Source organism: Ovis canadensis, chromosome 17 (genome assembly GCF_042477335.2).
Source record: "Ovis canadensis isolate MfBH-ARS-UI-01 breed Bighorn chromosome 17, ARS-UI_OviCan_v2, whole genome shotgun sequence".
NCBI lineage: Eukaryota > Metazoa > Chordata > Mammalia > Artiodactyla > Bovidae > Ovis > Ovis canadensis.
This window is the reverse complement of record NC_091261.1, coordinates 39,964,545-40,036,633: the sequence shown is the minus strand read 5'-3', so window position 1 is coordinate 40,036,633 and position 72,089 is coordinate 39,964,545. Positions and strand designations below refer to the sequence as shown.

The 72,089-nt window shown below is 40.5% G+C and overlaps 1 protein-coding gene and 3 pseudogenes across 1 annotated transcript; 1 reads left to right on the top strand and 3 right to left on the bottom strand.

Moving 5' to 3' along the window:
* Positions 1–3,834: 3,834 nt before the first annotated feature.
* Positions 3,835–8,625, bottom strand: LOC138422473 (glutaredoxin-3 pseudogene; annotated as a pseudogene).
* A 6,935-nt stretch (positions 8,626–15,560) lies between these two features.
* On the bottom strand, positions 15,561–18,138 carry LOC138422470 (aminoacyl tRNA synthase complex-interacting multifunctional protein 1-like; annotated as a pseudogene).
* Positions 15,736–17,414, top strand: LOC138422472 (WD repeat-containing protein 82-like; annotated as a pseudogene).
* Positions 18,139–21,795: 3,657 nt separating the features above from the next.
* PGRMC2 (progesterone receptor membrane component 2) lies at positions 21,796–41,077 on the bottom strand. The gene is made up of 3 exons (XM_069557434.1): positions 40,216–41,077; positions 25,384–25,539; positions 21,796–23,991 (listed from the first exon to the last, which is right to left on the bottom strand). The coding sequence occupies exons 1-3, from the start codon at positions 40,703–40,705 to the stop codon at positions 23,894–23,896; spliced, it is 744 nt and encodes a 247-aa protein (XP_069413535.1). The 5' UTR covers positions 40,706–41,077; the 3' UTR covers positions 21,796–23,893.
* Positions 41,078–72,089: the final 31,012 nt, after the last annotated feature.

The window sequence follows — 72,089 nt, the reverse complement described above, 5'->3', positions numbered from 1 at the left end:
TATGCAGATGACACCACCCTTATGGCAGAAAGTGAAGAGGAGCTAAAAAGCCTCTTGATGAAAGTGAAAGAGGAGAGTGAAAAAGTTGGCTTAAAGCTCAACATTCAGAAAACGAAGATCATGGCATCCGGTCCCATCACTTCATGGGAAATAGATGGGGAAACAGTGGAAACAGTGTCAGACTTTATTTTTTTGGGCTCCAAAATCACTGCAGATGGCGACTGCAGCCATGAAATTAAAAGACTCTTACTCCTTGGAAGAAAAGTTATGACCAACCTAGACAGTATATTCAAAAGCAGAGACATTACTTTGCCGACTAAGGTCTGTTTAGTCAAGGCTATGGTTTTTCCTGTGGTCATGTATGGATGTGAGAGTTGGACTGTGAAGAAGGCTGAGCGCCGAAGAATTGATGCTTTTGAACTGTGGTGTTGGAGAAGACTCTTGAGAGTCCCTTGGATTGTAAGGAGATCCAACCAGTCCATTCTGAAGGAGATCAGCCCTGGGATTACCTTGGAAGGAATGATGGTAAAGCTGAAACTCTAGTACTTTGGCCACCTCATGCGAAGAGTTGACTCATTGGAAAAGACTTTGATGCTGGGAGGGATTGGGGGCAGGAGGAGAAGGGGACGACAGAGGATGAGATGGCTGGATGGAATCACCGACTCAATGGACATGAATCTGAGTGAACTTCGTGAGATGGTGATGAACGTGTCCAACTCTTTGCAATCCCATGGACTGCAGCATAAGCCTCTCTGTCCATCACCAACTCCTGGAGTTTACTCAAACTCATGTCCATTGAGTCAGTGATGCCATCCAACTGCCTCATCCTCTGTCATCCCCTTCTCCTCCAACCTTCAATCTTTCCCAGCATCAGGGTCTTTTCAAATGAGTTAGTTCTTCACATCAGGTGGCCAAAGTATTGGCGTTTCAGCTTCAACATCAGTCCTTCCAATGAATATTCAAGACTGATTTTCTTTCAGATGGACTCGTTGGATCTCCTTGCAGTCCAAGGTACTCTTAAGAGTCTTCTCCAACACCACAGTTCAAAAGCATCAATTCTTTGGCACTCAGCTTTCTTTATGGTTGAACTCTCATATCCATACATGATTACTATAAAAACCATAGCTTTGACTAGATGGACCTTTGTTGGCAAAGTAATGTCTTTGCTTTTGAATATGCTGTCTAGGTTGGTCATAGCTTTTCTTCCTAGGAGTAAGCACCTTTTAATTTCATGGCTATATTCACCACCTGCAGTGAGTTTGGAGCCCAAAAAATTAAAGGCAGCCACTGTTTCCCCATCTATTTGCCATGAAGAAATGGGACCAGATGCTATGATCTTTGTTTTCTGAATGTTGAGTTTTAAGCCAACTTTTTCACTCTCCTCTTTCACTTTCATCAAGAGGCTTTTTAGCTCCTCTTCACTTTCTGCCATAGGGTGGTGTCATCTGCATATCTGAGGTTATTGATATTTCTCCCAGCAATCTTGATTCCAGCTTGTGCTTCATCCAGCCCAGCATTTCACGTGATGTATTCTGTGTATAAGTTAAATAAGCAGGGTGACAATATACAGCCTTGACATACTCCTTTTCCTATTTGGAACCAGTCTGTTGTTCCATGTCCAGTTCTAAGTATTGCTTCCTGACCAGCATACAGATTTCTCAAGAGGCAGGTCAGATGGTCTGGTATTCCCCATCTCTTTCAGAATTTTCCACAGTTTGTTGTGATCCATACAGTCAAAAGTTTTGGCATAGTCAATAAAGCAGAAATAGATGTTTTTCTGGAACTCTCTTCCTTTTTTGATGATCCAGAGGATGTTGGCAATTTGGTTCCTTTGCCATTTCTAAAACCAGCTTGAACATTTGGAAGTTCATGGTTCACATATTGTTGAAGCCTGGCTTGGAGAATTTTGAGCATTACTTTGCTAGTGTTGCTTTATATGCTATACATAGACATCATCAGATGGTCAACACTGAAATCATATTGATTATATTCTTTGAAGCCGAAGATGGAGAAGCTCTATACAGTCAGCAAAAACAAGACCAGGAGCTGACTATGGCTCAGATCATGAACTCTTTATTGCCAAATTCAGACTTAAGTTGAAGAAAGTAGGGAAAACCACTAGACCATTCAGGTATGACCTAAATCAAATCCCTCACGATTATACAGTGGTAGTGAGAAATAGATTCAAGGGACTAGATCTGATAGAGTGCCTGGTGAACTATGGACAGAGGTTCGTGACATTGTACGGGAGACGGAGCAAGACCATCCCCAAGAAAAAGAAATGCAAAAAAGCAAAATGGCAGTCTGATGAGGCCTTACAAATAGCTGTGAAAAGAAAAGAAGCCAAAAGCAAAGGAGAAGAGGGAAGATATTCCCATTTGATTGCAGAGTTCCAAAGAATAGCAAAGAGAGATAAGAAAGCCTTCCTCAGTGATCAGTGCAAAGAAATAGAGGAAAACAATAGAATGGGAAAGACTAGAGATCTCTTCAAGAAAATTAGAGATACCAAGGGAACATTTCATGCAAAGATGGGCTCAATAAAGGACAGAAATGGTATGGACCTAACAGAAGCAGAAGATATTAAGAAGAGGTGGCAAGAATACACAGAAGAACTGTACAAAAAAGATCTTCACGACCCAGATGATCACGATGGTGTGATCAATCACCTAGAGCCAGACATCTTGGAATGTGAAGTCAAGTGGGCCTTAGGAAGCATCACTACGAACAAAGCTAGTGGAAGTGATGGAATTCCAGCTGAGCTAATTCAAATCCTAAAAGATGATGCTGTGAAAGTGCTACAGTCAATATGCCAGCAAATTTGGAAAACTCAGCAGTGGCCACAGGACTGGAAAAGGTCAGTTTTCATTCTAATCTCTAAGAAAGGCAATGCCAAAGAATGCTCAGACTGAAGGAAGACAGTGGATTTCATATGCAACTCTATGATAATCCAAGGAATAAATTGAGGCATCTAGGGAAAAGGCTTACGTTCTTCAAGATGTGTACTTTGCATATTTCCTTCAACTGGACTTTTGGTAAAGGTTGAGCAGGAATCTGGTAGATGCATTAAGATGAGGGGGATCCTTTCACTACAATGACCATTTTAAATATCTTACCATTTTATATGTCAACTGTACCTCAATAAACGGCTTCCCTGGTGGCTAATGGTAGAGAATTTTCCTGCCAGTGCAGGAGACATGGCTATGATCCTGGGTCAGAAAGATCCCCTGGAGAAAGAAATGGCAACCCACTCTAGTATTCTTGCCTGGGAAATTCCATGAACAGAAGAAACTGGTGGGTGATAGTCCATGGGGTTGCAAAAGGATTGGATACAATTTAGCGACTGAACAAGAAGTACCTCAATAAAGCCTGAATTTTTTTTTTTAAGTTGAACAGGAGAAAATTAAATACACAAAGTCTCGCATAGCCTGACATTCAGATATTCTCTGTAGTTGTCTAAGAGAAGTCTTTCAGAATCAATCACAAATGGAAGGATGGCAACCTTTACAAAAACTGAAGGCCTGGTGTCATGGGCATAATTTTGATTTCAACTTCCAGGACACTGAAGCTTAAAGACTTACCTTAAAGACTTAGTTGTTGTTTTAGTCACTAAGTCATGTCCAATTTTTTTTTAAATTGAACTTTAAGATGTATATTGGGTTCTGTTTTTGGTGGAAAAAAGGTCACATATGTTATTTAGCACAACCTTGTGAAATACACAAAGTGATACTGGCGAGGAGCATTTTCTCCTCCTAGTCCATTTCTGAGGACTAACTCGTGAACTGCTCCACTGGAGGAAGCCTTCCTGCAGTGGGTGGGCACCAAGTCTATCGTTCATTAATTTTCTCCTTTCAGCAACTCCCCATTTTCTTTCAGTTCCTTCACGATGTCAGTCCTCCAACAAGCTCCCGCTTCACATACAGCTGGGGGTACGTTGGCCAATTGGAGTAAGCTTTTAATCCTTGCTGAACTTCTTCATCCTCCAATATATCAAATGTCTCATATTCAACCCCAGTACTATATAATACTTCCAGAATCTGTATGCTGAAGCTACACTTAGCTTCCTGTTTGTTTCCTTTCATAAAGAGTATCAGAGAAGCTTTATTTGTCCTTACTTTGAGCCTGTCCTCTAACTTGGGGGCTTTGGGGCAAATCGTATCTAGTTCTTTGATGTTTCTAGCTCCTTAATTATATCAAGTCCTCCTATGAGCTTTCCAGAAACATAGAGCTGGGGATAGGTGGGCCAACTGGAATAGGTTTTGAGGGCCTGACAAACTTCATCTGAGAGGATGTGGAAACTGCTAAACTGAATATTATGTTTGTTAAGAATTTCCACCATCTACTTGCTGAAACTGCAGCGTGGCTCCTGAGGTGTTCCTTTCATGAATAGCATGCAGTGGGCAGCGAGAAATAACTTCTTTGGGGGCCAGTTGAGGTCTTCCTTCAGGTGCTCACTACCACTGGGTGAGAAGGAGCCACTAGATGCATGTTGCTGAACTTTTTTAGCTCTGGGGCCATGGGCACCATCTAATCAGTAGATTTTCTGAGAATTCTTGAAAAACAGGAAGGTGGGAACATAACTAATTTCATATTTTTCAGATACTTCAGGAACAGTTTCTGCTTCCAATTTCACGAATGAAACTTGTGGGAGCTCTTTGGCGAGCTCTGCCATCACGTTGTTCATCTGAGCACACTGAGGAGCTCATGGTGCCCAGAAATGGACCACAAGAAAGAACTTGGCTCTGAGGCGCAGCAGCTCCTCAAACTGCCAGGCTGAGCCGACCTCTACCACGGCTGCCACCACCTCAGCCACCCCTGCCACCATGCTGCCCATCATGTCCAACTCTTTGCAACCCCATGGACTGTAAGCCCTATGGTGGAAACACTATGTAGATGCCCCAAATCTATGAGATTCACTTTGTATTCTGTTTGTTTGTTGTTGTTGTTGTTGTTGTTGTGTGTGTGTGTGTGTGTGTGTGTGCATGGTGGCCTCACCACTCAGCATGTAGGAACTTAATTGCCTTGACCAGGGATGGAACCTGTGCCCTCTGCATTGGAAGCACAGAATCTTAACCACTGGATTGCCAGGGTCCCTTTAAAGTGTACTCTCTGCTGAATGTACCATTTTATGTAATAGCTTGAGTAAATGAAGTACATTGTTCAGATCGTAGATATAGGAGTTGTATAGAACTTTATATGCCACTTTGAGAGAAGGCTATGGGTGAGGAAATTTTAAATTGATTGAGTTTAAATCAAACTCAGTTTTCTGGAATTGACTACAATTATGGTTTCAACCACCAGAGTTGTATCAGTTATCTAGTGTTGCATAACAAATCATCCCATGTTAATGGCTTAAAAAGCCATCATTCATTTGCTCACAGATTCTATTGGTTGACATTGGGCCAGACCTAGCTGGAGAGGCTCTTCTGCCATTCTTGCCTGAGGTTACTTTTGGAACTGCAGTTATCTGGGGATTGCATGAGACTAGACCATCCAACGTGGAGTCATTAATAGGTCTGCTGCCTCAGATGGGACATTTGGGCCTCTCTCTCCACAGTCTTCTTCACGGAATGGTGGAATCTTTCTAAAAAGATTAAGAACAGAAGCTGTGAGGCCTCTTGAGGTCAAGACCAGAAGTCACTTGGCCCTTCTACTACATTCTGTTGGTCAAAGCAAGTCGCAGGACCCTTCCATATTCAGGGAGTGCAGAAATGGATTTCACCTCCGTGTGAATAGCTACAAAGAACTTGGGGCCTCTTTACATCCATTATGAAGGGAAATGCAAGTTCAAAATAGAGATCTAATTGGGTTACAGGTTTATAGGAAAAAAAAGAAGTTCTATATATTATATTCTTGATTTATATGGTTTGAATATGAAACTGCTCCATTTGGTCTCAAAGGGGCTGTGTTGAACAGAGTGTTCATGTCTTTGTGAGGTATGTTTTGACAGGATTGAGAGCTTGCAGAGAGGGTGTCTTCCTGACTCTTTGCAGTGAGTCATTTCTTGGCTGCCTCAGCTCTTGGTAGATGCCCAGGCAAGAAATCCATCTTTAGAGCCCCGTAAGCTTAGGCCCTGTTTTGAGGGGATATGCAAAGAGTATGGGGCTTCCCTGGTGGTGCAGTCTGTAAAGAATCAGTCTACATGCAGGATGATCCCAGAGTCAGGAACATCCCCTGGCGAAGAAAACGACAACCCACTTCAGTATTCTTGCCTGGGAAATCCCATGGATAGAGGAGTCTGGCGGGCTCGAGTCCTTAGGGTCACAAAGAGTCTCAGACACAGCTTAACAACTAAACTGCCACCACCACATAAAGAGTATGACTTTTGAATAGCCTAGGGTCATAATTTATCTAAGTTCTAAAAAGGGTAAAACTTTTGTGAAATTATCTTTTCTTTATGTGAAGTTCACAGTATATGATTTGTTTTAGCAAGGTAAGGCCTGGCTGAAGGTAAATGCAATGGAAGTCCTGGTGACTGCCAAGTTAACGTGCAGGCACAAGCCGACGGAGAGGGAAATGGTAAACACTCTTATTTCAAATACCATATCCAAAATGACATAGGGCAGGGCAGAGTTGGAGTTTGGTATATCCTCTGAAAAATCAATGTGGAAGAGCTTGTAGTTTACACCAGGAAACTTTCCTGTGATCTCCTCACGAAAATAAAATTTCTGCTCTTAGAAATGAAGGCAGGGGAAGAATTCTTAATTTGAAAAATGCTGTTTTGGCCCTTTTCCTCTCTTTGAGTTGCCTTTCCTTCTGCCTCAACACATCAGATCAGTCCTATCTCCCCCAGGATTCTCTGGGAACTCACATCTGGTGTATGAAATGGATTTGGATCCTGTATTTCTGCCAAGTTAGACAAACGTGAGCACTGCAAGATGTGGGAGGCAAAGGAAGCAATTGTTTGTTACCGCACCATTTTAACTTTCCTCCCGACTTTCAGCTCTCATATTCACAGTGCCATTTGTAAAAGTGAAAATTCAGTGTCAATCCTGGGCCCACTTGAGTGTTCCATCCTTTTCCTTTGCTAGCTATATTTGTATGAAGAGACACACCATTCATTTCTTTAGCCTTCGGATCCACTTGAAAACTCTCACCAGGACTCAGACTTCTGTTCTTCTTTCTTCTAAGGCACTATATACATTTTTCGTCCTCTGAGCACCCTGGCAAGTGTGCTGACAGTGATGTTATTCTCTCAAGAGTGCAAACAGTGTTTTCTGCCTGACCATGGCTTCACACTGTCTCTCACTGAGGCCTGGTCAGGCAAGCTGTGGGTACACTTCTTGAGAAGGCTGATTGTTGTGAAAAACCTTTGCCACATAAACAGAAGTAAGGATTGGGTCTTTCAGATATGATTGCCAGCAACTTTTCTCTTATAACCTCTAGAACACCATTGCATCAGTTCAGACTTGTGACTGGGAAGAAATATCAGTTCAAAGACTTAATTGGCTAAGAATGAGGAGTACTTTGCAGCTTGGTGGATGGCAAAAGAACAGAATGCCCCAGGAGCATCTGCCTTGTTTCCCAATATTTAGAGGATTCACAGACTGGCTAGTCTGACTCAGACTCATAAAGGTGAGTTTTCCCCGGAGGAAGCTAGAGTGAGCCTCACTTTAGGTCTTCTGCCTTTTGGAGCACTCTCAGGGGCTTCTGTATTTCTGTATTTAACCTATCAATAAAAAGTAAGTATTGCTTTACCACAAACCTAATTTAGCTAAAATTATTTATTCATTTGTTCATTAATATATATAAGCAGATACTGTCCTAGGGCTAGAGACACAAAGATAGATAAGACAGAATTTCCGCTCCTAAGAGTGAATGTCGTAGGGTGAGGATCTAAGAGAGGGAAGGGGTAGAGATATAAAAATAGATGCTGATAGTACAGAACCCTTTCCCCCACTTTTTTATAATGTGAAAATATACTCTCTTCTGCTATGGCAAGTAAAGGTTTAATTGATTCATTTATTTAATCAGCAAACATTTGCCAATTGCCTGCTTTGCACTAGGAACTGTATCAGATGCTGTGTCTACTTAAAGAACAGCCTGAGGGTAACATAAGGAAGATCAAAGCAGCAGCCTCCCACGCCTCCCTTTGCCCTCTCCCTTGCTCTCTCACCTGGCCCTCTGCAGTGGGCTCCAACAGCACCAGATGAGGTGGCAGCACTTCCTAACCTTTTTTGTGTCCAAAAGAGGAGATGCCCTCAAAGGGGAACTTCAAAAAGAAGTAGAACTGCAATGCAAATATCATCTTCAACCATGCCAATCATTTGTCCTCCCTTGCTTTTCTTTAAATATACATGCTGCTTCATTCAAGGCAGTGAGGCAGCAACTCAAATGGAAGAACAGAAAAATAGAACAGTCAGAGTATGGTAGCTTTGCCAAAGACTGCTTACATCTTTGATGAGTCACCACCTTTAGTAAATGAAAACCAAGCCTCAAAAATGAATGGAGGCTACCTAGGGTAGTAATGGGTATGACCCAGATAAGGGCGGAGTCTTATCTCCTTCTCCACTTGATACCCAGTGAAGACATCTACAAATATTTCCATAATGCTTTTTAGTTCACCAAGCACTTCCCTCCCACACCCCGAGGCCCCAGATACATTAGTTCACTGAACCATACAGAAAAAGAAAAGAACTATTTGGGTAAATAAATGTAGATATTTCTTTTAGGTACTGAGGAGTAGATTGAAATCACTACATGGAAAATGAGACTTGAAATAGTTGAAAAAAGAAGAGGTAGATTTTGTTTGTAATATTACAGAAATATTTCCAAAATACATGAGTGGGTTAAACAAATTAAATTTTTTTTTTTTTTTTTTTTTTTTTTAGCTGGGCCAGGCCTTAGTTGTGGCATGTGGGATCTTTAGCTGGACTCTTAGTTGTGACATGGGGGAATCTAGTTCCCTGACAAGACATTGAACCTGGCCCAGTGTTGAGAGAACAGTCTTAGCCACTGGGCCACAAGAGTCCCTGTTCTAAACAAATGTGCAAAGTAGCATACAGTAGTAGGATGCCATATATGGTTTTCAAAAAGGAGGTGAAATGGTAATAGCTAGGGTTTCCCTGGTGGCTCTGACAGTCAAGAATCTCCCTGCAATGCCGGAAACCTGGATTTGATCCCTAGGTCAGGAAGATCCCCTGAAGAAGGGAATGGCTATCCACTCCAGTATTCTTGCCTGAAGAATTCCATGGACAGAGGAGCCTGGCAGGCACAGTCCATGGGCTTGCAGAGTCGGGATGTGACTGAATGACTAACACACAGATGATACTTTGTAGTACTTACTACGTGCCATATCAGACACCGTTCTCCAAGCTCTTTACGTAGGTGAACTCACTGACACTCAAAACATCTCCATGACTTGGGTACTATAATTATCATTCCCATATTACAGATTTGAAAACAGCGAAGTTGAGTGTCTTGCCTAAAGTCACAAAGCTAGGATTTAAACCCAGGGCGGTTTGCCTATAGATTCTGGAACTTAAGTTTTGCAATATTTCCACAGGAACAGCTAAATGAATGTAAATGCTTAGGAAAAAAGATCAGAAAGATATATACTAAACTGAAAATCATGGTTGTCTTTGGAAAGAAATCAGGAATTGGAGACTGGGCAGGTCAAATATTCCATTAGCTACAATGCTTGAGGGTTTTGTTTCTCCCCAAAGAGATTTCCCCCAGGATAATGATTTCAGATTACTTCTGTTAAATTAATGTAAAAATTATTTTAAAAAATCTTGTGGTCAGTGGAAGTGATTTTTCATAAAATCGCTAGGTTATGCTCTTCTCCTAAATTTCACATTGACTTTGGTATCTTTGGGAGTAGAAGCGTTAATTGTGTTAATCTTTCCTCTTTGTCCATCTCATAACCTCTGATGGAATCTTATTTCAGAGATTAGATAAAAAGCTATTTCAGGTTTTGTCTGGAACAATGGTATGCATATTGGTGAAAGTATTATATTTCATGGCTGAAGTACCTTTCAGAGATACTTCAGAAACTGAAGCCCAGGTAGTCATATCAGATCAAGTATTAAGTATTGAACTAAATCAAGAAGGGATTTGTCATTTAATTACAAAAATGAAGTGGAACTTTAAAGTCTCATGCAGCTACTGCTGCTAAGTTGCTTCAGTCGTGTCCGACTCTGTGCGACCCCGTAGACGGCAGCCCACCAGGCTCCCCTGTCCCTGGGATTCTCCAGGCAAGAACACTGGAATGGGTTGCCATTTCCTTCTCCAATGCATAAAAGTGAAAGTGAAGTTGCTCAATCGTGTCTGACTCTTAGAAACCCCATGGACTGCAGCCTACCAGGCTCCTCCGCCCATGGGATTTTCTAGGCAAGAGTACTGGAGCGGGTTGCCATTGCCTTCTCTGTTAAAGTCTCATATGTACTAATAATTAGAAAATAGTAGTGTGTTAGAGTTCTCCAGAGAAACAGACCAATAGGAGGTACAGACAGAGGTACGTCTAATCTTCGAATACAGATCTAAATCTCTGGGAAATTATAGATATCTATATATCTACATCTTCTCTCTAGACAGATAGATAATGAGAGAATCAGAATTGGCTTACACATTTGTGGGGACTGGTGAGCCTGAAGTCTTCATGGTTGACCAGCTAGAAACTCAGGTAAAAGTTGATACACTCTGGAGTCTGAGGTCTACAAGGCAGGTCAGCAGGTTGAAAACTCAGGCAGGGTTTATACTGATATGTTGCAGTCTTGAGGCAGAACTGCTTCTTTTTTGCAGAAACCTCATCTTCAACTTATCGGATGAGGCCTACCCTCATTATAGAGAGTAATCTGTTTTACTTCAAGTCAACTGACTTGTAAATGTTAATCACATAACACAAATACCTTCACAGCAACATCTAGACTACTGTTTGACCAAACAACTGGGCATCATAGACTAGCCAATTTGTGTGCATGTGTGTACATGCTCAATCATATCCAACTCTTTGCGGACCCCACGGTCTGTAGCCCCACCTGGCTCCTCTGTCCATGGAGTTCTCCAGGCAAGTATACTGGAGTGGAATACTCGGAATATTGGAATACTGGAATACTTCCTATTCCAGGGGAATCTTCCCAACCCAGGGATTGAATCTGCGTCTCTGGTGTCTCCTGCGTTGGTAGGCAGATTCTTTACCACCATGCCACCTGGGAAGCCCCAGCCAGGTTAACACAGTTAACCATATGAGTAAAGTCTAATTTGAACTAAATTCTGACTGCTCAAAAATATATGTTAGAGATATGCCAGTCTAGTGATTTTTTTTCCATTTAAAAAAATCTTTATTGAATTTGTTACAATACTGCTTCTTTTTTGTTGTTTCATTTTTTAAATTTTATTCATTTTTTAATTGAAGGATAATTGATTTACAGAAAGTCTAGTGATTTTTTCACTTAGGATGACTGACGTTCTAATTTGCTTTAAAAGATTCAGTCATTTGAAAAAAAAAACATTTGTATAGCGCATTTGCAATATATTTAGCTATTCTAATCACCAGTTTTGCTTAACACAAACTAGGTTGTGAGATAATTCTGAATTATTTCATGGCAGTCGAAATAAGGTTAACTAAAACAATGCACACAAATCTGTAAAGCTAACACTAAACACACTGAACTCATTGCTATAATCATGCATTTTCACATTTGGTCTTAGTTAAAGATAGCTAGCCTAGATAAAATGTGACTATGCTTTACAGTGAAACTGGTCAGTAATGAGGTGTGTTCAACTTGATAAAATCACTCACTTCTCTCTGACATCTCATCTGCAAGTTACACAAATAGTTAACTAAGTTACGCCAATGATTTCAGGATAATCTCAACCTGAATGTGGATTCTAAATAAATTATGAGTTGGGCATTTGAGAATATTAATAAATATGGATCTGTTGCCCCTGGCATTATTGCTGAAGTTTAGTATTGCCTTGATGCTCTGTTAGTAAACACATCAATTCTTTGTTACTGGTAAACTGAAGAAAAACTAGTGTCATTAGAATTATCAATTTAAGTAACAAAAGGTTGTTACCTTCAGATAAGAACAAAATTATATACCACCTAAAAGCCATTTAAATGTCTTTCTGCCACTGCAAAGGAAGGAATAGTGTGTGGTGTATGCCATGGAGTTGGTGGCATTTGTCTTATTTCTTATCTGTGGGATAGGTATTATTAGTGTCTCTGAAGAGACTAACAGGAAAATTGTTGCTGTTCAGTCGCTTAGTCGTGTCCAACTCTTTGTGACCCCATGGACTGCAGCACACCAGGCTTGCCTGTCTTTCACCATCTCCTCAAACTCAAATTCGTGTCCATTAAGTTGGTGATGCCATCCAACCATCTCATCTGCTGTTGTTCCCTTCTTCTCCCGCCTTTATTCTTTCCAAGCATCAGGAGTCTTTTCCAATGAGTCGGCCTTTTTATCAGTGGTCAAAGTATTGGAGTTTCAGCATCAGTCCTTTCAATGGATATTCAGGGTTGATTTCCTTTAGGATTGACAGGTTTGATCTCCTTGCAGTCCAAGCGACTCTGGAGAGTCTTCACCAGCACCAGTGTTGGAAAGCATCAATTCTTTGGGGCTCGGCCTTCTCCATTGCCCAGCTCTCACATCTGTACATGACTACTGGAAAAACCTTCTCCATTGCCCAGCTCTCACATCTATATAGCTTTGACTATATGGACCTTTGTATGCAAAGTAATATCTCTGCTTTTTAATATGCTGTCTAGGTTGGTCATAGCTTTTCTTCCAAGGAGCAAGCGTCTTTTAATTTCATGGCTGCAATCACCGTCCACAGTGATTTTGGAGCCCAAGAAATTAAATTCTGTCACTCTTTCCATTGTTTCTCCATCTGTTTGCCATGAAGTGATGGGACCAGATGCCATGATCTTTGCTTTTTGAATGTTGAGTTGCAAGCCAACTTTTTCACTCTCCTCTTTTCCCTTCATCAAAAGGCTCTTTAGTTTCTCTTCGCTTTCTGACATAAGGGTGGTGTCATCTGCATATCTGAGGTTATTGATATTTCTCCTGGCAATCTTGATTCCAGCTTGTGCTTCATCCAGTCAGGCATTTCACATGATGTACTCTGCATATAGTTAAATAAGTAGGTTGACAATATACAGCCTTGATGTACTCCTTTCCCAATTTGGTACCAGTCCATTGTTTCATGTCCAGTTCTAACTGTTGTTTCTTGACCTGTATACAGGAGGCAGGTCAGGTGGTCTGGTATTCCCATCTCTTTAAGGATTTTCCACATTTTATTATGATCCACACAGTCAAAGGCTTTAGCATAGTCAGTGAAGCAGTTGTTCTGGAATTCTCTAAGATCCAATGGATGTTGGCAATTTGATCTCTGGTTCCTCTCCCTTTTCTAAATCCAGCTTGTACATCTGGAATTTCTCGGTTCATATACTGTTGGAACCTAGCTTGAAGGATTTTGAACATTACTTTGCTAGCATGTGAAATGAGTGCAATTGTGCAGTAGTTTGAACACTCTTTGGCATTGCCTTTCTTTAAGGTTGGAATGAAAATTGACCTTTTCCAGTCCCGTGGCCACTGCTGAGTTTTCCAAATTTGCTGACATATTGAGTGCAGCACTTTAACAGCATCAGTATTTGAAATAGCTCAGCTGGAATTCCATCTAGCTTTGTGTGTAGTGATGTTTCCTAAGGCCCAGTTGATTTCACACTCCAGGATGTCTGGCTCTATGTGAGTGATCTTACCATTATAATTATCTGGGTCATTAAGATCTTTTTTGTATAGTTCTTCTGTGTATTGTTGCCACCTCTTCTTAATGTCTTCTGCTTCTGCTAGGTCCATACCGTTTCTGTTCTTTATTGTGCCTATCTTTGCATGAAATGTTCCCTTGGTATCTTTAATTTTCTTGAAGAAATCTCTAGGCTTTCCATTCTACTGTTTTCCTCTATTTCTTTGCTCTATTGACTTAAAAAGCCTTTCTTATCTCTCCTTGCTATTCACTGGAACTCTACATTCAAATGGGTGTATCTTTCCTCTTCTCCTTTGCCTTTTGCTTCTCTTCTTTACTCAGGTATTTGTAACCCCTCTCAGACAACCATTTTGCCTTTTTGCGTTCCTTTTTCTTGGGGATGGTTTTGATCACCACCTCCTGAACAATGTCGTGAATCTTCGTCCATAATTCCTCAGACAATCTTGTCTATTAGATCTAATTCCTTGAATCTATTTGTCACTTCCACTGTATAATCATAAGGGGTTTGATTTAGGTCATACCTGAATGCCCTAGTGGCTTTCCCTCCGTTCTTCAATTTAAGTCTTAATTTTCCAATAAGGAGTCAGCTCCCAGTCTTGTTTTTGCTGACTGTATAGAGATTCTCCATCTTTGGCTACAAAGAATATAATCAACGTATTGATCATCTGGTGATGTCTAATAGGAAAATTGAGTGAAGTGAAGTCACTCAGTCATGTCCGACTCTTTGCGACCCCATGGACAGTAGCCTACCAAGCTCCGCCGTCCATGGAATTTTCCAGGCAAGAATACTGGAGTGGGCTGCCATTTCCTTCTCCAGGGGATCTTCCCAACCTAGGGATCAAACCTGTGTCTCCTGCATTGCAGACAGACGCTTTACCGTCTGAGCCACCAGGGAAACCCAATAGGCTCATAAATTCAGAAACTTGCTCAAGGTCACCAGAAAACAGCAGATTCCCTTCAAGGCCTAAACGCTTCCTCTAAGACCCAGCTGAAGGAACTAAAATGTTTGCTCTGGTGTTTCTTCACATAACAAAGGTGATTTATTCTTATCTTATGTTTGTCTCCTTTCTCACCTTTAGCACAGTACTAAGTGTAAAGGTCTTTCCCCACAAATAAGGCATTTCTTTCCAGGTGAGAGCAGCAGGTGGGACTGTTTTCAGTATGCTTTTATTACTTTGCAGTTTGTCTTTGGTTAGATCAAATTTAAACTTGTGTCTCGCCTTACTTGCCTTCTTCTGCATCACCACTGGAATAGACCAGGAGCTGCAATCAGTGCCACAGTGATGGGAATGTTGGGGGTGGAGACCAGGGGTCATTGTGGGAGAGTGCAAACAACGCCCTGGGTGGGGTTTCAAGGCACTGATGAGTGTTTTTAGTTATAAGAGAAAAGAAAAGGGAGTCCTCTCCTTTCCTCTGGTTTTCCTTTGCTCACCTCTTCAGTGAAGCCTGTAAGCTGTTGTTCCTGCAAATTTTATTTAAATAGGCACTCAGGTCAAAATTGCTCTATGGTGCTTGTGCCTTGATTTAGTCATGAAGACGAATCTGTATTCTGCTGTCATATATCATTGCTAGATGTGAATAAGACTATATGGTTCTTACCTTGAATTGTATTTATAAACTAAAGGGTACTAGAGATTATCTAGTCCAGTGATTTTCTCACATTTTTTTTTAATAGCACAAAAACCTTTTCAAACTTATTTCTAAGCCTACAAACAAAACAAAGAAGAGGTGCTGCTCTGATGTAGCTCTTAGGCTCTTTTCTCAGTTCTGTCTCTTTTTTTTTTTTTAGGGATGACTGACAAATGTATTTCTTTTTATTGTTTTCTCTAATGTATTTCAGAAACTGAAGTGTTTTATTTTATTCCACTGTTGGCCATTGTTTGAGCCCTGCACACTCCCTTTCCTTTCACCTTAAAGGGAGCGCCTTTGTGTGTAGCCACGCATTCATCATTAGTGTAGAGATCACGCTGGATCTGCCCCGAAATCGTCTTAGGATTTAGCTCCTTGTCATGGTGGGCAACCGCCGCCATGAATCTGACCAACAGGGTGCTGCGGAGCTTCCGCGTCGCCAAGGTGTTCCACGAAAACTCTGACAAGATCAACTGCTTCGACTTCAGCCCCAACGGGGAGATGGTCATCTCGAGCAACTCCATCGTGCTCTATGACTGCCAGGAGGGCAAACCAAAGAGAACCCCGTACAGTAAGAAATACGGCGTGGATCTCATCAGATACACTCATGCAGCAAATACAGTAGTTTAGGCTCCCCTGGTGGCTCAGACGGTAAAGCGTCTGCCTACAATGGGGGAGACCCAGGTTCGATCCCTGGGTCAGGAAGATCCTCTGGAGAAGGAAATGGCAACCCACTCCAGTACTCTTGCCTGGAAAATCCCATGGATGGAGGAGCCTGGTAGGCAACAGTCTATGGGATCACAAAGAGTCGGACACGACTGAGAGACTTCACTTCACTTCACTGTGGTGTTGGAGAAGACTCTTGAGAGTCCCTTGGACTGCAAGGAGATCCAACCAGTCCATTCTAGAGGAGATCAGTCCTGGGTATTCTTTGCAAGGAATGATGCTAAAGATGAAACTCCAGTACTTTGGACACCTCATGCGAAGAGTTGACTCATTGGAAAAGACTCTGATGCTGGGAGGGATTGGGGGCAGGAGGAGAAGGGGACAACAGAGGATGAGATGGCTGGATGGCATCACGGACTCGATGGACGTGAGTTTGATTGAACTCCAGGAGTTGGTGATGGACAGGGAGGCCTGGCATGCTGCAATTCATGGGGTCACAAAGAGTCGGACATGACTGAACAACTGAACGGAACTGAACTGAACAGCTCTAACAAAAGAGACGATACTGTTCGTTACCTGTTCTTGCATGACCTCAAATATATCAGGTACTTTCCTGGACATCGCAAAAGGGTGGTGGCCTTGTTCATGTCACCTGTGGATGACGCTTTCATTTCTGGGTCTCTTGATAAGACCATTCGGCTCTGGGATCTCCGCTCTTCTAACTGCCAGGGTCTCATGCATATACAGGGCAAGCCAGTTTGTTCTTTTGATCCAGAAGAATTAATTTTGCTGCAGGTGTCAATTCTGGAATGGTCAAACTTTATGATCTTTGCTCTTTTGATAAGGGGCCATTTGCGACATTTAAGATGAAGTATGATTGGACTTGTGAGTGGACAGGGCTTAAGTTCAGCAGTGATGACAAGCTCATCCTCATCTCCACCAACGGCAGCTTCATCCGTCTGACTGATGCACTCAAGGGAGTGGTGATGCATGTTTGGGGGTTATGCTAAAAGCAAGGCTGTCACATTGGAGGTCTCATTTACCCCAGACTTCCAGTTTATTATGATTGGTTCAGAGGATGGCAAGATCCATGCTGGAATAGAGAGAGTGGTATAAAAGTAGCTGTATTGGATGGCAAACACACAGGCCCCATTACCTGTTTGCAGTTCAACCCCAAGTTCATGACCTTTGCCAGCGCTTGTTCTAACATGGCCTTCTGGTTACCCACCATTGATGACTGCCCTGCATGGTGCTTGGCTGTTTTCTGTACAGTGAGGGGTGGCAAGTAGGAAAAAACTCAGAGGGGACTAAGATAATAGTGGGATTGGATCATTTGACTGGACTGGAAAGCATCCTTCCACATGGCCTTCCCAAGAATGTGCTATACATCTGCTCAAAAGAAGAAAGTTACTTTGCCGAGCTTCTTACAAAAGGAATTCTGTCTCCAGAAACAGATTCATTAGGAGGTGCCAAGATTTCAACTTTCCCTGGTGAACTTTCACACATCACCATTGCCTGAGACAAAGTAAACCCACCATCTGATTTTGCATCTGTTAAGAGGAACATGCTCCACCAGGCCACTGACCACTGTTCTTGGGGCTCCAACATCTACTTCATCTACATATAAAGAATCTGTATCAGGGTGTTTTCTGGCAGTGATGATACACCCAATTCGAAGATCCAGATGGGGAAACATCAACAGGCTTAGAGTCAGCTACTGGTTGCTGTTTTTTCTCTTTTTTCTCCTTTCTTTTCAGTTTTCTCTTTCATCTTTTCTTCTTCTCCTCCTCCTCTTTTACTTGTTCTTTAGCACCAGAAGATATGGTTGCTATTGGTATAGACTGTATCTCATTTTCAGAAACTGTAGAATCAGCTTTTAGTGGAGTACCAGATGGAAATGGTATTTTACTCCATTTTGAATTTCTGCCTTAATTAGCTCATTTTAGTCCTTCTTCAATTTAGCATTTTCAACTCGAAGTTTCTTCTCTTCTCTAAGTTGTCTGCAAAATTTCTTTCTCCTTAATTAGAGCAATTTGCTGCCTCAATAATTTGATCTGCTTCTGCACCTTTCTGCTACAATCACTTCAGAACAGCATCTCTGGTTGCCATTTTTGCCAAGAAATGGTAGAAAATCATGTATCAGTGGACTGAGGCACCTCAGCAGCCTCAGCTGGGAGTAAGAAGTGCCGCCCCTCAGTTCCTAATATTTCCTTGGAGCCCTCATTTAAAGTTTATTGATTTAGTCTACCCTCTCATTTTATGAACTTAACAAAAAATTCTGAACAAATATTGTGTCTAGCTAGCACTGTACTAAGTTTAGAAAAAGTGTGCTTAGTCGCTCAGTCCTGTCTCTTTGTGACCCTATGGACTGTAGCCCACCAGGCTCCTCTGTCCATGGGGGTTCTCCAGGCAAGAATACTGGAGTGGGTTGCTATGCCCTCCTCCAGGGGATCTTCCCAACCCAGGGATCAACCCTAGGTCTCCCATATCGCAGGCAAATTCTTTACTGTCTGAGCCACTAGGGAAGCCCAAGAATACTGGAGGGGGTGGTCCACACATTCTCCAGGGGATCTTCCCAACCCAGGAATTGAACCAGGGTCTCCTGCATTGCAGGTGGATTCTTTACCAGCTCAGCTACCAGGGAAGCCCTTAGGAAAAACACTGGGCCTTAAAATATGGGTATGCTCTGGTCCCTGGTTTATCAGGGAAGGCAGATGATTACAGCACAATAGTGAATTCAGTGATACAGAATTACCTGTGAAACTTGGAGCCATGGAACTGGGGCTCTCTAATTCAGTCTGGGGGTGAATTCAGAGTGTGAGCCTGAGTCTCTATGACTGGGCCAATTAGCTAGGAGGGCAGTTAAAACTTGGAAAGGTGTGTAGAAGACTATTATATAGACTGAAAAATGGAGTGGGTAAATAGCTAGAGGTATATTCTGGAAGCTACTAGGCATTTTATGTAATAGTTCAACGGGAACTGATGAAGAGGCCTAAGCCCTCCCTGTCTTGAAATTGAAAGTAAGGTGGTATCACTTAAGGCCTTGAGGTACGGAAACAAAGAGGTCAAATTTATTTCAGATTGCCCATAGGGACAATGACCTTGATGAGAACTAGCAGAGAGGTAGGAAGACAAGCCAGGAGAGTCAAGAGCAGGAGCTCTCTGACAAGAGAACATGAGAGCAGAGGCAAGTCTGGGAGGAAAAGGATGCATCACACTGAGGTTCCAGGTACAGATGTCCAGCATGATCAGATGGGTATCTAAGGGGAAAAGCCTAAGTGGTTAGGACTCCAAGCTTTTACTGCTGACAGTGCAGGTTTAACCACTCATCAGGGAACTAAGACCCCGCAAGCCTCTTAGTGCAGACAAATAATAAAAAGAGATGTGGGACGATTAGTTTGAGATTAAATTAAGAGATTGCTTAAACTAATTTTGCTTCTCATTTTTCTTAACCTTTTTCTGTATACTAAACATATATTATTTTTCTAAATGGGAAAATGCATAAAGTCTGTTATCTTCCAACTTTGCTCTGTAACCCAACTGGCAGCATACCATGTAATAACCTGCATTTTCACTAACAATACTATGCAGCCACTAAAAATCATGATTGTGAAAGAAAAATGCAACAATCTACCAGTTTTCTTACACTAAACTTTACAATTTGGTTTAGTTGGACTCTGTAGATACAGTAAAACAGAAAAATCTCTTGTGAATAGTGTTCACAGCATGTTAAGTGCTTTCTTGAATGGAGTAATCATAGGCACTCCTAATCTTCTGTTACCATTGATGGCAGAACAAATGCAAACCGGAAATATCTAGCCCAGTGTCTCATCAGAAACGTAACTCACAAGTGTGTCTGAGAAGTTTCACGCTTTTCTGACATTGCCTGGGAATGATGAATTTTGCCTAAAAACAGTAACGAAAAGTTGGGTGGTTTTCATTTGAACTTCCTTGCCACAACAAATAGATCATACTCTGTGATTACTATCACCTAGCAGATTGATAGCTGACCTACATGGAACATACATACTCAAAAGCTATCAATGAACATTTGCTACTTTTAATTCATTAGAAGAAAAGAACCATGCTCATTTCAGTAACTTATTTTCATTATGCTCAAAGCAATTTACACATTTAATAAATTTAGTACTACCCAGCTTATTTTTTTAAACCATTAAGAAACTGAAGTACAATTTACAATGTTGTGTTAGTTTCAAGTGTACAATAGATTGTTATACATATACGTTATGTATATATACTTTTTCAAATTATTTTCCATTATAGGTTATAACCTATTGAATATACTTCTTGGTGTTTTACAGGTCCTTGTTATTTATCTTTTATATGTGTATATGTTAATCAGACACCTTATTCCCTCCTCCCTTCCCCTTTGGTAACCATGTTTATTTTCTATGTCTGTGGGTCTGTTTTGCAAATAAGTTCATTTATATCATCTTTTCAGATTCCACATATAAATAACTTCACCTAATAGGATAATTTCTAGGTCCATCCATGTTGCTGCAAACGGCATTATTTCATTCTTTTTATGGCTGAGTAGTATTCCATGTATATATATCACATCTTTATTCATTCATCTATTGATGTCATTTAGGTTACTTCCATGTCTTGGCTATTGTCAACAATGCTGCTATGAGTATTGGGGTACAGGTGTCTTTGCAAATTAAAGTTTCCTCCTTCAGCTTATTCTAATCCATAAAGGCACAGTGTAAGCAAGGCTATACACTGTTAATATGCCAGAGATATCTATTTCTAGCAATGTGTAGCACTTCTCAGGTATCAAGATGTAAACAGGCTACTTGGGTGAGGAATCTGATTTATCTCGTTTTCAACAGAATAATTTCCCCCAGTACTAGTTCAATATATTAACTTTTGCTTTCTAGATCACAGATGGGGATAAATGTGTTAGACTCTGCAGATTTCAAAGAAGGCAGGTAGAATCACTGTCAGGAAAACGTGCACCATAGTCAAAGTTTTAAAAAACTTGACCTGTAATATGAATGGGTTCACCTTCTAATGAAGAGAAACTGGCTAGTACACACAGGATAGTCTTTATTTGGGAAACATAATGCCAACTTAAGGACACTATCAAAAAAAATAAACTGAAGAGAATAGAATTATTAAAAAAAATCACACACATTTTTATGTGAAATCTTTTTTTACTCAGAACCACTATGGACGTTTAGGTAATTAAACAGAAAAGGAAATATAGCGAATCAGATCAAAATTGTTCAAAGGTTGTCTCTTTCAAGTAGAAGACAAAGACAATTCAGCTGAACTTTGAACATTATGTGGGGGTTTAGAGGTACCAACCTGTGCTGACAGAAATTCCCCTTACAGCCCTCTGAATTCTACAGTTCCACGTCCACAAATTCAACCAAATGCAGATCATAAAGTACTATAATATTTATTGCATATAGTAATACTGCATAAAAGTGGACTCACATAGTTCAAACCCTTGTAATTCAAAGGTCAGTTTGAAGACTGGTGTGGTGTTCTCAACTGTGCCTGATCATAAGCATTAACCAAGGGACTCCTTACAGTCCGAGACTCACTTTTTCCATTCTGGCTCACTGGGTGGCAGGTTTGGACTGCGGACCAAGAATTTGAATTTTAAGCACCTCAAGTGGTTCTAATAACCAGGCAGGTTGGGGAAATAGTGGTTAAGGGAGGAGGGGAGGGAGAAACAGCAGCAACACCAGTCACCACAGCTCCCATCCCCATACTCGATGACTGCCCATCAAACTACTTGAGAATGAGACCACTCAACTGAAATTGAGGAATTATCCGTAGAACACTGTTTATTTCAAGTCCAAAACACATAATTAATCATTTTTCTTAACAGACTGTATAATTTTTACTGCATGAATATTTAGGGTTTCTCTATTCACAACTGTAAATTTACTTAACTTTAGGCTGAAATGATTCATTATATATATATATATTTCTCCATATCAATTTACTCCAGAGGACACATACTTTTAACAAATCTGTTTAGAAAATATTTTACATAAAAACACACAAAGCATTACAACTCTTCAGTTGTTGCAACCAGCCTTCAGCAAAGATTTGGCTGAAACTCATCATTTTCTACAAAACATTCCAAGACTGAGTACAATAGAATGTAGTATTTTACATACTTTAGCTTATTATTGCAATTAAAACTTCCTCTTTCTTTGATGGCTTCTGCATATATTATACTCATACAGCAGGAGAATTCTTTTCTCTAACTGGTGACTTATTAAATAAAATGGTCTTTTTGGGTATAACTTGTCTCCAATTAAGAACCTAAACAGTCATGATATGAAGAAATCAAATGATAGACATATATAGGGCTTTTTAGTAAGAGCATTTTCAAACAACAGAATTTAAAACCTATCAGTATAATATCCTTTATTGTTTTGTGTTCAGTAACTACCACCTGAAGTGCTATTACTTCTAGTATAATCAGTTGGCATCAAAATATAAAGTAAAAATATGTACATTTTAATATATCATTTCTTACCTGAATAATCTCAGATCTCTTGAGAATGTTCCACAAAGTGGAATTTCTTCCTAAAGTTACAGTGAATGTGGTACAATGTGTACAACTTGGTTAACCAGTGCCTGCCTTTCATTCCAATATTTTTCCTTATCTTGAATCAAATACACAATCTTGACTACCATATTATAATGCACTGGTTTACAGTTTGTATATAAAGTCCAACTCAAGCTTATTTTGGTTTATTGTACATGCTTTATTAAAAGGGTACGGGTATTTACAGTATCAGCAGAGTCCCTTCCAAGGCGCTCTCACACACACTCAAGACACACCCACACGACATCCATACTACAGCCCCATGCACCCACACCAATGAGATGTGAGAGTCAAGACTCTTAAAATTAGGCAGCTGTTAGGGGACAGAGTTGTTGATTTTTCAATTTTTTTTTTGAAAAGAGAAAAGCATGGGGGAATACATTTGGCCATTATAATGCTAATGAAGTTTGTGTATATTAACATATATATGGCAGTAACACTGAATATTCCTTTTACATTCTATATACACAGAATGACATCAAGGTTTCGCAGTCAACAGAATATTCCAACTTCAGTCTCAATGCTGCTTGTAGTGACTTCAGAATTCACATAGGGGCTTTCCCTAAAAATAATTCAAGTCTATGTAAGTGAAATAAGGCACAATTAATATTGATTTGATCTAGGGGAAGGAAAGGGATAAAAACTAGTTTCAAATGATCTTGCTGTTGGGGAATTAGCTTTGACTTAAATCCACCTGAAATCCATTCTTCTAATTTCCAAAGATTTCTTAGAAATAAAGGTTTTCTTCTTTTCCCTGACAAAACCCAAAAAGAAAAGCTTGGGATTCACATTTACCATTTTAATGTTTCAGTAGCCTTAACTACTTAAAACTGATGTACACCCTAACCTCTCCTGCCCAGGTCTCCTCTCTTCCTCACTGCTAAAACAAAAACACAGCACAAGAAATAGGAATTCCTTGCTGTGTTTTTTTTTTAAGAGATTTCAAAAAAATCTCTTATACACTCAAGTAGCAAATACATATCAGGTTGTCTTTGATTAAAAAAAAAGAAAAAAAGGAGAAAGTAATCTTGTCACTCTCTTGCTCTTTAAAAATATCCCTGTCTCCTTCCTTTCAGGATGAAGCCCCACCAGACATTACAAATAACTGCAACAAATGAGTCTGGCAGCACACATAATGTCTAGTATTCAAATCTTCATAGTGAGACTCATGTAGCTTGTACAATCTGTTGAATGTTTTTTGCAGCAGGTGAACCAAACCCAAAGATGCTGGACATTCTGTGAAAGGGAGTAAGAATTGCAGTTCTGAAGGCCCCTGACTTTGGTTGTTTACAAAGTTCAATCCTGTTTATTGTGATCCTTGGTATCTTCTTCATCTGTATATTCTGACGGTTCTTCCCCTGGTTTTAGGAGTCTGCCTACATAATCATATTTTTCTGAAAGATATATCAAAAGAAAATCAGTAGCAATCAAATTTGTTTCAAAATTCCATTATACAGCAGGGAAGGTGTATGCTTCTTTCAGTTATAGAGAATAAGGTAAGTTTTCCCTATCATTTACCTTGTCCCATCTTTTTATACTCATGTAAGGCTTGAACATAAGAAAACAGGATCAGGGAACTTATAAAGCTTCGGATTTGTGCTTTGGAGGAAAGTGTTTCATACAACCAGTTCTTAATCAAGGACACTGCCTCAGAATCACTTGAAGATATTTTAAAAATATATGTTGAGTCCAGGACCCAGGCCAGGCTCTTGGAATACGTCTGATGACTGGTTTACCTCTAATGTGCACTGAGTCTCAGAGCAGATCTTTAAATTTAATAACCCAAAGTAACTGTAATTATTGTAATTAAATAAATAAGGTGGCAAACACAGGGCATTTCCAACAGTGAGATCTTAAAAAAGTTAATGGTGACTTTCCTGGGGCTGAAGTAGGGAGAAGAATATGAGGTGGAAAGTCACATGGAAAGTAAATCCAACCTGGACATATTCTTGGGGAGAAAATGTGACACACGTACTAGTCCCTAAGAAAACAAACCAAACGAACAGACGAAAATTCACTTGTTACTTATTAGCTTGCGTTCTTTGAGGTCCCGATATGTGACTCTCAGTATATTATTTTTCTTTCTCCTATTAAACTCTCTTAGATGTGACATGTTTTTGTTTGTGACTTGTTTTTATGTTACCATGTGTTTAAGTTAGAACACTGTTATGCCCATTGTTATGTTCATGGTAATATTTAGTCATTTCTTGGTCAGGATTCTGAACTGAGTTTAAGTGAATTAACTGACAAATCAAGAGGATGAAATAGGAGGACTGCTTGGTTCAGCAGAACCAGTACAAGTGCCAAGAAGCCAGAAGAGATATTTCAAGGGATCCATAAGTCACATAAGTAGCAGTCCAGAGTGTTCACTGAGGCAGTAAAAACTGATGTCACAAGCATATAATGAATGAGAATGACATTTTTCCTTTATGGTTTGAAGGTAAGATAAATTAAATCATTTAAAAATAAACTAAAATTCAGTATCAGTAATCAACTCAGTTTTAAATATGAACCTATGTTGAAAAAACTCTTATCTTAATGAACAAACCTAAAGGTGTCACAAGTTTTATAAATTTTAGTTTGTAACAAGTGATTTTTTAAATATGGATTTTATTAACAATAAGCACATGTAACAGTCATTTTGATAGTTAGCTATGCTTATCATCAAATAATGATGGCAACGAAAACAGATAGCATCCTAAGACTCTTAAGGAGTAATGGAATGGTATGTACTTTCTTTGGCCATAAATTTAGTATTTGTAAAGAACCCAACAAAATGAAGGTACCTTTAAACTGCATTTCCCATTCTCGAACACTCTCCATTTGTACAGCATTCAAATCTGAGAGATCATCATATTCATCTTTAAGTGCATCTTTATCTAGGCAAAATGTTGCCAGTCCTCTGGAGGCATCCCTACCAGCAAATATTCCATACGGACCCGCTGGGGAAAAAAAAGAAATTATTTAGATTATCTAAAAATATTTTAGAATGTCTCAAAGGAAAATGTCAAATAAAAGAAACTTCATGTCTCTTATCTGGTACTCAGCCTTAATTTCAAAACATGCCCAGACACTAAACAGGATAATGAGAAGAAATTTCTTAGAAATCCACCTTTTTACCAAAGTAAAGTTTTTCACTGAAAATTTAGATTTCAACTACTTTAGATATTAAAAAAAAAAAAACTATTTAAACTTGAAGACTGTGAGGTATTAGAGAAAAGAGGAAACCTAGAAGAGTTAGGTTTGGAAGCCAGTTTTCTTGAGGGGAAACAATGCCTTATTGATTACTGTTAATTAGTTGTGGCATCTAAAAAGAATCAACAGAACACTGGCTGGATATATATATGGCTATAAGGACACAAAATAATTAGTGTAAAGAATCAGGAACCACCTTGTCTAGGGAGGAATGGCTACCAGAAGCAAGTCATTCCCAAAGTGTGTCCTTGAGAGCAGCAACTCTCTTGCACATCTCTGTATCTTCAATGCTTACCACAGTGCCTGACAGAAAGCAGGAACAAAATAAACACAGACTAACAGACAAAACTCCACACAACCGAACTTTCTGTATCAAGAATTTGCTTACATAAATCATAGGTCATTAATGAAATAGCACATAGCTATAAGAAACAATGAGGTAACTCTGTATGTACAGATGCACAAAGTCTATGATATAGTGACTGAAAAAAGCAATTAGATTACACAGTATGATTCATTTAGTTAGTTTTATTTTTATTCTTTTTTGGCTCCACTCTATGGCATGTGGGAACTTAAGTTCCTGGACCAGAGATCCAGCCCCCTGCAGGGGGTTAAGCCATGCCCCCTGCAGCCTGGTCTTAACCACTGGGCCACCAGAGAAGTCCGTAGTATGCATGACCTCCTTTGAACTAAAAGAGATGCACGTACATGCACATTTAACCCGTATTTGTATATGCACAAAAAAAGCACCAGGAAGAATACAAACCAAGTACTTAACAGTAGTAATGTTTCTGGGGAATGGAGAGGAAAGTTTTACTTCATTTAATTGGCTAAGCCTGGCTACTTATTTATTTTTAGCCATGCCACACAGCTTGTGGGATCCTAGGTTCCCTGAACAGGGATTGAACCTGGGCCCTCAGCAGTTAAGAGTCCTAGCCACTGGACTGCCAGAGGATTCCCAAGTCTGGCTACTTAAAAAACAATATTTATAATATAAATCTTTTAAGAGTTAATTTTTTATTCATCTTAGTTTGTAGAACAGACCATGTAGATTTCCCTGTTTAAAACGTTTTAAGAAGTAGAAACTGAAGAGGAACTAAAAAGCCTCTTGATGAAAGTGAAAGAGAGTGAAAAACTTGGCTTAAAGCTCAACATTCAGAAAACTAAGATTATGGCATGTGGTCCCGTCACTTCATGGGAAATAGATGGGGAACAGTGGAAACAGTGTCAGACTTTATTTTTTTGGGCCCCCAAATCACTGCAGATGGTGATCGCAGCCATGAAATTAAAAGACACTTACTCCTTGGATAGCATATTCAAAAGCACATATTACTTTGCCAAAAAAGGTCCGTCTAGTCAAGGCTACGGTTTTTCCAGTGGTCATGTATGGATGTGAGAGTTGGACTGTGAAGAAAGCTAGGCACTGAAGAACTGATGCTTTTGAACTGTGGTGTTGGAGAAGACTCTTGAGAGTCCCTTGGACTCCAAGGAGATCCAACCAGTCCATTCTAAAGGAGATCAATCCTGGGTGTTCTTTGGAAGGACTGATGCTAAAGGTGAAACTCCAGTACTTTGGCCACCTCGTGCGAAGAGTTGATTCATTGGAAAAGACTCTGACGCTGGGAGGGATTGGGGGCAGGAGGAGAAGGGGACGACAGAGGATAAGATGGCTGGATGGCATCACCGACTCAATGGACGTGAGTTTGAGTGAACTCCAGGAGTTGGTGATGGATGGGGGGCCTGGTGTGCTGCAATTCATGGGGTCGCAAAGAGTCGGACACGACTGAGTGATTTTATATATAAAAATTTCTTTCCTGAGTCTGAAAAGTTATCAATACATGACAAAAGAAATGTAGAGAAAACAGTTTAAAGACCAAATTTACTTGCTTAACTATTATGAGCCACAGAGTGGTCAGTGAAAAAACTTACTGTCCATTTAACAGAGTAAAGTATTTTCTAATGAGAAGTATATAGTACAAAAAAAAATTCCCTGATTTTTAAATGAGTAAAATAATGATTATAGAAGGTTATGTGTCAGAAAAGCATCTATACCTTTAAGAAGAAAATTCAAAAATTTCTAAACATTTATGAACCTTAGTTTGAACTACAGTGAGCACTGCACTATAAAGCTTACTGGGTTACTTAGGAAAACTAATGAGTTTTAGGAATGAGTTAGGAAAATTCATTCTCTTAAAGTTTCTTGTATGGAACAAAAAAGGAGCCTTAGCAATAAATTTAAGGACCATTATTAAGCAATAATATATTAACAGAAAAATAAAGGTAATACTTCCAATAAAGTTTTTTATCCTGCTTTCCCATTCTTAAGTACTTTCCATATTGCTCCTTAATATTAGCTGAATATCATAATTCTCATTTAATCGTTATGTATTTTCTCACTGAATGGATATACCTATTAATTAACATAAACCCCTGACCCAGGGATCGAACCCAGGTCTCCTGCATTGCAGGCAGAAGCTTTACCATCTGAGCCACCAGGGAAGCCCATTAATATAAACTTAGGCTACCACTGTCTATTTCTAAATTTGTCTTCTATATAAGAAAATGGGACACTACTTACAACTGGTCAATATTGGTAACTTTCAAACATTGTCCATCATCTCAACTGACATTCAAAAAGGTATTTAAATGTTTAAGATAAAGAAATTTAATACTATTTATGTTTTTCCAGTAGTCATGTATGGATGATAGTCACAAGAGTTGGACTGTGAAGAAAGCTGAGCGCCATCAAAAGAACTGATGCTTTTGAACTGTGGTGTTGGAGAAGACTCTTGAGTCCCTTGGGCTGCAAGGAGATCCAACCAGTCCATCCTGAAAGAGATCAGCCCTGGGATTTCTTTGGAAGGAATGATGCTAAAGCTGAAACTCCAGTACTTTGGCCACCTCATGAGAAGAGTTGACTCACTAGAAAAGACTCTGATGCTGGGAGGGATTGGGGGCAGGAGAAGGGGACGACAGAGGATGAGATGGCTGGATGGCATCACCGACTAGATGGATGTGAGTCTGAGTGAACTCTGGGAGCTGGTGATGGACAGGGAAGGCTGGCATGCTGCAGTCCATGGGGTCACGAAGAGTCGGACATGACTGAGTGACTGAACTGAACTGAACAGAGTAAATAGTAGTAAATTTCTATTTGCAAAGTAAAATCTGAAGTTCTTTAATTGAAGTTAATTGATTTGGAGAAACATTAACTTTTTTAAAAAAATTTAAGTATGGTTAATTTATAATGCTGTGTTAGTTTCAAGTGTACAGCAAAGTAATTTTTTTTTAAATGTGATTTTTAAAAAGTATATATAGATTCTTTTTCGTTACAGGTTATTACAGATGTTGAGTCTAGTTCCTTGTGCTATACTAGGTCCTTGTTTACCTGTTTTTTATATTGTGCTTGTGCTTAGTCGCTCAGTTGTGTCTCTTTGTGACCCCATGGACTATACCCTGCCAGGCGCCTCTGTCCATGGGATTCTCCAGGCAAGAATACTGGAGTGGGTTGCCATTTCCTTCTCTAGGGGATCTTCCCAACCCAGGGATTGAACCCAGGTATCCTGTATTGCAGGCAGTGAGCTACCAGGGAAGCTTTTATATAGTAGTGTATATACATTAAGCCCAAACTCGTAATTTATTTTCCCCTCATCCCCTTTGGTAACCATAAAAATTTTTTTTCTATGTATTTGTTTTATTAGTAAGTCATTTGCATCATTTTTAAAGATTTCACATGTAAGTGATATCATATAATATTTCTGACTTACTTCATTTAGGATAATCTCCAGGTCCAATCATGTTGCTGCAAATGACATTATTTCTTTTTTTTAAAAAATGAGAAACGTTAACGTTTGCTTTTCTTGACCAAGCCATGTGGCTTGCAAGACCCCAACCAGAGACTGAATCCAGCGCCAGCAGTGAAAGCACTGAGTCTTAACCACTGGACTGCCAGGGAATTTCTAACATTAACTTTTAAAACTAAGCAAGTTAAAAAAAACAAAAAACAAAAAACCAACACTAAAATTAAGCGAGAACAGTCCTGAGGGAAAGAAAAGTGGTCCACCTTAAAGCAGTTTAATGACCAAAAAAATCTTAATGCTGATTGGACCAATGCTTACAAACTTATAACAGTGATGAGTCAAACATAAAAGAAAAAATAAAACTGATTCAGGCTATAAAAAACTACAAGAAGAAAATGAGAATTTCAACTTTTTCAAGAATTTCCTTGCAATCTCACTTCCTTCTCATAGTATCGTGAAGTAGAAGGGATAGTTTTGCCCTCCCTTCTTGGCAGATGAAAAGATGCAAAGGTATTCAATGACTTGCCTAAAATTACTAACAGAATCAACCACTTTTCCAACTACACCGAACACAGTACATCTTGAGAAAACACAGAGGACCCACAAACCCAAAGGTGAAATGACAACCCTGAAAACTGGAGCATTTCACTGATCACAAAATTTCAGGGGAATGGCTATTTTAAAATACCTCTTAAAATGGAAGAACATTAACCAAAAAAAGCCGTAGAAATCAACAGCTTTTCTTAGCATTATGTTATATAATATTTACCTGCCTGCTCTACAAAATTCAATCTACTTGAGGATACTTCATCAACCTTAAACACATCCAAATGGTAAAAAGGAGAGACGAAAAGATGATCACTATAAGAACAGCAGTCATAAGAACCTCCATCTTTGAGTATATGGATAACATACCAGTAAAATTTCCTGCCAACTTCCCTAAGAGGGAATGCTGTTTTTTGGTTTGACTAACTTAAGAGTGGACTAGAGGCAACAGTTAATAATGCAAGCCTAATCCTAGACAAAATGATGTTCTGTTAACTATTGAAAAGAATGACCTCTCCACATATTTCAAATTTCCTACAGGAAGCATTTAACTTTTGAAAAGGTCTTCTTGAAAATAGTTTTCTTTTTCCTGTAAGATCATAAAGAATGTCATATTAAGACTAAGAACTAGAGTTGGAAAAGGATGACCTGCTGAGAAAGGAGGATTTGAAGTCCAGTTAAAGTATATTCCTCTGTTCAGTAATACCTCCCCTTTCCATTACCCCCTTATATAACTGACCTAAATGTTATGATTCTAATATTTTGGTGACTACTCTTGGCTATCCCTAATACTATAACAACAGAGAACTACCTAAGGAAAGCATATTTTAAATGCTCTTAGGCCTTTTGGTATGGTATAATTTATAAAAAAAAAATTAAAAGGCTAGCTTATATAAACCAATCAGATTGTTTTAACTATTAAGGTTCATTTCAACAATAATAAAAGAATTAAACTCTTGCCTTCTAAAAAACTAAAATATAATGCTGATATAAAACTAGATTTACTATTTCAAGAATATTCTTGCTACAAAAAATGAACCCAATTATTTAGCCAAGACAGATTCTTTTAAATGTATTTATAAAACAAATATTCTAAGACATCATTTTACAGATAAATCCTACTTCTATGATACTGTTAAATATACCAAAGACATTATACTAGTTAGAATCCAGATTTCATTAATAGTTTTAAGAGTTAACATAACTTATGATAAAAATTTTTATGAAGTTCAAAAATCAATAAATCTATCAATTATTATATCCTGAAACTGCTTACTATCATACAATCAAATATAATGGAGTGACAGTTTTGAAAAGGGAAAGCATATGGTTATTGTAAAACACTAATGAGCAAAAAACTCCAGGAGAAAGTAAACATCTAAAATACCTAAGAGATAATTTTCTACTAGGGTGAGTATGTATCTATGAATATATTAGTATTTATGAAGAGAAGAAAATTCCAGAAGGAATATTTATTTTCATGGTATAAAAACCACAGTGCTCAGAGACAAACTTTAATTCATTGAAAGTTAAACAGCCTAGTTTTCTGGTGTGTTTTGACAATAGTCTTCTGTGATTATTAAAGCAAGTTAAAAACAAAAAATCTAATAATACTTGGTATAGGGCTTCCCAGGTGGCTCAGTGGTGAAGTATCCACCTGCCAATGTAGAAGATGCAGGTTCGATCCCTGGGTCAGAAAGATCCTTGGAGAAGGGAATGGCAACCCACTCCAATATTCTTGCCTGGAAAATCCCATGGACAGAAGAGCTGGAAGGCTACATTCCATGGGGTCGCAAAGCATCAGACACAACTGAGCACATGTGCACACTGAGTAATTTATTCCAAATATGGTTATAATGGACCTAGGAACAAATCAAACCATATATGAAAGTGATTAAATGAAATCCAACTAATACATCTTTTTTATACTTGGTTTGAGCAACTCCCAGGACTTTTAGAGGGAAGGCAGCATGGTAAAACTGGAAGAATACCTCTTCCAAGCCAAGATACTTGGGTTCAAGGCCACACTCTACATTTGAGGCAAATTTTATATGCCTAAAATTGTGGAGGTCAAACTAGATAATCTCCTAACTACAAGTATTAGGGAAGAAAAAGTATTCTATAAATGGTGTTGCAACAACTGAATAGCCCACTGTAAGAAAACAAAAACAAAAGTTGATGCTTACTTTACATCTTAAATAAATTCCGAATGTAACTAACCAAAATTCACTGAGAAAAAGAGAAACGTAAATTAAAATAATATTGAAATACTATTTTAACTTCTCAGATTGACAAAGACCAAAAAATTTTATATCACATTTTCTGCAAGAGAGTGAGAAATAGGCATTTTCATGTCATTGTAAATTGGTCCAACATCTCTGCAGGGCAATTTAGAAAAAAGTATCCAAATTAAAAAGGTCCATAACATAAGACTCAGTAGTTTTACTTCTAGGAATTTATTTAATAGATAATTATGATTTTAGTAACACACTGAAATGGTATGTACATGATACCATGCTTCCCAGGTGGCTCAGTAGATAAAGAATCTGCCTGCAATGCAGAAGGCTCTGGCAGACATGGGTTTGATCCCTGGGTAGGAAAGTTCCCCTTGAGGAGGAAATGGCAACCCACTCCAGTATTCTTTCCTGGAGAATCCCATGGACAGAGGAGCCTGGTGGGCTACAGTCTATAGGATCACAAAGAGTTGGACGTGACTAAAGTGACTGAGCATGCATGCATGTATGTAATAACAAGAGACTGGAAACAAATATTCATTAAAAGTGGACTATTAAATGATACACTCACAAGGAAGGCTCTCAATATATTAAAATATTGTTAAAGGTTTGCATTGTTAAAGTAAAAACCAAATTCATGGCATCAGGTCCCATCACTTCATGGCAAATAGATGGGGAAACAATGGAAATAGTGACAGACTACTTTTTGGGGCTCCAAAATCACCGCAGATGGCCACTGCAGCCATGAAATAAATAGATGTTTGCTCCTTGGAAGGAAAGTTATGACCAACCTAGACAGCATATTAAAAAGCAGAGACATTACTTTGTCAACAAAGGTCAGTCTAGTCAAGGCTATAGTTTTTTCCAGTAGTCATGTATGGATGTGAGAGCTGGATTATAGAGAAAGCTGAGCACCAAAGAACTGTGGTGTTGGAGAAGACTCTTGAGAGTCCCTTGGACTGCAAGGAGATCCAACCAGTCCATCCTAAAGGAGATCAGTCCTGGGTGTTCATTGAAGGACTGATGTTGAAGCTGAAACTCCAATATTTTGGCTAACTGATGCGAAGAGCTGACTCATTTGAAAAGACCCTGATGCTGGGAAAGACTGAAAGCAGGAGGAGAAGGGGACAACAGAGGATGAGATGGTTGGATGGCATCACTGACTTAATGGACATGAGTCTGAATAAACTCCTGGAGTTGGTGATGGACAGAAAGGCTTATGCTGCAGTCCATAGGGTCACAAAGAGTTGGGAAATGACTAAACTGGAACTGGATATGTACTATAATTCCTGAGTGAGGGCAGATAGAAACTGATTTTTTTTTTTTCTATCAGTGACAAAACTATAGGACATACCTCACTAAAATGAAAACTGAACTCTGAACAAAAGTATGAGATGCAAGAAATGACAGTGAATGAAGAAAATGGTAACTCTATTGGGTAAATTTAAATGAAAATTGGCTATTTAAAAAAAGTTTATTATTCAGTTTGAGGGTAGTGTTTGAAAAACTACAGTAAAACTCTAAGTCTAATAGAAATAACGTAGAAAATGGAGTGGGGAGGGATTAGAGTTTAAGCTTTCTAACCAAGGCCACAACATATGGCTGTGTACAACTCCAGGGGACACCATTCACATTTTTCTACATGATTGTCTTGTATATTTAATATTAAGAAATACTGTCAAATGGCAGTAAAGTGTTTTAAAGTGACAGTTCTAATTCGTACAAGAATGTTTGGTTAACATTCATATATTGTTCAGAGTAACAATGCCTATAGAAAAAATTAAAGGAAAAGACTCTTGTCACCAAAAGAATACAAATAGAATGCATCCAAATTAGCAGGGAGATATGAAACAGAAACAGACACCCAAATATAGAGAACAGACTTTTGGCTTCCAAGGGATGGGTGGAGTGGGGGTGGCAGAGATTGGGAGTTTGGGATGAGCAGATACAAATTAGTATCTAGAGAATGGATAAACAAAAGGTACTACTATATAGCACTGAGAACTATATTTGATACCCGTGAGAAACCACAAAGGAAAAGAATATGAAAAAGAATGTATGTATGTATGTAACTGAAACACTTTGCTGTACAGTAGAAATTAACACAACTGTAAATCAACTATACTAAAATGAAATAACAAAAATCTGTAGGGGAGAAAAAGTGGAATAAAAAATCCATCTAAGAAAAAACGGTGGGAAAGAAGGCAAAGAAAAGTTGACAAGAGAAATTACTAAATAAGATAGTAGAAATAAATCTAAATATGTGAGTAGTGACAAAAAATATAAACTGATTAAGTTGTTAAAAGACAGTATTGGCATTAAATTTAGTTTTTAAAAATCCAGGTAATGTTGTTTATACAGAAAAAAATAAAAGATTGCTTAAAAGGATGGAAAAAGAACTGCTGAGGTAATACTTATCAAATGAAGCCTGAAGTCAAATCTGAAAATCAGCAAGGTGATAAGGATGTTTCTTCCTCTGATTAACACGGTATCAGTTCTAGATCTAGTGCTTCAGTTCAGTTCAGTCGCTCAGCCGTGTTCAACTCTTTGCGACCCCATGAATTGCAGCACACCAGGCCTCCCTCGGAGAAGGCAATGGCACCCCACTCCAGTACTCTTGCCTGCAGAATCCCACGGATGGAGGAGCCTGGTGGGCTGCAGTCCATAGGGTCGCTAAGAGTCGGACAGGACTGAGCGACTTCACTTTCACTTTTCACTTTCATGCACTGAAGGCAATGGCAACCCACTCCAGTATTCTTGCCTGGAGAATCCCAGGGACGGGGGAGCCTGGGGGGCAGCCGTCTATGGGGTCGCATGGGGTCGCACAGAGTCGGACATGACTAAAGTGACTTAGCAGCAGCAGGCCTCCCTGTCCATCACCAACTCCCAGAGTTCACCCAAACTCATGTCCATCGAGTCGGTGATGCCATCCAGCCATCTCATCCTCTGTTGTCCCCTTCTCCTCCTGCCTCCAGTCCCTCCCAGCATCAGAGTCAGCTCTCCGCATGAGGTGGCCAAAGTATTGGAGTTTCAGCTTTAGCATCATTCCTTCCAAAGAACACCCAAGACTGATCTCCTTTAGAATGGAATAGTTGGATCTCCTTGGAGTCCAAGGGACTCTCAAGAGTCTTCTCCAACACCACAGTTCAAAAGCATCAATTCTTCGGCACTCAGCTTTCTTCACAGTCCAACTTTCACACTCATACATGACCACTGGAAAAACCATAGCCTTGACTAGATGGACCTTTGTGAGATAGTTTCAAAACAACGATACACCCAATCTTTGTAAGGCTGGTTCCTTCAGGTTTTTGTTTAAGTTATCAATCTCCACTTTCTTGACAAACCAACATAAATAAGTACTTCTCTTTACCATCTAATGCTAATAAATAAAGTCCTTTATTATAATCATGTATTGAATGATTGTTTATTATCTGTCTTTCTTTAACAGAACATAAACTCCATGAGAGCTGGGAAGTACAAGTTTTGCAGACCCAGAGAATTACTCAAAACATTTATCTAGGCAACAGTGTGATGAAATCCAGGTAACTCCTTCTGAGAACTGATCTTGAGACAAAATGCTGGCTCTTGTACAGTAGTTATTTAGTGATGTATCTCACAAGTATGTATGTGGGGGATGAGTGACCTTTGCCACATGGTTGAAAGAACTATGAAAAGAACTTAAAAAGGGCTACCTCCAGATGTTAATCTATTCCTTTTCTTCAACCTGAACAACATCTTCTGGTCTCATACATGCTTTAAGCTATCCTTTTATACTCTGTGTTAGTATTTAATACAATTCCCTCTTTGATTAAAAACAATCGAATGATGCTGAACTCAGAGAAGCCAACCAACTAGGTACTGTAGAAATTACTAGTAAAGGGAGTTCCCTGCCAAGCCAGTGGTTACGACTTTGAACTTCCAATACAGGGGGTGGGTCTGATTCCTGGTTGGGGAACTAAGATCCTATAAACCACATGGCACAGCCAAATAAAAAGAAAAGAAAAGAAATTAGTATAAATTTGAGCAGAGTATCAAAATTCATCAGAAAACTTAGCTGGTTCTGTTACCTGATTGTTAGGTAATGAATGTGCATGGGCATTAGACCTAACACAGACCCAGTTGGCTTCAAAACAAAAGACTAGGATGAAAGTTGGGTAGTGTCAATAGGACATTCGTGAAAGAATGTTTGTCTATATGTTGCAACTCTTGCTTCAGCTGCAATTTTGCAAACTACAAATAAAATTAACATGTGAATATGAAGTTAAAAAAGGAGGAAGAACACATAAAAGGTGTATGAACTCCCTTTCCCCATCTCCTAAACATTAGGCATCTCATGGGGGTACTTCTTACAAACTTCTTTTTCTTTCCAGTGGAATTTAAATGGTATGTTGGAGAAATTACAGCTTTGTTATGTCAAAGAATACTCTACATGGAATAAGGGGGAAGCTATGTATCTTAATACCAGAAATGTGAATAAACTATTATAAACTATAACTATAATTTCTTGCCATTCTAAAGAATAAAAAAAACAGTTTTGCTAGAATCCCACTGCAGAAATATTACACCAAATTATTAATAATTAATAATATTTAAAATGATAGATGAGTATTCCTCATCTATTATGATGCTGGAAACATGAAATTATATTATGCTGTGATATAGTAGGAAGCATAGCCTGTGAAGCCAGTTAGAGTGCGTTTGATTTCTACCTTGGCCATTTACTAGATATGTGATTTTGGGCAAAATCTCTGAGTTTCAGTTTCCACATTCGTAAAATGGGAACATTACCTATCTCCTAGAGCTGTCTGGAAATTAAATGATAATAAGCCCCAAATGAGAGTTTTCTCCTCCTTCTACCTTAACTTCTAGAATCAATGCTATTGAACAGAACTTGATGGGAAGATGGAAATGCTCTATAAAGTGCACTGTTTGGGCACTTGAAATATGGGTAATACAGAGAAACTCAATTCATGTGGCTTGTGGCTACCATACTGAACAGCACAACATGAAGCCATGAAAGTACGTTTCTCTGAGGCTTTAAATCCTTATGGGAACCAGGAGAGGGTATAAAAATAACAACAGATTCTCTATTTATCTCAGAATGCAGTTTATCTGAAATAGAGTAGACAGGCTTTGTGGTCAAATATATCTGGATTTGAATACCATGTCTGTGTGATCCAAGCCAATTTACCCCAAATTCCTAAACCCCAAGCTCTCCCTCTTAAGGACAGGAATGTTCACTAACCTCACTGAAGCACTGAGGAGATGGAGATGACAAATTAATAGATTTGAAGTAGTAGCTGCTTAACAAGTCTGCTTCCTTTCTCCTCCCATATTCTTTGCTTCTTACATGATCCACTTTCCTCACACACTGGCCAAGTGCCTGAACTGTTACTGAACTTAATATTGACAAAGGTAGCTAATGCCAACTGTTTCCCAATGTGTTTACTCCACTAAATTAAACTGCCAACATCTACGTTTTTTAGAACTCAAACTTTAAAAATTATGACTAAAAATAAAAATAACTTCAACGCAGAAAAAGCCTCACAAGTAATCTTTTAACTCTAAAACCATTATTGAGAACTGGGAGTAGATATTGGCTAGACTCCCTAAACTCATTCTTTCAAGCTACGAAGTCTCATATAAGGATTTTTACTTCTGAATTACTCTGCTACAAAATCCCTTAATTGATTTGAGGATGAAAAAAATTAAAATAAAAACTGAATTTGTTTTATAGCCCCAAATTTTGCTTCAAGACTTCTGGGAAATGTTAGATCTCCTCTTAATGTGAAATACATTCCAAATCCATAAAGCTGATCTGGCTAACTTTAAGGTTCCTTTCAATAAAAAAATATTCCAAATATCTGTTTAGGTTGTTCAAAACTACTTAGAATTAAATAATGGGGTATCACTCTGCCTGTTCATCAGGAAGGACCTGGATGGAAATCAGTGAAAGCTAACCTAAAACCGAGCACTGGCTCAAGCCACACAAAGGCTATCTATATTATAACTATGACTCTCATCTTAATTTAAAAATTTCTGTTGCAGAACATTTGCCACTGGGTGCTGCCAAACTGTGTCCATGGCTGTCTCTCTTTGCTATTTTCAGATAGTGGCAAGGCATTAATGTGTGAGGACTGATAGGCTTCTTTGCACTAAACACTTGGTTGCTTCACTGTCCGTTTAGATAGGGGCTACAGAAGCAAGAGTTTTTAGTCTGGGTAAGTTCTGTATTAAAAACTTAAACCTGTACATAATTTCTAATCACTGAATACATAATACTGTATAAATTCGCGATTTAAAAAATTAACTAATTTGGTCTGTTCCTTTAAATATTGTCCTTTGGCCCCATTGTCTTACCCATATTTGCTTAAGTAAACAAAAATGTACTAACTGTTTCAGCTGATATGAGTGGGTAGACATCAGGTTTTCTTTTTATACAAGCAGCAAGTACTTTATAAGCTATCTGTGACTTGGTTGAATTGAATGTAAATATATACACAAAATACAAGTAACTAAGAAATATAGTTCAACGTGTTTGTTGTTACTGGGTGTAGAATCTCCCATTTCTCTTCTCTAATCCAATTAACAAACAACAAACCAAAACACTTCTAAAATATCTTCCATCCACTAAGCACATAAATCATAGGTGTATAGTTGCAGGTGTCAATAAACAACATGGACTAACATATTAGAGGAAACCAACTTGTTTTTAGATTTGCCAACCCCTTGACTTTAAGACTTGGATGTCCTCTTTCAAATAACAGGTCACTATAGGTCTCTAATTTTATTTACTTTGACTGTAGTAACTCCTTAAAAGCTCAGAATAACTACACAACCAGCATGTACAATGTTGCTCAATTTTATGGTAGGCCAACAGGTTTCATGAGTCTGAACTGAAACGTTTGCTATAACTACACTGTTAAAGGGTTTCTAAACCAACCACCTTAAATACACAGTTCTCTGAAAGCAAAGCTTTAGAAACATTTAACTTGCAGAACTGGTGCATGGTAATATGAATTTATAGCTGTTTATAAAGTTCTTTCTCCTCAGTGAAAACAAAGTAAGTGATAATCAACGTGTATTTGAATACTTGCCTTCCTGCTACAAAAAAAAAGAAAAACTGGACAAGAACGCCTGCTGGGTATATGAGTTCCACCTCCAAAACTCAGGGCGAATAACCTTGCCAGTATTTATTAGGATCTGCATTCTGATCAGCTTCATCCCTCATATACTGTTAATCTTGGAAAGCATTTTTGTATCAAAACCGGTTTTTAAAAAAATGTCAAGGTTCTGCATATGGGACCGGATTTAATAGATTCTTAAAGGCTGGGACTTGGAACTACGTGTACTTAAACGTGGCCTTATGGGAACTAGTGGATAAGCGCTCGCGCGCACACACAGACACACAAGTAAAGAAAGTTATGAATTACAGGGTCTAAAACTTTAGGTCCCTACTTCAGAAATCTTCCTTCTTTCCCCGCAACGATTCCAGAAATCAGAAAGCTCAGTAAAGGCTGAGGGCCAGCGTGACTGGCGACAACTAGAAGGATTTTGAAAAATTCAGCCCAAGAAAAGGCTGAGAGGAGAAATGGGATAGGAAAAAGATGAAAACTCAGTGTCGCTCGGGCGACACTGGGATCCGAATTCGAAGGGTAAACACCGGTGGGGCCCGCGGCTGGGGCGTGTGGGGGGCAGGCCGTCTCAGGTGCGGCAGATACGGCTCGGGGGTCCAGGTGTCGAGAAGGCTGGCAAACTAACCCGGTGCCCATGGGCCTCCCCATCAGAAGGGGGTCGAGCTTGAGCTGCAGGGGGTCCTCACCCTCCCCTTCCAACTCCTCCTCACCCGGGCCGTAGAACTTGCTGCCTTTGGTCACGTCGAAGACTTTCCCATTGACCGCAAGCAGGATGCGCGGGTTGCGAGACCCGTCGTACTGGCGCAGCTGCTCCAAGCTGAAGTCCCGCTTCTTCATACGAGGCAAAGAGGCAGCGGGGCTCTCTTCGCCCGCTCCGGCCCCGGCGCCCAAACCCCGCCGCCCCCAGCGCACCCACAGCCGGTAGGCCCCCAGCAACACCAGCGCCACCAGCGCCACGTTCAGCAGCATCTCCCCGCCCCCCGTCAGAAGCGCCAACGCCGTTGCCGACCAGCCGCCCCCTTCTGCTGCTGCTCCCGCGCCGCCTGGGCTCTCGCTACTACCGTCGCTGCTGCTCTCGCTGCCACTCCCCAGGGTGCCTAAATTCACGTCCCCATCACCCGCCGCCATCACTGCCCGCCAGCGCCTTCCTCCTCCTCCCCGCCCCCTGCCCTCCCCAACCCCACAGCCGGCCCCGCCCATATGGGGGGTTCCTAGCCAATAACGTGAGGGTAGGGGGCGGGGTCAGGCCGGCTCCCGATTGGGTGTTTACGCGGTAACGCTGTCTTGGATCTCTCCCTCTCCCTTCCTTTTGCTGGCCGCGCTCGCGTGCGACGCCCCGCCCACCTCGCCCCACACTTCCCTGCTCTCGCGTGTCTCCTCCTCTAGTTGAAGTACAAGAGGGGGGCGGGTCTGAAGAGAAGATACTGCGCCGGCCGCGCGCGCGCGAGCGGGCGGGGCGAGGCTACGGCGCGTGCGCGGGTTCCGGGGCGCCACGCGCTCTCCTTTCCTCTGCAAACCCGTTGGGAGGCACGGCCTGGCCAGTGCTCTGTTTCTGCGCATGCGCCCACGAACCCCGCCCCTTCCCTGGTCTGGGTTTGCGTCCGCCAGCTCCCGCCTCTTCGCCTACGCTGCGCGTGAGAGTCTCACGTGCGCTGAGGCGGCTGCTGAGGCGGCCTCTCTCAGACATCTAGCCCGAGGTCGCGGGCTAATGGTTACTGAGAAGCTGCGACATAGATTTAACCGCTTCACGCCCCGAAAAGGGGTGTCTTTTCTCTCGTGGGCGCCGTAACGCCTGTCCAGAAGCCCGGAGCGTGGGCGCGCAGGCAAAGCTACGGCCCAGAAGTTTTGGCGACGTGCTGGAGTCGCCTGGCGCCAAGAGAGTGCACGGAACTCGCACTGGAATTGTTTGGCGAAAGGAATCTACGTGCTGTCTTCGAGGACACCAAGTAGCCACTTCCCAGTGGTTTTGGCCAAGGCTGCGCCTGTAGAATTTTCTTTCACATTTTAGACGAAAAGTGTCTTTATTCCTTAAGTCGCACTCACTGGGGCAGTAGGGAAGTGGATAGGGTGAGGTGGTCGTCCAGTTCGCTTATTTAGCTTAATCTACAGTTCCATCTACCTAGGTCTTGTAGTGTTAACCTTTCGAGTCCTTAAAATTTGGCGTAAATGTCACCTCTGAACCCTTATACTGAGCCCCTCACCTCACGCTCTGAACTCCTTTGTTGTGCTCCCTCTCGCCCTAGTTTGTTTTGTGTCACTAGTTCCCCGACCGCTACCCCCTCGCTGTAAACTACCCTTGTGGTGAATGAGGTGTGTCAAGGGAGTAACAGGTGGCTCAGTTAAGCGTCTGTCTACAGTGCAGGAGACCCAGGTTCAATCCCTGGGTCAGGAAGATCCCCTGGAGAAGGAAATGGCAATCCACTCCAGTACTATTGCCTGGAAAATCCCATGGACAGAGGAGCCTGGTAGGCTACATGTAGTCCATGGGGTCGCAAAGAGTCGGACACGACTAAGTGACTTCACTTGTTTCAATCTTGAGGAACCTGTGGAATGGAGGAGAGATGTGGGCAAACTGGAGCGTATGGTATGCTAATTAGGGAAACAGCAAGTCGTCCATTTCGGCTTTAAGTACCACAGAGGAGTGAAGTCTGGAAAACTAAGCTTGTAATCTTAGTATCATGGGATTGGCTTGGATTTACATTGCTGGTGCTTCCCTGGTGGCTCAGAGGGTAAAGTGTCTGCCTGCAATGCAGGAGACCTGGCTTCGATCCCTGGGTCAGGAAGATCCCCTGGAGAAGGAAATAGCAACCCACTCCAGTACTCTTGCCTGGAAAATCCCATGGATAGAGAAGCCTGGTAGACTATAGTCCATGGGACCGCAGAGTCCCTGAGCGACTTCACTGTCACTTTCAGCAGATACTGAAGGGAAAGCGATAGGATCAAAACTCTTCCCTAGAGCGATTATCTACTAGGATTGGTATGAAGGGTTGGAGTGCGGAAAGAATGGGAAATCAGCCGGCTAAGGTATTTGTGCAGGAAGTGCGGGAATCTAAGGGGCCAGATATTAACATTTTAGGTGTTTCTGTCACAGGTACTCAATTTTGCCTCGTAGCGAATTCACTTCAGAGGTATAAAAGCAGTCCATGGGCTGAACCTCTGCTTTAAACGTATTTTCTTGAGGCAGAGTGAACAATGGGGAGTAATCCTCCAATCTAGACTGTTTTTTAAAGTGAAAGTGGGCACTATTAACTACACTGGGAGAATGAAGAAGTGAAGTCACTTCAGTCGTGTCAGACTCTTTGCAACCCCGTGGACTGTAGCCCGCCAGGCTCCTCTGTCCATGGGATTTTCCCAGGCAAGAATACTGGAGTGGATTGCCATTTCCTTCTCCAGGGGATCTTCCTGACCCAGAGTTCCAACTTGGTTCTCCCGCATTGCAGGCAGACTCTACCTTCTGAGCCGCCAGGGAATTCAAATTTATACCTCTGGAAGGTTTTAAGAAACAAAGTTCTTTACACTTTTAAGTGACTGGAAAACTTATTTCATGGTATCTAAAATTGTATCAAATTAAAATTTCAGTGTCCATAAAGTTTTATTGGAATATAGCCAGTCATTCCTTTAAGTATTTTCTATGGCTGGTTTCCTCTACGAGGCAAACTGTTACTCCCTTGACACACCTCATTCACCACAAGGGTAGTTTACAGCGAGGGGGTAGCGGTTGGGGAACTAGTGACACAAAACAAACTAGGGCGAGAGGGAGCACAACAAAGGAGTTCAGAGCGTGAGGTGAGGGGCTCAGTGTAAGGGTTCAGAGGTGACGTTTACGCCGAAATTTTAAGGACTCGAAAGGTTAACACTACAAGACCTAGGTAGATGGAACTGTAGATTAAGCTAAATAAGCGAACTGGACGACCACCTCACCCTATCCGCTTCCCTACTGCCCCAGTGAGTGCGACTTAAGGAATAAAGACACTTTTCGTCTAAAATGTGAAAGAAAATTCTACAGGCGCAGCCTTGGCCAAAACCACTGGGAAGTGGCTACTTGGTGTCCTCGAAGACAGCACGTAGATTCCTTTCGCCAAACAATTCCAGTGCGAGTTCCGTGCACTCTCTTGGCGCCAGGCGACTCCAGCACGTCGCCAAAACTTCTGGGCCGTAGCTTTGCCTGCGCGCCCACACTCCGGGCTTCTGGACAGGCGTTACGGCGCCCACTAGAGAAAAGACACCCCTTTTCGGGGCGTGAAGCGGTTAAATCTATGTCGCAGCTTCTCACTAACCACACTGGGAGAATAGGAGTGAAAATTGTCCCAGACAAACCTCATGTAGTCATCATAAGGTTAGAGATTAAGAGAAATCAAAGCTACCTTAGGACCTGGTAAAAAGGATGTGGTGCCAATGATGGAAACAGGGAGCTTGGGAAGAAACTGGTTTTTGGTGGAAGATGACTATAGCAGTCCCAGGTGTCACATAGTTCATACAACATCACTGGACAAAAATCTCCCCAGAGGCTTCGTAGCAGGTCACTCCTTGTATGTTATTTTTCCAAAGTTGGGCTGTTAGCTAGTTTCTAAACCAGTTACTGACAAGGAGCATGGGATTACCTTGATTTGTTAGTGTTTTTCTGGCTTTTCACAGTTCTTACACAGAAATGTGGACATTTAGCATCTCCGGTGCCTTCCTACTGAATGTCAGTAGCAACCTAAGACATTGTGACATCGCCCCACCCCACCCCCCCCCAAAAAAAAACCAACCAACCAAATCCCTCTATCCCCCACACACCCCCTCAAGAGATGATAATGGTTAAGGACCACTGACTTAGACCAATTGGAATTTATTTTGGAACTGAGTTATGTGTGTATAGATTTTTTTTGTTTCTGATTGGTTTGGAGGGAAGAGAGGAGTCAAACAGTATTGAAGTTACATTGTCAAGGAAATGGCAAGGAGAGGGAATATTGAATAGGTAACTAACATTGTCTGCCATGAGACTTAAACATTTTCTTTTATATTCTTGATAAATACCTCAGTTTAACACTTGAAATCTTTCTCTTTTTTCTTTTCTTTTTTAAGTCTTCTCCCCTCACCTCTCCCCTCAACAGGAAAATCTCTCTCCCAGTAGGATACTCTTGCTTTGAATACTGCAATAGCTTTCAGACTGGTGGCCTGCTCTGTCTTTCCCTCCATTCCTACATGGACTAGTCATGTATACTGATTTTCCTTTACTCCTTTATCTCCAGTGCTGCTCACCTAACTCAGAAACTCTTTTGGCACTCTGTAAATCCACAAATGGCTTCCCTGCCTTTCCCTTACAAATGTAATCCAGTGCTTACTGATTAACTTGTCATCTCTGTGGAAGATATACCTCTTTAAGCTTGACCCCTTTCTGTGAGGTATTAGTACTAACCAACAAATGTTTACATTTCTTTTCTCAGACACGTAGCACACTTGCATCTCCCTGCTCCTTTGAACTCAGCATGGCCACTGAAATGTGACTGAAGTGATCTGTGTCACTTGCAAGCAAAAGTGATTAATATAGGAACCTGTGCACAGTTTCCCATGTCTCCTTTTGGCATAGTGACTGAATGTTTTAGTTTTATATTGCTGCATAACAAACCATCCTAAATCTTAGTGACTTAGAACCATAACCATTTCATAATCTCTCTTGGTTTTGGGGGTTGAATGGTCTCATGGGCAGTTGTCTCATCTTGCTTGGGGTCTCTCATGTGGTTCCAGCCAGGTATTGTCCAGCTGGATTAATTTGGAGGTGTGACAGGGATGCTCGAATGACTGAGCCTTTCTTTTCCCAGTGTTATTCCAGGGCGTTACTTCCCATGGCTTCTCCTGCAGAGTAGACTTCTTACATAGTGGCTCAGGACTCTTCAAAACTGCAAAAGCGTTCAGATCCTTCCAGTCTATTTCCAAGACTTAGGTGTGGAAATAACTCATTCTATTGATTAAGGCTGTCATAGGGCCAACTTAGTTTCAAGGGGAGGGGAAATAAAGTCCACTTCTTGATGGCGACTTGGGAGAAGAGTGACAAAGAATTTGTAGCCTTATTTAATCTACCACCCTAACAGTGTTCCACATGGTGGCTGCTTTCATCAGCCAGGGTCTGAGAGTCAGAACGAAGTGGAAAAGAGTCCTTAGTTAACACATATTGTTGTATGAGTGAGAAATACGTTTCTGTATACTAAGTCACTGAGATATTTGGGGTTGTTTGGTAGCAAATGAAGACTGATCTAATACAAAAATTGGTACTGGATGTAGAGCACTGCTGTAACAAAAACCTAAAATATATGGCATTGACATATATGAATATGTTACAAATGGTGGTTGGTTGGTTGTTAGGCAGCATCCAGCTCTGATTCACCAAGGAATCTCTCAGCAAACCTAGCTTAGAAATTTGAGCTGAATAAATATTTCTTAAATAAGAGAGACTGTTTCTTATAATTCTGTTCTATTTCTCTATTTTAGGAGAAAACACTTCTTTCCCACATCAGATGTTTCTTGAAGTATGGAGGGGGTGCCACTAACATAACACTTGATACTTTATTCCAGCACTTCTAGCAAGTTTCCTGATGTGTAAGTTTGGCATGTGCAGCCCACCTTCCTCTCTCTTTTCTCATGGGAGCCAGGCCGCCCACAGAAAGTATGCTTTCTACCCTGCTGCTTCATACCACAAGTTTTACAGTGGTTTGCCCGTGCCGAGGGTGACCTGTCTAGGCCAAGGGAGGCTTGGGTAAGCTTAATAGTTTAAGTGCTCTGGGGGAAGGGAAACTTCAGGCTGGAGCTAAGTTCACTGGCAAGAAGTGATAAAATCTGTTATTTGAACTTAAGTTCACAAGAGCAAGAGAGTTAACAAGTTGGACGTTAATAATTTTGGACTTTAACATCAAGTCAGTCCTGATTACTTTGGGCTATAATTCAGCAGAGCAAGATAATGTAATTTCTGAGCTTTTCATTTCTTGCTGGAAAATTCATATTGGGAGTCGATCATAATCAGATTAAAGACATCTTTTTGGCTCTTAATTTTTAGAGTATTTTTATGTTACCATTTGATCTTGTTCCAGTAATGTTGAACAAGATAGTGGGACATAATTTGAAGTGGCAATAGAACAGGTTGTGAATTACAGTTCCCATGTACAGAATGACATGGGAGCTCATTTAATTGGTGTATTGTTCTGACTCAGTCAGGGTGTTCTGACAACAAAACCTACACTTTATCAGTGGTCCCATGAGATTCCACAAAAAAAGTGAAATTAGTACTGAAGTGGTCTTATGAAGATGGGAGCAGGACTACTCCAATTAACTGCTGACTTCTTACCCAAGGGAGCTAACCATATCCCAAGGTAATCGCAGTGGGTAAGCTGAAAGGTTTAAGGGAATGACCTTCATATATTTATACTAACATACCACCCAAAATAATTTTTAGCTTCACATGTAAAGGTTTTGTCCTTAGTGGCAAAAAATGTAATTTCTGGTATAATGTAAATATGACTATTTTAAAGTAAAAAGGTTTATGTTACTTAAAAATGCATTTAGTGAAATTAAATCCAATAGAAATTGAATACTCACATCTCCATTTTTACAGAAATTTTGCATTCTCTGTTTTTTGGGGGAGTGCTTTGCCATGGGATCTTAATTTCCCCACCAAGGATTGAACCAGTGCCCCTTGCATTTGGAGTACAGAGTCTTAAGCACTGGACTGCCAGAGAAGTCCCTACATTATTCTTTTTTTTTTTCTCTTTTAATTTGTATTTTTATTTTACTTCCCCACAAAAGTCTTAAAAAAATATATTTTATGCTCAAATGTATTTTATTGCCTACGCTGTCCTTTTTTTAGGTGATTACAAAGTTGTTTATAATTTTTTAAAAGTTCTGAAACTTTCTAAAATTTGTTTTGGATTGAGTTATTATTATAATTATTACAATGAAATGGATGTAACTCCCCTTCTCCAATTAGTTCCTGAATATAATTTTCTGGTGTGCTGTGTGCTCAGTTGTGTCTGACCCTATGTGACCCTATGAATTGTAGCCTGCCAGGCTCCTCTGTCTATGGGGATTCTCCAGGCAGGAATACTGGAGTGGGTTGCCATTTCCACCTCCAGGGGATCTTCCAGACCCAGAGATCAAACTTTTGTCTCCTGCATTGCAGGCAGATTCTTTACCACTGAGCCATTTGGGAAGCCCGATTTTCTGCTAGGACACAGAATAAGAAGACATGTTGGGGGACTATTAGGCGTGGGGCTTACAAAAGATGAATAAATGATTGTTGTTCAGTGCATTATTTACAACAGTGTTTGGGTAAAAAAATGAGTATAGACTTACTGTATTCAGTAATCTTCAGATGAAAACTAGTGAAAATATTTTCTCCCATAAGTCTGTATAATTGTTCAAAAAGCACTGCAAAACATTAATGTATCTCTGAGATATGTTCCTTTTATATGTAATGTTGATCTGTTGGATGGAAATTTGGAATTTTTTAACATCCTTTTCCTTGAAATTATCTGAAATATGCAGTTGAGACACAGGAGAAAGACACAGAGTTCTCTCTCATTATTGAGCAGATGAACCTTGTAACTGACTGATATTTCCCAAAATGTTTTCCACATATCTTTCATTTTTGAATTCTGAGAGAGATATATGGAGCATGAAACTTTACTGTGAGTTTGTTACCCATATGAAGTAGGGCTCCCTTCAGCATTCCTTTTTGTTATCTCAACAGTTTTCTTTAACACTATCAGGGAATGGAAGAGGAAATGGTATTAGACAAAAATGATCATACCTCCTGCCATCCCACTCTGCAATATATCTGAACTCAGAACATTTCAACCCAGACCAAAATACTCAATTTCTAATGCCATGCTGTTTTCATAATAGAAATATATTTAAGATAAGGAAAGAAAGCCAAGAAATCTCCTTGCTACTGATGATGCATTGATTAAAGTAAATATTGACATCAGTATTCAGAATTATTCCTTTGTCTGGTGCCTTAGAAGCTTTTTGCACATGGGAGCAAGTTGTCATAGTAGGATCTGGGATGGGTGAGAGGATGCCTGTCTTTTATAAGTGAGGAAAGAATGATTTTAAAATGGAATTAGAAAAACTGAATTGAGATGACATCTCAACCTCACTAATATTTTAGACAACTCAATTTTAGGAAAGAGTAGGTGAAAGTTGATAATATTATCTGTGCTTGTATTCCCCTTGGAAAGTAGAATCCCAGGGTAGAGTTATTCCAGTTTGTAGATTACTAGGTTAAGAGAATAAAATTATGGGGCAGTGTGGTGTAAGTTGTGGGTTTTATTAACATTCTTGGCATCTTGGGCCAGCCCTTTCTCTTTCCTATTGAGTAAAATGCTAGTGAGGAAGTGGGTGAGAAAGGTCAGCCCTTTGGCTAGTCTTGATCTTGGGGCCAGGCTACCAGGAATCATGACTTATAGTATATACCTTTTTGCTGCAGAATTTATAAAGGCAGATCTTTGGAGTAGGTGGACAGGAGAGTTTCTCTCATCCTGCTCTGCCAGTCAACAACTCCATTGTAAATCTGCCTTGTCCTAGGGATCAGTGTTGGAAGGCCCACTGGTGCCATCTTGCCTCCAGGATCAACTTTATCAGTATGAGTGGTGTTCTCAGCTGTCTACTCTTTTTCCTGTTTTTTGGTTGGCTCACAACTTGGTAGGAAGAGTCCCCTAAAGGTTCTCAGTCTTTATCAGTGCTATTCATATTAACACAGCAAATACTACTGTGAATTTTCCTAGAAAAAGTCAAGAAATTATGTTCAATCCAGCCTTTTTGTTTCTAATAATCTTTTGTATGTGTTTTATAGGTCTATACATATTAATGAGCATAGTTTGTTTTCAAAATGTCTTCTAAAGGACTGTTATTGGGCGGTATATAAAACATCAGAAGAGTTAAGTTCAAGAGAAAGATAATTGCTCGATAGCCTTAAACAGTTGGTTCTTTAAGACACACTATTGGCAAAGTTTCAAATAAGGTGAATGAATACATTAAGGGGTTGACTCTAAGGAGATCAGTCTTGCCATTTTTCCTGTGCTGTAAGTTACTTGGCCTGCTCTGCCTTTTAATATTCATAAAATCATAATATAAAAGATGGCCCTCATATGAGAAAATATAAGGCAAAATAAATATCTGATAACTATAATAGAAGCTCTGAGCCTATAGATCTCTAATATTTCAGGGGAAATAACACTTTTTAAAGGGACCCAGTCTTTGCTTTGTAAGCAACTTGGGTCTTTAGAAAATGAGCTGCTTTTTAGATTGAAAAAAAAAAAAAGAGAGATTAAAGCCTTAGGTTAATGCAGAATAAACTGTTCTTGACTCTTCTGTCATAAATTGGCATGCATAATTCAAATATTGACATATGCTAGTGGAAATTTTGACTGGCTTTGACTTTGTTATGGTTACTGAAAGGAAGTTCTCCAGCAGAATACAGATTTTTATTGGCAAGCAGGTACAGGAATTTCTGATGAGATGAACCAAAAGATCACTGCTTTGATTCTTCTTTTTCTCTTGTCTGCAACATCCGATCAAAGATCAAGTCCTGTTGATCCCACCTCTAAAATATTATTCCAAATTAGACTAACCACTTCTCACCATGTCTGCTGCTACCATCTTGGTACAAGCCATCATTAGCTCTCATTTAGTCCATGACAGCAGCCTCTTGTCTGGCTCCTGGGTTGCAACTCTTACCTTCATAGAGTTTACTTTCAGTCATTAGCCATTTAACAATATAAATCAGGTTATCACTTCCTTACCTATACTTCACTGATGTTTTTACCTTGCAATTAAAATCTGAACTCATAATCACGGCCTTTATGATCTGTTCTGCACCTACCCTCTGATTGCTCTTGAGTCACATTCCTTGCTCTTTGTTCTCCAGCCAGATTGGTTTTCTGTTTTTGAGTGCTCCAAACTCATTTCTATCTTTGAGATTTTGCATTTGCTCTTTTTCAGGCCTGGAATTATCTGCTCCCAGATTTTCTCATGGCTGATTCATTCTCGTTGCTTAGGTCTCAGCTAAAATGTCCATCCCCTGGCAAAGGAAATGGCAACCCACTCCAGTATTCTTGCCTGGAGAATCACATGGGCGGAGGAGCCTGGTGGCCTGTAGTCCATGGGATCACAAAGAGCTGGACACGACTGAAGCGACTTAGCACAAAATGTCCATCTCTCAGAGAAGCCTTATCCTGACAACACTAAAGAGCCCGTTACCCCTTCTCCCAAACTTTCATTTCCTATTCTGCTTAGTTGTTTTCACAGTATTTGATTCTGCCTGAAAGTATCTTATTTTTCACGTTTTTTGTCTATCTCTCTGCTAACCTCCAGTAGAATGTGACTCCATAATGGGTAGAGCTCATCTGTCTTGTTCCCTGCTATACTCTCAGAACTTGCAATGAAGGTTGTCATTTAGTGAAAGTTTATTGAATATTTGCTAGATGAACTCAAGTCCAGATATAGCCCGAGGGGGCCTCCCAAGAGGCCTTTGCATTAGTAATTTACCATAGTTCAGGGTTGTGGCCCTTTGTTTTAAATGCTCAGATGTCAGCTTTTGCCAGCGCATGGAGTTTTTTTCCTCAAGGGCAGAACTTATGTTAACCAAAGTATAAGATTGACATATAAAATCCATATGCCAATTTATTAGTTTTCAGTGAGCAGTGTAACTGTCACTTGGACCCAGACTTGGCTATGGACTGATATACATAAGATAGGGCATTAAATGAGAAGCTTTTGGGGAAAACATAGAATACAAAAAAGGAGAAAGAGTCAGATATCTGTTTCAAAATGTTCATCTAATAAGCATTTATATATTTCTGACTTTGTGTTCTGCGCTATTCACTGAAGAATCAACAAGGAATACTATTGAGCACCAGTTCTTTTGGATCTGCAGTTTAGTTGGAGAGGCAGACAACAAACCAACAATTAAAAACCAATGTCAAAACTTCTCTTTTTAAGTTAATGCCAGGGTGACATAGGAGGGCCTTGAAGGGAAACTGAGCCTTGGGGGATCAAGCCTTGGAGCTTCTCAGGAGATAGGGTTATTTGAACTGAGCTCTGAGAAGTCAGTCAGGCAGAACAAGACAGCAGGGGGTGGGGTGGCTGTGGGGAAGGGCACTGCGGGCAGAAACGCCAGCCTGAGCAAAGATCTGGAAGCTGGAGAGAGCACAACTTTCTAAGCATTAGAAGTAGTTCAGGGAGATGGGATGAGAAGAAGCCTGGCTTTCAGACTCACAGACCTAAGTGTGTGCGTGTGTGTTCTGTGTGATCCCATGCTCTGCAGCCCCCAGGCTTCCCTGACCATGGAATTCTCCAGGCAAGAACACTGGAGTGGGTTGCCATTTTCTTCTTCAGGGATCTTTCTCATCCAGGGATCAAACCCGTGTCTCCTGCATCTCCTGCTTTGCAAGTGGATCCTTTACTGCTGAGCCATGGGGGAGCTCCTCACAGACCCAAGTAGGTCTGGAGTTTCTCCCTGTAAAAGGAGCCACTGAAAGTTTTTGTTTTGGTGGAGGGGCAGAGTACATCTTTAACCCTGCCAAAGTAGAGCTGATACTTCACATTCCTTTTTTTTCCCCAAAGAACTTTCTATGAATATCTAGAGAAAGTCTACTCTCCTTTTCTGAGAACACATGATCTTTCATTTATCCAACCTGCTGCTTCCATTGCACATTGTGCTTCAGACACACCAAACTTCTCAGATTCCAGATTCACTTCCCAGTCTTTAATTATGCTTTTGTATGCCTGTCCCTTGCTATCACTCTCACTCACACCATTTTCAAAAAATGTTGTTGGATTAGTCCTCCAAACTGTAAAAGCAATATATGTTCTTTGCAACAAGAGAGACAACCCAGAGATGTGCAAAGAAACAGTTTGCACAAAAACTTTCTTTTCTTTTCAGTACCACACATACATACATAGTGTGCTTTGAAATATATATACTTTCAACTAAAATATATCTATGCTGTAAAATTTGTATAGTTCTCTCCTGCTCTGCCAACAGGATATCCAGTGTTTGCTGAATGCCAGGCCCTATGCTTTATCGTATTTATGCCACAACTACCATATAAGGTAGGTACTGTTATCCCCAGTGTGTAGACAAGGAAATGAGATGTAATTAATTTGCCCTAGGTTGCAAAGATAATGGGAGCAGCAATTTGAACTTGAGCAATGTGGTTCTCAAGTCCACTGCTTTTTGCTGTCTTCCAAATAATGCTATTTTTGTTCATTTCAGTGACTATATAATATTTTTATGGAGGCCCAGACTTTGGGCTACAGTCCATAGCGTTTCTAAGAGTCAGACACGACTGAGCGACTTCACTTTCACTTTTCACTTTCATGCATTGGAGAAGGAAATGGCAACCCACTCTAGTGTTCTTGCCTGGAGAATCCCAGGGACAGGGGAGCCTGGTGGGCTGCCATCTATGGGATCGTACAGAGTCGGACACGACTGATGTGACTTAGCAGCAGCAGCAGACTTTTTTCAGTTCTTCTTATGTTGATGAATGTTGAGGTTATTTTTGCCACTTAAAATGCCTCGATATATAATTCTCCAAAGTGGGATTTGAGGTCAGAGGTCATACTTATTTTTAAATTAGTACATGGCCAAATTATTTTACAGGGATTGTGTAGCATTTTTATATTCCCCAAAATCATGGGATAGTAGTGTCTGTTCCTCAGTAGTTCTGATGATACTGATATTTTTAGGTTTGGTTTTTTTGGGGGAGGGGTTCTTTGGTTAGTAGGAACAGTGTACATTTGTTTTGATTTGCAAGTTTCCTGACTATAGATGAATTTGAGAATTTTTCTGTGTGTTTTGAGATATTTGCATTTCCTGTTCCATGATTTGTCTATTAATTTCCTCTCGGGTTCATATTTTCTGTTGGATGGTTTGTCTTTGATCATTTTTGGGGGATGGAACATATTTATAGTAGTAGTAGTATTAACCCTTTTTCTGACATATGTTCAAATATTTTCTCCTCTTGGTTCATTCGCCTTTTTAAGGCATCCTTTAGTTTAATTGGTTTGTGCTCAAATCTGTTGGTCTTTCCCTCATGGCTTTTGAGCTTCTTGGATTTTTGCTGCTGCTGCTAAGTCGCTTCAGTCGTGTCCGACTCTGTGTGACCCCATAGATGGCAGCCCACCAGGCTCCGTCGTCCCTGGGATTCTCCAGGCAAGAACACTGGAATGGGTTGCCATTTCCTTCTCCAATGTATGAAAGTGAAAAATGAAAGTGAAGTCGCTCAGTCGTGTCCGAATAGTAGCGACCCCATGGACTGCAGCCTACCAGGCTCCTCTGTCCATGGGATTTTCCAGGCAAGAGTACTGGAGTGGGGTGCCATTGCCTTCTCCGAACAGGTTTTAGGCATCTCTCTTTATTAAGAGTTGGAGCAATCAGCTAGGACTCTCCTTGAAGAGTGCTTAATGGTCTTTGATGACTTTTCTCAGGCTCTTTTACCTTTGCTGCTACTTCATAGTCTCCTGAGGGATCTGTTTTCTTGAGATTTGTTACTACATTCGAGCAAAGCCTTTCTGGCCTGTGAGTCATTTGTAACTTACAAAAATGCGTTTGCATATTTTTGGTCTTATTTACTATGTGCTCATTTTGTTTCTCCTAGTTTTAAGAAGCAACTACCATGGCCTCTTCTATTTTATGTTCTGTGTTTTGAGTCATCTTTAGCCTCTGAGTTCTTAAACTTTTTAGAGGCAGTTTAGAGGGAAGATATGCCCTGGGTGTAAGACTTATGGATAGTGAAGATAACTTGGTAATGGGGAAGTTGTGGGCTTGAGAGGAGGTTCAAGAGGAGGTTTGATTCTGTTTTTGATTACAGCTGTATAATCCTGGGGAGGTTGTTATAAGCCTCAGGGCCCTTTATCATAAAATAGAAGTGATAATACTGCTCTGAGGCCAGTTTTTGACATAGGATAGGCTTCTAACAGTTTATTTAGATGTTTCTTCCTTTTTTGGTCACATTTCAAGAATATTTTAATGAGATCAGGTCTTCACAAATTACCTTGCTATCTCTTTTGGCAAAACAAACTCTTTTCATTTGCTGTCAGCTTGTAAAAGAAGGATAAAATTTCTTAACCTTAAGGACTGGCATTCTTTACAGCTTTCTGGAATGAACTGCCTATATTTCATTATCGAAAAGAGAAACATTTAAACTCTTAGTGGAAATTATATATTTGAGACCATTGTATGCAAACCACAACTCAGGGCCAAGGATACAAGATAGAGCATGTGTGGATCGGGAATAGACACTAGGGCCTGGCCTGCATTTTGGTGGATTTTAAAACGTACAACCAAATTCATTCTAAGTCATCATTAGTGGGCAGATAGAAAAGAAAGTTAGAGGGAACCTAGATTTATCACTCAGGCCTGTCCCCTGCCCTCGAGCTGATGATCATGAAACCAATTAGTGAAAGCAGTTGGTTGAATCGATCAATTGATAATATACCTGGATAATAACTAATTTGAGGATTTGGGGCTAAGTACTGAGTCCAAGAAGCTAAATAGGAGAAGTGGGTCTTGGGAGAACTTACGCTTATCCTGTATGATGATCTTGGTTCTTTGCCTTCCACCTCCACATTTGAGGCAGCATCGTGTCTTAGATCAGGATACAGTAGATGAGGGGAAGGAAACCTAAACCAGTTCCTGGCTAAAAAGTCTTGCTATCAGCTCAGGCCTTGAAGGGTTCAGACTTTCTGCAGTATTCAAATCAACTAACATATTTGAACGCTATGTGTAAGTCACTGTGTAAGACGGTGAGGGTGTATGTTTGAGAGAAGCAGAGAGACAGGGGTTGAAGAGGGAGGAGGGGGTGCAGAAGGCAGATTTCTTGCCCGCAAGTAGCAGAGGTTGCTGGTAACTCAAACACTTAAGAGGTCAGACAAATAAGTTAGTTAAGTGGCTTTGCATGTGTAAGAGAAACTACAGAGTAAACATGGTAATTAACAACAGATACTTTTGTCACTGACAGTAGAAGGTGGTGTGGACTTTGGTAAACTGGAGTCCGTATTTAACAGGAATAGCCCTTGCAAGGATCTAGCGCAGTACTTCTCAAAGTATCATCTCTGGACCAGCAACATCAAAATCACCTGGAACTTGTTAGAAATGCAGTTTTTCAGTCCCATCCCAGACCTAATGAATCAAAAACTCTTAGGATGGGGTCTTGCAATCTGTATTTTAATGATCTCTCCCTTTGATTATTATACTCCTGAAAGTTTGAGTGTTGCCTTCTGGGAATTTGGGCCCAGTATTGCTAGATCTTTTGATTTTTCAAGATAAGCTAGAAAAGTAAATTTTTATGGGAGTCTCATGATTTTTAAACATTATAAAAACTAGAGGATATGTGTAATTTTTGTTGGGTGGGAGCAGAGCTGCCTTTTGTAGGCCAAACTGAAGGCCAAGGAAAGCACATCTGTGGGCCTCGGGGTCTCCACGCTTCCAGTTTCAGCTTACAATAGGGTAGTCAAGTATTATGTTGACAATAGAGTAATTGAAAATACTATTGGACTAGAGGACTGACTCTCAATATGTGTTTGTTGGAGCGGAGTAGGGCAGCAGAGCATTGAAGTCTGCAGGAGGAGGCCTTAAAGAGTTGCACAGATTCTGAGACTTTACCAGACCAAATGCTTCCCTACTTCCTGCTGTGGTGACAGCCCTAACATTGTCAGCCACTGTTCCTCTTGCAAGTCCAGAGCATCCCTTGGATATGCAGTAAAGTGAAAAGAAGCCATGTCACAGGTCTAGAGCTGGTTTATAAACTGTTTTCACGTCTGTCTTTGTATCAGACCTTTACAACACATACAATAGCTATAATGGTTATTGTTTCCATTTAAAGCTGTTGAAATAGGGACTTCCCTGGTAGTCCAGTGATTAAGACTCTGCCCTTTCAGTGCAGAGAGTTGGGAACTAAGATCCCACATGCTGAATGATGCAGCCAAAAGGAAAAGCTGCTGAAAAAGGCCTAGTGATTTGTTGAAGGTCACCTAACTTGGAAGGGGTAAACATGAGACTAGATACCTAATCTTATAATTTCTAGAGTTTTTCCTCCCATGTATAGTTTTATGTATTTATGTGTTTAACCATACCATCACTAATTCTTGAAAAGATCTGATGTGGCACACTTCACTATGATTGGTGACTTGGCCTCAGCTGGTCCCCTCTCTGGGTTGGTGTGCTTCCTGGGACCCCAGATTTTCTGTGGGCTGAGAAAGCATATGCTTTTAAAAGTTCCCTCCTGTCAGACTATAATGCCTGGCAGACACACATACATTCATTCCTCTAGTCCAACAGTACTTTCCATTACTCTATTGCAACAAGATATTAGATAGTATCACTGACTCAGTGGACATGAATTTGAGCAAACTCTGGGAGACAGTGAAGGATAAGAAAACCTGGTGTGCTGCAGTCCATGGGGTCACAAAGAGTCAGAAATGACTTAGGAACTGACCACAACACAACAAGATACTGAATTCCTCCCACCAGTTGTTCCTCTTGGAACCCTTCTTCATTACCAGCTTTCGTCTTGGCTCTGTGGGGTTCTGGGTTTCCTTATTCTGGACTGTTTTGTCACCCACTAAAAATCCCATGGACGGAGGAGCATGGAAGGCTGCAGTCCATGGGGTCGCTAAGAGTTGGGCACGACTCAGCAACTTCACTTTCACTTTTCACTTTCATGCATTAGAAAAGGAAATGGCAACCCACTCCAGTGTTCTTGCCTGGAGAATCCCAGGGACAGAGGAGCCTAGTGGGCTTCTGTCTATGGGGTCGCACAGAGTCGGACAACACTAAAGCGACTTAGCAGCAGCAGCAGCAAGCCTCAGGGGAACACTGTATCCAGAGCTGTCCTGAGTACAGGTGGTATGTGACCTGGACATCAGTTGTCTGGAATTGGACTAAGCACTCTGACGCTTTACATAGGCTGCTAAAAAGCTGCCAAAGTTGACATATGGTAAATTTGGATGATAAACGATAGACATTATTAAGGGAGGTAGAATTTAAAATTCCCTAAGTATTCTCCCTCAGTTCAGTTCAGTTCAGTCGCTCAGTCGTGTCCAACTCTTTGCGATCCCATGAATCGCAGCACGCCAGGCCTCCCTGTCCATCACCATCTCCCAGAGTTCACTCAGACTCATGTTCATCGAGTCAGTGATGCCATCCAGCCATCTCATCCTCGGTTGTCCCCTTCTCCTCCTGCACCCAATCCCTCCCAGCATCAGAGTCTTTCCCAGTGAGTCAACTCTTCACACGAGGTGGCCAAAGTACTGGAGTTTCAGCTTTACCATCATTCCTTCCAAAGAAATCCCAGGGCTGATCTCCTTCAGAATGGACTGGTTGGATCTTCTTGCAGTCCAAGGGACTCTCAAGAGTCTTCTCCAACACCACAGTTCAAAAGCATCAATTCTTCGGCGCTCAGACTTCTTCACAGTCCAACTCGCACATCCATACATGACCACAGGAAAAAGCGTAGCCTTGACTAGATGGACCTTAGTCGGCAAAGTAATGTCTCTGCTTTTGAATATACTATCTAGGTTAGTCATAACTTTTCTTCCAAGGAGTAAGCGTCTTTTAATTTCATGGCTGCAATCACCATCTGCAGTGATTTTCGAGCCCCCAAAAATAAACTCTGACACTATTTCCACTGTTTCCCCATCTATTTCCCATGAAGTGATGGGACCGGATGCCATGATCTTCATTTTCTGAATGTTGAGCTTTAAGCCAACTTTTTCATTCTCCTCTTTCACTTTCATCAAGAGGCTTTTTAGCTCCTCTTCACTTTCTGCCATAAGGGTGGTGTCATCTGCATATCTGAGGTTATTGATATTTCTCCCGGCAATCTTGATTCCAGCTTGTGTTTCTTCTGGTCCAGCGTTTCTCATGATGTACTCTGCATAGAAGTTAAATAAGCAGGGTGACAATATACAACCTTGACGTACACCTTTTCCTATTTGGAACCAGTCTGTTGTTCCATGTCCTGTTCTAACTGTTGCTTCCTGACCTGCATACAGATTTCTCAAGTGGCAGATCAGGTGGTCTGGTATTCCCATCTCTTTTAGAATTTTCCACAGTTTATTGTGATCCAGACAGTCAAAGGCTTTGGCATAGTCAATAAAGCAGAAATAGATGTTTTTCTGGAACTCTCTTGCTTTTTTCATGATCCAGCGGATGTTTGCAATTTGATCTCTGGTTCCTCTGCCTTTTCTAAAACCAGCGTGAACATCAGGGAGTTCACGGTTCACGTATTACTGAAGCCTGGCTTGGAGAATTTTGAGCATTACTTTAGTAGCATGTGAGATGAGTGCAATTGTGTCGTAGTTTGAGCATTCTTTTGCATTGCCTTTCTTTGGGATTGGAATGAAAACTGACCTTTTCCAGTCCTGTGGCCACTGCTGAGTTTTCCAAATTTGCTGGCGTATTGAGTGCAGCACTTTCACAGCATCAACTTTCAGGATTTGAAACAGTTCAAGTGGAATTCTATCACCTCCACTAGCTTTGTTAGTAGTGATGCTTTCTCAGGCCCACTTGACTTCACTTTCCAAGATGTCTGGCTTTAGATTAGTGATCACATCATCATGATTATCTGGGTCGTGAAGATCTTTTTTGTACACTTCTTCCGTGTATTCTTGCCACCTCTTCTTAATTTCTTCTGCTTCTGTTAGGTCCATACCATTTCTGTCCTTTATCGAGCCCATCTTTGCATGAAATGTTCCCTTGGTATCTCTAATTTTCTTGAAGAGATCTCTAGTCTTTCCCATTCTGTTGTTTTCCTCTATTTCTTTGCATTGATCACTGAAGAAGGCTTTCTTATCTCTTCTTGCTGTTCTTTGGAACTCTGCGTTCAGATACTTATATCTTTCCTTTTCTCCTTTGCTTTTCGCCTCTCTTCTTTTCACAGCTATTTGTAAGGCCTCCCCAGACAGCCATTTTGCTTTTTTGCATTTCTTTTCCATGGGGATGGTCTTGATCCCTGTCTCCTGTTCAATGTCACGAACCTCATTCCATAGTTCATCAGGCACTCTATCAGATCTAGGCCCTTAAATCTGTTTGTCACTGTATAATCATAAGGGATTTGATTTAGGTCATACCTGAATGGTCTAGCGGTTTTCCCTACTTTCTTCAATTTCAGTCTGAATTTGGTAATAAGGAGTTCATGATCTGAACCACAGTCAGCTCCTGGTCTTGTTTTTGCTGATTGTATAGAGCTTCTCCATCTTTGGCTGCAAAGAATATAATCAATCTGATTTCGGTGTTGACCATGTGGTGATGTCCATGTGTAGAGTCTTCTCTTGTGTTGTTGGAAGAGGGTGTTTGCTATGACCAGGGCATTTTCTTGGCAAAACTCTATTAGTCTTTGCCCTGCTTCATTCCGCATTCCAAGGCCAAATTTGCCTGTTACTCCAGGTGTTTCTTGACTTCCTGCTTTTGCATTCCAGTCCCCTATCATGAAAAGGACATCTTTTTTGGGTGTTAGTTCTAAAAGGTCTTGTAGGTCTTCATAAAACTGTTCAACTTCAGCTTCTTCAGCGTTACTGGTTGGGGCATAGACTTGGATAACTGTGGTATTGAATGGTTTGCCTTGGAGACGAACAGAGATCATTCTGTCTTTTTTGAGATTGCATCCAAGTATTGCAGGGGTGATGGCTGGGAGGAGACACCCCATGTCCGAGGTCAGGGGCAGTGGCCGGGAGGAGCTATCCTGCATCTGAGGTCAGCGGCGGCCGGGAGGAGACACCCCACATCCGAGGTCAGGGGTGGCCGGGAGAAGCCACCTCGCACTGGAGGCCAAGGGTGGTGACCCTGAGGAGCCACCCCGAGCCCAAGGCCAAGGGTGGCAGCTGGGAGGAGCCACCCATGCCCGAGGGCAGGGCCGGCGGCCAGGAGGAGCATCCCGAGGAGCGGTGGAGGGCCTACAGGAGCTATCCCACGTTGAAGGTCAGGAACAGTGGTGATAAGGAGATACCCCTCGTCCAAGGTAAGGAGCAGTGTCTGTGCTTTGTTGGAGCAGCCGTGAAGAGATACCCCACGCCCAATGTAAGAGAAACCCAAGTAAGATGGTAGGTGTTGCAAGAGGGCATCAGAGGGCAGACACACTGAAACCATACTCACAGAAAACTAGTTAATCTAATCACACTAGGACCACAGCCTTGTCTAACTCAATGAAACCAAGCCATGCCTGCGGGGCAACCCAAGACGGGCGGGTCATGGTGGAGAGGTCTGACAGAGCGTGATCCACTGGAGAAGGGAATGGCAAGCCACTTCAGTATTCTTGCCTTGAGAACCCCATGAACAGTATGAAAAGGCAAAATGATAGGATACCAAAAGAGGAACTCCCCAGGTCATTAGGTGCTCAATATGCTACTGGAGATCAGTGGAGAAATAACTCCAGAAAGAATGAAGGGATGGAGCCAAAGCAAAAACAATACCCAGTTGTGGATGTGACTGGTGATAGAAGCAAGATCCGATGCTGTAAAGAGCAATATTGCATAGGAACCTGGAATGTTAAGTGCATGAATCAAGGCAAATTGGAAGTGGTCAAACAAGAGATGGCAAGGGTGAACGTCGACATTCTAGGAATCAGCAAACTAAAATGGACTGGAATGGGTGAATTTAACTCAGATGACCATTATATTTACTACTGCAGACAGGAATCCCTCAGAAGAAATGGAGTAGCCATTGTGGTCAACAAAAGTATTCTCCCTAGTCTAGCTTAAGATGCAACAGTCATACATCTAGGTATCACTACCAGAAGAATTTTAGTAGTCTGACATTTCTAGGGTTCATTAAATGCTGCATTTAACCCTTCAGCAATGGCAGGGGGCTGATGGTGTAATTGGGGGACCCTCTGGTGGAGTCGAAAGTCCCCATATGACTTAAAATTGGCTCTCCCTTCATGGGTACACTTTCTCCATATCAGCAGCTCCATATCTATGGATTGAACAAACTGTGGATTGCGTTGTATTCTAATATTTACCATTTTAAAAAAATTTGTATATAAGTTGGATCCATGCATTTCATACCTGTGTTGTTCAGTTAATTCTGAAGAATTCTGGAATGTGCAAAATTAGGTGGACATTGTGGCTATCTTTGACATAGCCTTTTAAAGGGATTGTTTCTTTCATGTCTGGAAACTGGCCAGGAAAGGATGGTGGGGAGAGCTGGTTACTGCTAGGTATCTCAGTACTTACAACAGAGCTCTGCATGTCAACTGTATGAAAAGCTGTTCAGTCTATTTCTCATCTTTCCTCCAAACCATCATTGAGACTGACTATGTGTTTGAGAGGGAGAGAGACACAGAGTGAGAGAGACAGACAGAGAGACAAGAGCAGAGGAGAGAGGAAGGTGTGGGGGTGGTGGACGCTTAGTGACTGAGAAAGCACTGCGTGAAAAAATGGCTTGGTACACCCTTGCTGTGAATATTTGTAGGAAGAAATAGTGCCTTTTGCCAGGACCTTGCTTTTCCCAGGATTGGCTTCAATTACAGTTTTTTTTTAATCAGGAGTGGCAGATAACCAGTGGGAAGGGTGTGTTTCAGCCTTATCTTGAATGCTTCCTTACTTTACTTGACTTAATTAAAAAACTGGAGAACAGTCTAGTGTATAGTTTGTACCATTTCCTTTGCGTGTAATGAAAGTTTTATTTAAAGTCCTCATAAGCATTTCCACTTTTTTCAGCAGTAAGAATAATCAAATGAGAACTGTAAACACTTTTGAGGCCACTTTTATTCGACAAAACAATTCTCTTAAGCTAGTTTTCTCTTTCACTGTCTGAAACACTTAGGGACAGAAGAGTCTGACTTTTTTAGGAAAAATATTAATTCCTCTACATTATCACATACTGTTCAAGGCTTTTTCAGTTTAATAATAAATATTTTAAAACAAGAAAGGGACTTATTGATATGCTTGTCTCAGACTTCTTCCAACAGAAATATAGAATGCAGAGTATTTCTCAGATTATTTGAAAAATATAGCAAGTATTTTAAATTTCCCTCAGTGACCACATAAAATGTCATTTATCTGTCTACTTCAACACAGAGATGTTGGTAGCAAGTGAAAACTGAGGGTGGCTTAGAATAATAGCAGCTAATTTATACAGTTGTTTGCCAGACTTGTTCATACATGTTTGTGTAAATTCATACACGCACACATATATTCCTTTTAATCCTCACAATAATGTGTTGGTCAGGTACTATTATTATCACAACTTTACACATGAACAAACTGAGGTACAATGAGGTTAAGCAACCATCGCAGGTCACACAACTAAACCCTGATCACTTGCATCCAGGCAGTCTGTACTATGTGGACTCCCCTGACATGGCATTGCAGGGGCTCAGTGGAGGGTCAGGATTCTCCCATGCTGGCACCTGTGCCTAAGTTGTCCCCCAGTGTTCTTGTGGGACATGGCTGCTATCACTCAGCAATCTCCAAAGGCTGCAATGGCTGACACCCATTGAGTCCTTACTACCTGCCAGGTAATGAAGGAAGTGCTTTACCTACATTATCTCACCAGTTCTCCCAGCAACTTTATGGGGTAGGAGTAGTTTCATCTTCATTTTACATATGAGGAAACTGAGACCTAGAAAGATTAAGTCACTTGTTCAAGATCACCAGCCAGTAGGGCCAGGACTTACCATTGTGCTCTCCTACTCTTGTGCTCAGGAGCTAGGCTCCTAATTTCTTTGCACTCCTAGTGAGGCTCTGCCAGCACACATTTTCTATATGTCATGACTGTTTTGCTAGGAACTTTCTGAAATTATGGATTCAGAGGTACTTTCAGAGAGAGAAAGCCCAGGTTACCAGGGAATCTGGAAGAGAGGAGATGACAGGGACTCTTCCCTTCAGGGGTGTGTGTGCAGATACATTATAGTGTGTTCCTGTTAGGAAGGGGGCACTGACTACTAAAATGGGAGCTGTCAAAATACTTGCTGTGGTTGGTTACATCTTGGTCATCGTCCTTAGATGTAGTATGCATTGTCTATTTCTCTTTTATTCATTCATTTGGCTGCTTTTGATGCCTTAAGTGTTCTAACTGCCTATTACAGCTGTAAAGCTCTAGCAGCATTACTTGAAAATAAAATCATCTACAGGCATACCTCAGAGATGTTGTAGGTTCAGTTTCAGCTTACAACAATAAGGTAAATATCTCAATAAAGCTAGTTACATGAATTTTTTTAAATTTTAAAGTTTATATAAAAGTAATCTTTACGCTATATTGTAACCTATTAAGTGTGCAATAGTATTATGTCTGAAAAAACAACATATAACATTTTTTTAACGTACAATCTTAATTAAGAAATACTTTATTGCTAAGAAGTGCAAAGCATCATCTGACAGTGCAGGGTTGCCACAAATCTTCAATTTTTAAAAAATGTATTTATAGACTACAATAAAATGAAGCACAATAAAATGAGATATGCCTGTATATAAGCTGTCAATATTATATTATAAAAATAGTTGTAGTAATTCCAGTTATTATAAAATGAAAGTATAAATATATAATATCAGATTTTACCTGAGAATAATAAGTGTTTAATTCTGTTTAATTCTGTTTTTAATTTGTACTATTTTAATAAACATTTAATTCTGTATTTATAGTATATTAAATGCTTTGCCCGAAATTGGGATGTGACTCTCAATACCTCATGTCACTTCTATGTCTGAATATGAAGTTTGTGACAAAGAAATGTGTTGATAGAATATAATATCTCCATCAATGGGAGCAATTAGTAAACTGACTCAGTTGTCATGAAGGAATATTTAAATTTTCTGTTTGATGTAATAGTGATTTATTAATAGTGATTGCTGCTGCTGCTGCTGCTAAGTCGCTTCAGTCGTGTCCAACTCTGTGCGACCCCATAGACGGCAGCCCACCAGGCTCCTCCGTCCCTGGGATTCTCCAGGCAAGTACACTGGAGTGGGATGCCATTTCCTTCTCCAATGCATGAAAGTGAAAAGTGAAAGTGAAGTCGCTCAGCTGTTTCCGACTCTTAGCGACCCCATGGTCTGCAGTCTACCAGGCTCCTCTGTCCATGGGATTTTCCAGGCAAGAGTACTGGAGTGGGGTGCCATTGCCTTCTCTGATTAATAGTGATAAAAATATTAATAGTAAGTAATGCATTGGGGAATTCCCTGGTGGGCCAGTGGTTAAGATTCCACACTTTGCCCAGGTTGAGGAACTAGGATCCCACAAGCTGGGAGTTATGGCCAAAAAACAAATAAACAAAGGAAAAGTGGTAAGTAATGCATCAACAATTATTAATTTTTTATGACATATAATTAAAATAACAATGAAAGAAAAAAATATGGAAAGACTTCACTTATAATTACTGTTATTATTCCCCAATATTCTTTTCTAGGCCTAGGCTCTGTGTTTGTGAAGCTGTCAAATGAGGTTCGTATTGCAATTCTGTGGTGGAGGAATTCTTATGAAAAATTGTGTTCCATTTGAGGGTTATGCTTCAAACCAGCTCTGGTAGTACCCACATTTAACTTACTGTAATTAGCTAGCTTTAATCTGGTATCTTAGAACTTTGGTGGCACCATTACAGTATTGAGATGTATCTTTTTTTTTTTTTTTTGGTGTTGGTGGTGGGGCTATGACTTTACCATCAGCACATGGAAGAGGAGAAGGCAATGGCAACCCACTCCAGTACTCTTGCTTGGAAAATCCCATGGACAGAGGAGCCTGGTGGACTGTAGTCCATGGGGTCGCTAAGAGTCGGACACGACTGAGCGACTTCACTTTCACTTTTCACTTTCATGCATTGGAGAAGGAAATGGCAACCCACTCCAGTGTTCTTGCCTTGAGAATCCCAGGGACGGGGGAGGCTGGTGGGCTGCCATCTATGGGGTCACACAGAGTCGCACATGACTGAAGCGACTTAGCAGCAGCAGCATGGAAGAAAAGCTATACAATACTAGGTGTTCATTGTATGTTTTGTTGTATATAGTGAGTTTTTGGGTATTAATAGGCCTTTACACATAAGAGTTGAATTCCCTCTTTAGCTTGGATTCCTGTATATTGTTGAAAAGTTCTCAGCTCAAGATAGGCAGTGGATGGGGCCTGAAGTAATAATCTACCTAATTCTTTCAAAGGGACAGCAACATGTATTCCCAAACTCAGAGGATAAACAACTTCCTCTGGCCTCTCCCTTTTCCTAGTTTTCTTTCTAAAATTGTGGATTTCTTATCTTAGTATTTGTAAAACTTGCCTGATTATAAAAATCATCTAAAGTGTTGGTAAAAAACAATTTTCTGGATCCTTTCCAGGCCCGTTGAATCTGAATTTTGAGGAATAGTATACCTTAAAGGGTATGTTTTTTCCAGTGGTCATGTATGGATGTGAGAGTTGGACTGTGAAGAAAGCTGAGCGCCGAAGAATTGATGCTTTTGAACTGTGGTGTTGGAGAAGACTCTTGAGAGTCCTTTGGACTGGAAGGATATCCAACTAGTCCATTCTGAAGGAGATCAGCCCTGGGATTTCTTTGGAAGGAATGATGCTGAAGCTGAAAATCCAGTACTTTGGCCACCTCATGCGAACAGTTGACTCATTGGAAAAGACTCTGATGCTGGGAGGGATTAGTGGCAGGAGAAGAAGGGGACGACAGAGGATGAGATGGCTGGATGGCATCACTGACTCGATGGACGTGAGTCTGAGTGAACTCCGGGAGTTGGTGATAGACAGGGAGGCCTGGCGTGCTGTGATTCATGGAATCACAAAGAGTTGGACACGACTGAGCAACTGAACTGAACTGAACTGACTGATACTTTAAACAGAGTTTTCCTGGTAGCTCAGTTGTCAAACAATCTGCCTGCAATGCAGGAGACTCTGGTTTGATTCCTGGGTCAGGAAGATCCCATGGAGAAGGGATAGGCTACCCTATACTCCAGTATTCTTGGGCATCCCTGGTGGCTCAGGCAATAAAGAATCCACCAGCATTGTGGGAGACCTGAGTTCGGTCCCTGGTTGGGAAGATCCCCTGGAGGAGGGCATGGCAACCTGTTCCAGTATTCTTGCCTGGAAAATCCCATGGACAGAGGATCCTGGTGGGCTGTAGTCCATAGGGTCACAAAGAAGTTGGACACGACTGAGCAACTAAGCACAGCACACAGCATGCTTTAAATAAGCACCCTGGACAATTCTTACAGTCTAAGCAGACTTGAGAAACAATAGTTTATTTGAAGCAAATTCATAGCTGTTGTGGCCATGGCCATATGAAATATAGCACAGGAGATCAGACCAGGTGGAAAGATCATCTTACCCACCCAAAGTCATCACGCAGAAGACTGCCCATAGCCGTCACTTTGCCTTAGTGAAGAGGGGAAAATGTGTAGATGGGTAATTTTCTCTGTGTCGCTTGCAGCTCCAGGATTCTACTCCTCGCTGAAATTACAATTATGTACATGATGAGATGTGTGTACATTTAGAATTTTTTCTAATGCTTTCTTCATGTGGTTATTGGGTTGTTTAAAAGTCAGTTTATGCACTGAATAATTGCTCCCTCATTAAACTCGGTGGTTTAATTTGAAAGATAAGCAGAGTTTATGTAACTCTAGGTCATTGCCCAGATCTGGAAGTAGTATTCCCTGGAAGTGAACTGGTCCCAAATTTGGGAAATATTGGGGCTTTTTGAGTTAAACTCACTTCCTGGTTCCTCTCCTCACCCTGGGGCATCAGGTCTCTCCTGCTGTCCTTCAGCTGTCTACTCTGTCACCTCTCTCTCCTCTTCTTTCCTTGATAGTGCTCCATGCTCCAAAATCATCTTTCTCTCCCTTTGAAGGTCTTCTCCTGAGTCAAAAGATAAAACAGAATGGCAGAAATAAAGCATAATCCATATGCATTTATGGACTATGCACAATCCATAACCCAATAATTCTTATCCTGTAGATTTGGTGATAAATGGCAATCCGCTCCAGGACTCTTGCCTGGAAAATCCCATGGACGGAGGAGCCTGATAGGTTATAGTCCATGGGGTCACAAAGAGTCGGACACGACTGAGCGACTTCATGTAGTAGAAAGGAAAGAATGGATAAATGCACACATGCCCTAGTGGGAGTGACTGATGGATGACTTAGTGCATTAACAAACTGTCCCACATTGAGAATAGACTGGTGGTTGTCAAGGGGGAGCAGGGTAGGAGAGGGTTAGGTTGAGGATTTGTGATTAGCAGATACAAACTGGTGTATATATAGAATGGATAAACAATAAAGTTTTACTGTATAGCACAGGGAACTATATTCAATATCTTGTGATAAACCATAATGGAAAAGAATATGAGAATGTATATGTATATATAACTGAGTCATTTTGCTGTACATCAGTAATTAACACAGCATTGTAATTCAACTATACTTCAATTAAAAAAGAAAAAACTGTCATTGGCATTCTAAGACAATGCATGTTAACTAAAGGAATAAGTCTCAAATACATGCTATCAGGCAGTTGCAAAGGAGAGTGAGGGGAAATTTGGGGCAGAGGGATCTTTAAATCAAACCAAAAGGGGCATAGTTTACTCTGCTACCCGAGGTCAGCCGTTGTTCTTGGAAACACGTTGATACGATGTTCAGCCAAGAAAACCAGGGAGACATGCTTGTGTCTGGTTAAAGGGCAATTCCAGGCCTTTCTCCCCACCCTCTTGGTTTCTCTTCACCTCTAGCAGGGCACTACCTGTCTACCCTCTGCAGGTAGGTCGTTCCAGAAACAGACAGTTTCCAGGAGAGCCATGAACTGTGCAAATCCACATTCAGAGTCCTCACATTTTTGATGTTTAAGGCTGTTGACTTGTGGACTAAATGGTTGTCAGAGTCTTTTCACGTAGATAGAGTCAAGAACTTTTGGCTCAGGCTCTTATCACTCTACGTAAAGGTGAAAAATTGATTGGAAGAAAATGTGGCATTTTATTCTCCCTCATGTCAGTTGAAAGTTTAGTTTCCATGTCTTTCTGTGTCACTGAAATAGTAAATGCAAATCCAACCAGGCAGGCTTTTTTTTTTTCTTCACTAAAGGGTTCTGCATTAGGAAATGAAAAAATTTGACAGAGTAAATGCAGAGTGGATAATAGGAAGCACGTTGTATCCCCCTTTCCCAATTCGAGATACAAAGCTCAGTCATTCATCAGGCTGTGTGTTGCAGCATTTTATGGCATCCTTGGTTCCTTCGGTATCATGACTGCTTGGTGATTTTCAGTGATGGGGCAGACCTGCAGCGATAAGACAGGATGTGTCTCTGTTGAATTCAATTTTCACTTTACCTCACTCATTTAATGCTTTTCATATTTAAAAATCTGAAATATTGGTAACAGAAATTTGATGGGCCTGGCATTGAATGATACTGAAGAAATATTTTGGCTCAAGACCAATGATTAAATATGCTAAGAGACCTATTTTTCTGAGTGCCTTTGTATTTAGTGTTGCATTTTAAGTGACTTTGAAGTAGAGTTAGTGTTTGAATTACTTATTCTTTAAGGAACAAGTGTAGATATTTTATTATGAAATAGTGAAGAGTTTATCAGTAGTAAGTGACACTTCCTGGGTGCCAGGCTCTAACTGTTTTATGTGTATCATATGTTGTTCTCACTACAACCCCGGGAATGGCTGCCAGTTTTGTCGGTGTTTTTAGATGGGGAAACTGAAGCACAGGGATTTTGGATGACTTCAACAAGGTCTACCCTAGCTAGAGGTGCTGCTGGGCTGTGGGCCAGACAGCACTACTCCACAGTCTTCATGTGCATCCATAGAGCTGTACTGCCTCTGCAGCAACAACGAAAATGTCTAGAAGAATGCACTGAAACCTGGCAGGACAAGTCCCCTCTAGGACTGCGAGAACTTTTATTTATGATGGTAATGTATTCATGTATTAAATGTGATTGAAACGTGTAAAGTTAAAATTGTGAAAGTCCTCAGTCAGGTTATTAATTTCTATAAATTTGTTGCTACTTGAAAAAATTGTCAATTAGACTCTTAAAGCTGGTAAAGAATCTAGGGATTATGTTAAAGAGATTATCTTCTTGTTTTTCCAGATGAGGAAACTGAGGTTGTATGACTTGCTTAAGCACATAAAACTAGTTAGTGACAGAGCAGTTCTGCTGATTTTGTGTGCTTTCTATTGCATTTTTGAGACATGTCTTACGTGGAGTAATTTGTAGAACTTAAGTGAATAGTTTGAGAATTTTATCAAATGCATGTACTCACGTAACCAATTTCAGAACCATATAGATGATTTAGTTCTTATGATAAAAATCATTGCTCCTGAACATTCCCTTGTATTAGGCAACTCTGAAAACTTTCCTTGTGTGTATTAGTAAGAATTCAAGTACTTACATTTTATGTGTATCCATACATTTTACCTGTCTCAGCAAAGATACATCTTAATGTGTGTGTGTGTATACTTCCTTAAAGACAGAAATAGGATTTTCACAAAGTCCCATGAGCTTCTTTTTATCCTTCTGCAAACCAGTTTCTAATTGATGAAATTGCTAATTGGTGTTCATTGTTTATCATTCACTCCAGTTGGTCTGTCAGTTCAGTTCAGTCGCTCAGTCGTGTCTGACTCTTTGCAGCCCCATGAATCGCAGCACGCCAGGCCTCCCTGTCTATCACCATCTCCCGGAGTTCACTCAGACTCACGTTCATCGAGTCAGTGATGCCATCCAGCCATCTCATCCTCGGTCGTCCCCTTCTCCTCCTGCACCCAATACCTCCCAGCATCAGAGTCTTTTCCAATGAGTCAACTGTTCGCATGAGGTGGCCAAAGTACTGGAGCTTCAGCTTTAGCATCATTCCTTCCAAAGAAATCCCAGGGCTGATCTTCAGAATGGACTGGTTGGATCTCCTTCCAGTCCAAGGGACTCTCAAGAGTCTTCTCCAACACCACAGTTCAAAAGCATCAATTCTTCGGCACTCAGCCTTCTTCACAGTCCAACTCTCACATCCATACATGACCACAGGAAAAACCATAGCCTTGACTAGAGGGACCTTAGTCAGCAAAGTAATGTCTCTGCTTTTGAATATACTATCTGGGTTGGTCATAACTTTTCTTCCAAGGAGTAAGCGTCTTTTAATTTCATGGCTGCAATCACCATCTGCAGTGATTTTGGAGCCCCCCAAAATAAAGTCTGATACTGTTTCCCCATCTGACATAATTATTGTTACATACAACAGAATTCTTCAGTTGTTTGCTGCTCAAGCTCCCCATACACACTTAGAGTCAAAGTATACATGTCTTTTTTTTTTTTTTCCCAGTGTTCTTGCCTGGAGAATTCCAGGGACGGCGGAGCCTGGTGGGCTGCCATTTCTGGGGTCACACAGAGTCGAACACGACTGAAGTGACTTAGCAGCAGCAGCAGCAAGCAGTTTTTGTATTAAAGTCTTGAGAAAGTTTTGTTAAGAATAAGATGTATTGGCTAAAGGCAGTGTATCTGAGCATGGGCATCTTTGGTCTGCTGTGCTTTGTGTTAACTAGAAAAGCTTTCCAGCTGAGTTGGTGGTGAATCAGCACAATGTAGTCTGTCAGCTTGGCTCCTGTGCATCCTTCTCTTTCTCTTTCTGTTTACAGGCTTGGTGAATAGCATCTGTACGTGTAAGAGCTGTTGTCTGGCAATGGTGCCAGTGTTCATGAGTGATTTTCAAAACCTATTCCATATTCAAAAGTACGGAAAATGTCCTCTAGAGTGAGTGGATCTCAATTCATGTAAGTTCGACATCTAAAATAGTAGTCTTCTTTTTGTATCTTGTTCTACAGAATTATTCTAAAATCCCTAGCAAATGTTCTCAAAGGAAGTAAAGTAGTTTTTATACCTATACTCATATCAGTAATACTATAATTGAGAAAATTGGAGGTAACAACTGTTCAATAGAAGAATGATTATATCATAGTGAATATATAGATACTAAAAATGATTGATATGTGGCCAAGTTTTTACATGGAAATGTTTAAATAAGACAATGTTAAACAAAAAAGAAGATCCTAAAGTTTCGATTGCTATTTTAAGTACTATAAATAGTAATCTTTACTTATGTGAAAAGTTTATACCTTAGAAGAAATTGCTTATGAAATTTTTATGCATGAAAATAATTAATTTTTTTTCAAATTGGCTAGGCCATACAGCATGGTGGATCTTAGTTCCCTGACCAGGGATTGAACCTGTGCCCCTTGTAAGTGGAAGCAAGGAGTCTTAACCACTGTACTGTCAGAGAAGTCCCTGGAAATAATTTTTGACTTTATTTTGTTTTAAAAACATTGAAAGAGTTTTTATTTTGAAATAATTTGAACTACAAAAAAGTTGCAAGAATGATGTCAGTAACTCTCCCTGACCCTATACCTATAGTCCCTGATTTTTAACATTTTGTTTTATTTGTTTTACTTGCTTTCTCTCTTTCCTTATATATGTACATATTTTTCCTGAATCATTTGAGAGTAGCAGGTACATCATGCCCATTTACTCCCTTAATCTTCAGTGCATTTTTCCTAAAAACATCAATATTCTCTTGTGTACATACAGTAGAATTATTAAATTCAGGAAATTTAACATGGATATATAAAACTTTAAACAATGTACAGTCTATA

Coding starts and splice junctions, on each gene's coding strand:
- PGRMC2 (XM_069557434.1), bottom strand. CDS start 40,705: ATGGGCGGGGCCGGCTGTGGGGTTGGGGAGGGCAGGGGGCGGGGAGGA. Junction 25,540..40,215: donor CAGCAAGTTCTACGGCCCGG/GTGAGGAGGAGT, acceptor TTTTTTCCCCAG/CGGGTCCGTATGGAATATTT. Junction 23,992..25,383: donor ATGGGAAATGCAGTTTAAAG/GTACCTTCATTT, acceptor TATATCTTTCAG/AAAAATATGATTATGTAGGC.